We start from the raw sequence: 69,942 nt of genomic DNA on the forward strand, positions 1-69,942 counted from the left end.
ATGGGAACACTTCTCTTTCCCAGGCACAGGGAAGGTGCTAGCAGGGAATTCTCTGCCTGCCTTTCCCCAGTGCTCTGCAAGCTCTCCAGGACAACATAAAATCTGGGGCTCTGTGCTTTCTTTCCTTCTGAACAAGTGTTACTGTTTTCTGCACAAAAGCGATTCTGCGAAGCAATGTGAACACTTCTGCTTCCCAGGCACAGAGAAGGTGCTAGCAGGGAATTCTCTGCCTGCTTTTCCCCAGTGCTCTGCAAGCTCTCCAGGACAACATAAAATCTGGGGCTCTGTGCTTTCTTTCGTTCTGAACAAGTGTTACTGTTTTCTGCACAAAAGCGATTCTGCGAAGCAATGTGAAGACTTCTGCTTCCCAGGCACAGAGAAGGTGCTAGCAGGGAATTCTCTGCCTGCCTTTCCCCAGTGCTCTGCAAGCTCTCCAGCACAACATAAAATCTGGGGCTCTGTGCTTTCTTTCGTCTGAACAAGTGTTACTGTTTTCTGCACAAAAGCGATTCTGCGAAGCAATGTGAACACTTCTGTTTCCCAGGCACAGAGAAGGTGCTAGCAGGGAATTCTCTGCCTGCTTTTCCCCAGTGCTCTGCAAGCTCTCCAGGACAACATAAAATCTGGGGCTCTGTGCTTTCTTTTGTTCTGAACAAGTGTTACTGTTATCTGCACAAAAGCGATTCTGCGAAGCAATGTGAACACTTCTGTTTCCCAGGCACAGAGAAGGTGCTAGCAGGGAATTCTCTGCCTGCTTTTTCCCAGTGCTCTGCAAGCTCTCCAGCACAACATAAAATATGGGGCTCTGTGCTTTCTTTCCTTCTGAACAAGTGTTACTGTTTTCTGCACAAAAGCGATACTGCTAAGAAATGTGAACACTTCTGCTTCCCAGGCACCGAGAACGTGCTAGCAGGGAATTCTCTGCCTGCCTTTCCCCAGTGCTCTGCAAGCTCTCCAGGACAACATAAAATCTGGGGCTCTGTGCTTTCTTTCGTTCTGAACAAGTGTTACAGTTTTCTGCACAAAAGCGATTCTGCGAAGGAATGTGAACAGGCACAGAGAAGGTGCTAGCAGGGAATTCTCTGCCTGCCTTTCCCCAGTGCTCTGCAAGCTCTCCAGGACAACATAAAATCTGGGGCTCTGTGCTTTCTTTCATTCTGAACAAGTGTTACTGTTTTCTGCACAAAAGCGATTCTGCGAAGCAATGTGAACACTTCTGTTTCCCAGGCACAGAGAAGGTGCTAGCAGGGAATTCTCTGCCTGCTTTTCCCCAGTACTCTGCAAGCTCTCCAGCAAAACATAAAATATGGGGCTCTGTGCTTTCTTTCCTTCTGAACAAGTGTTACTGTTTTCTGCACAAAAGCGATTCTGCGAAGCAATGTGAACACTTCTGTTTCCCAGGCACAGAGACGTGCTAGCAGGGAATTCTCTGCCTGCTTTTCCCCAGTACTCTGCAAGCTCTCCAGGACAACATAGAATCTGGGGCTCTGTGCTTTCTTTCGTTCTGAACAAGTGTTACTGTTTTCTGCACAAAAGCGATTCTGCCAAGCAATGTGAACACTTCTGCTTCCCAGGCACAGAGAAGGTGCTAGCAGGAAATTCTCTGCCTGCCTTTCCCCAGTGCTCTGCAAGCTCTCCAGGACAACATAAAATCTGGGGCTCTGTGCTTTCTTTCGTCTGAACAAGTGTTACTGTTTTCTGCACAAAAGCGATTCTGCGAAGCAATGTGAACAGGCACAGAGAAGGTGCTAGCAGGGAATTCTCTGCCTGCCTTTCCCCAGTGCTCTGCAAGCTCTCCAGGACAACATAAAATCTGGGGCTCTGTGCTTTCTTTCGTTCTGAACAAGTGTTACTGTTTTCTGCACAAAAGCGATTCTGCGAAGCAATGTGAACACTTCTGTTTCCCAGGCACAGAGAAGGTGCTAGCAGGGAATTCTCTGCCTGCTTTTCCCCAGTGCTCTGCAAGCTCTCCAGGACAACATAAAATCTGGGGCTCTGTGCTTTCTTTCCTTCTGAACAAGTGTTATTGTTTTCTGCACAAAAGCGATTCTGCGAAGCAATGTGAACACTTCTGCTTCCCAGGCACAGAGAAGGTGCTAGCAGGGAATTCTCTGCCTGCTTTTCCCCAGTGCTCTGCAAGCTCTCCAGGACAACATAAAATCTGGGGCTCTGTGCTTTCTTTCGTTCTGAACAAGTGTTACTGTTTTCTGCACAAAAGCGATTCTGCGAAGCAATGTGAACACTTCTGCTTCCCAGGCACAGAGAAGGTGCTAGCAGGGAATTCTCTGCCTGCCTTTCCCCAGTGCTCTGCAAGCTCTCCAGCACAACATAAAATCTGGGGCTCTGTGCTTTCTTTCGTCTGAACAAGTGTTACTGTTTTCTGCACAAAAGCGATTCTGCGAAGCAATGTGAACACTTCTGTTTCCCAGGCACAGAGAAGGTGCTAGCAGGGAATTCTCTGCCTGCTTTTCCCCAGTGCTCTGCAAGCTCTCCAGGACAACATAAAATCTGGGGCTCTGTGCTTTCTTTCCTTCTGAACAAGTGTTACTGTTATCTGCACAAAAGCGATTCTGCGAAGCAATGTGAACACTTCTGTTTCCCAGGCACAGAGAAGGTGCTAGCAGGGAATTCTCTGCCTGCTTTTCCCCAGTACTCTGCAAGCTCTCCAGCACAACATAAAATATGGGGCTCTGTGCTTTCTTTCCTTCTGAACAAGTGTTACTGTTTTCTGCACAAAAGCGATACTGCTAAGAAATGTGAACACTTCTGCTTCCCAGGCACCGAGAACGTGCTAGCAGGGAATTCTCTGCCTGCCTTTCCCCAGTGCTCTGCAAGCTCTCCAGGACAACATAAAATCTGGGGCTCTGTGCTTTCTTTCGTTCTGAACAAGTGTTACAGTTTTCTGCACAAAAGCGATTCTGCGAAGGAATGTGAACAGGCACAGAGAAGGTGCTAGCAGGGAATTCTCTGCCTGCCTTTCCCCAGTGCTCTGCAAGCTCTCCAGGACAACATAAAATCTGGGGCTCTGTGCTTTCTTTCATTCTGAACAAGTGTTACTGTTTTCTGCACAAAAGCGATTCTGCGAAGCAATGTGAACACTTCTGTTTCCCAGGCACAGAGAAGGTGCTAGCAGGGAATTCTCTGCCTGCTTTTCCCCAGTACTCTGCAAGCTCTCCAGCACAACATAAAATATGGGGCTCTGTGCTTTCTTTCCTTCTGAACAAGTGTTACTGTTTTCTGCACAAAAGCGATTCTGCGAAGCAATGTGAACACTTCTGTTTCCCAGGCACAGAGAAGGTGCTAGCAGGGAATTCTCTGCCTGCTTTTCCCCAGTGCTCTGCAAGCTCTCCAGGACAACATAGAATCTGGGGCTCTGTGCTTTCTTTCGTTCTGAACAAGTGTTACTGTTTTCTGCACAAAAGCGATTCTGCCAAGCAATGTGAACACTTCTGCTTCCCAGGCACAGAGAAGGTGCTAGCAGGGAATTCTCTGCCTGCTTTTCCCCAGTGCTCTGCAAGCTCTCCAGGACAACATAAAATCTGGGGCTCTGTGCTTTCTTTTGTTCTGAACAAGTGTTACTGTTATCTGCACAAAAGCGATTCTGCGAAGCAATGTGAACACTTCTGTTTCCCAGGCACAGAGAAGGTGCTAGCAGGGAATTCTCTGCCTGCTTTTTCCCAGTGCTCTGCAAGCTCTCCAGCACAACATAAAATATGGGGCTCTGTGCTTTCTTTCCTTCTGAACAAGTGTTACTGTTTTCTGCACAAAAGCGATACTGCTAAGAAATGTGAACACTTCTGCTTCCCAGGCACCGAGAACGTGCTAGCAGGGAATTCTCTGCCTGCCTTTCCCCAGTGCTCTGCAAGCTCTCCAGGACAACATAAAATCTGGGGCTCTGTGCTTTCTTTCGTTCTGAACAAGTGTTACAGTTTTCTGCACAAAAGCGATTCTGCGAAGGAATGTGAACAGGCACAGAGAAGGTGCTAGCAGGGAATTCTCTGCCTGCCTTTCCCCAGTGCTCTGCAAGCTCTCCAGGACAACATAAAATCTGGGGCTCTGTGCTTTCTTTCATTCTGAACAAGTGTTACTGTTTTCTGCACAAAAGCGATTCTGCGAAGCAATGTGAACACTTCTGTTTCCCAGGCACAGAGAAGGTGCTAGCAGGGAATTCTCTGCCTGCTTTTCCCCAGTACTCTGCAAGCTCTCCAGCACAACATAAAATATGGGGCTCTGTGCTTTCTTTCCTTCTGAACAAGTGTTACTGTTTTCTGCACAAAAGCGATTCTGCGAAGCAATGTGAACACTTCTGTTTCCCAGGCACAGAGAAGGTGCTAGCAGGGAATTCTCTGCCTGCTTTTCCCCAGTGCTCTGCAAGCTCTCCAGGACAACATAGAATCTGGGGCTCTGTGCTTTCTTTCGTTCTGAACAAGTGTTACTGTTTTCTGCACAAAAGCGATTCTGCCAAGCAATGTGAACACTTCTGCTTCCCAGGCACAGAGAAGGTGCTAGCAGGGAATTCTCTGCCTGCTTTTCCCCAGTGCTCTGCAAGCTCTCCAGGACAACATAAAATCTGGGGCTCTGTGCTTTCTTTTGTTCTGAACAAGTGTTACTGTTATCTGCACAAAAGCGATTCTGCGAAGCAATGTGAACACTTCTGTTTCCCAGGCACAGAGAAGGTGCTAGCAGGGAATTCTCTGCCTGCTTTTTCCCAGTGCTCTGCAAGCTCTCCAGCACAACATAAAATATGGGGCTCTGTGCTTTCTTTCCTTCTGAACAAGTGTTACTGTTTTCTGCACAAAAGCGATACTGCTAAGAAATGTGAACACTTCTGCTTCCCAGGCACCGAGAACGTGCTAGCAGGGAATTCTCTGCCTGCCTTTCCCCAGTGCTCTGCAAGCTCTCCAGGACAACATAAAATCTGGGGCTCTGTGCTTTCTTTCGTTCTGAACAAGTGTTACAGTTTTCTGCACAAAAGCGATTCTGCGAAGGAATGTGAACAGGCACAGAGAAGGTGCTAGCAGGGAATTCTCTGCCTGCCTTTCCCCAGTGCTCTGCAAGCTCTCCAGGACAACATAAAATCTGGGGCTCTGTGCTTTCTTTCATTCTGAACAAGTGTTACTGTTTTCTGCACAAAAGCGATTCTGCGAAGCAATGTGAACACTTCTGTTTCCCAGGCACAGAGAAGGTGCTAGCAGGGAATTCTCTGCCTGCTTTTCCCCAGTACTCTGCAAGCTCTCCAGCACAACATAAAATATGGGGCTCTGTGCTTTCTTTCCTTCTGAACAAGTGTTACTGTTTTCTGCACAAAAGCGATTCTGCGAAGCAATGTGAACACTTCTGTTTCCCAGGCACAGAGACGTGCTAGCAGGGAATTCTCTGCCTGCTTTTCCCCAGTACTCTGCAAGCTCTCCAGGACAACATAGAATCTGGGGCTCTGTGCTTTCTTTCGTTCTGAACAAGTGTTACTGTTTTCTGCACAAAAGCGATTCTGCCAAGCAATGTGAACACTTCTGCTTCCCAGGCACAGAGAAGGTGCTAGCAGGAAATTCTCTGCCTGCCTTTCCCCAGTGCTCTGCAAGCTCTCCAGGACAACATAAAATCTGGGGCTCTGTGCTTTCTTTCGTCTGAACAAGTGTTACTGTTTTCTGCACAAAAGCGATTCTGCGAAGCAATGTGAACAGGCACAGAGAAGGTGCTAGCAGGGAATTCTCTGCCTGCCTTTCCCCAGTGCTCTGCAAGCTCTCCAGGACAACATAAAATCTGGGGCTCTGTGCTTTCTTTCGTTCTGAACAAGTGTTACTGTTTTCTGCACAAAAGCGATTCTGCGAAGCAATGTGAACACTTCTGTTTCCCAGGCACAGAGAAGGTGCTAGCAGGGAATTCTCTGCCTGCCTTTCCCCAGTGCTCTGCAAGCTCTCCAGCACAACATAAAATCTGGGGCTCTGTGCTTTCTTTCGTCTGAACAAGTGTTACTGTTTTCTGCACAAAAGCGATTCTGCGAAGCAATGTGAACACTTCTGTTTCCCAGGCACAGAGAAGGTGCTAGCAGGGAATTCTCTGCCTGCTTTTCCCCAGTGCTCTGCAAGCTCTCCAGGACAACATAAAATCTGGGGCTCTGTGCTTTCTTTTGTTCTGAACAAGTGTTACTGTTATCTGCACAAAAGCGATTCTGCGAAGCAATGTGAACACTTCTGTTTCCCAGGCACAGAGAAGGTGCTAGCAGGGAATTCTCTGCCTGCTTTTTCCCAGTGCTCTGCAAGCTCTCCAGCACAACATAAAATATGGGGCTCTGTGCTTTCTTTCCTTCTGAACAAGTGTTACTGTTTTCTGCACAAAAGCGATACTGCTAAGAAATGTGAACACTTCTGCTTCCCAGGCACCGAGAACGTGCTAGCAGGGAATTCTCTGCCTGCCTTTCCCCAGTGCTCTGCAAGCTCTCCAGGACAACATAAAATCTGGGGCTCTGTGCTTTCTTTCGTTCTGAACAAGTGTTACAGTTTTCTGCACAAAAGCGATTCTGCGAAGGAATGTGAACAGGCACAGAGAAGGTGCTAGCAGGGAATTCTCTGCCTGCCTTTCCCCAGTGCTCTGCAAGCTCTCCAGGACAACATAAAATCTGGGGCTCTGTGCTTTCTTTCATTCTGAACAAGTGTTACTGTTTTCTGCACAAAAGCGATTCTGCGAAGCAATGTGAACACTTCTGTTTCCCAGGCACAGAGAAGGTGCTAGCAGGGAATTCTCTGCCTGCTTTTCCCCAGTACTCTGCAAGCTCTCCAGCACAACATAAAATATGGGGCTCTGTGCTTTCTTTCCTTCTGAACAAGTGTTACTGTTTTCTGCACAAAAGCGATTCTGCGAAGCAATGTGAACACTTCTGTTTCCCAGGCACAGAGACGTGCTAGCAGGGAATTCTCTGCCTGCTTTTCCCCAGTACTCTGCAAGCTCTCCAGGACAACATAGAATCTGGGGCTCTGTGCTTTCTTTCGTTCTGAACAAGTGTTACTGTTTTCTGCACAAAAGCGATTCTGCCAAGCAATGTGAACACTTCTGCTTCCCAGGCACAGAGAAGGTGCTAGCAGGAAATTCTCTGCCTGCCTTTCCCCAGTGCTCTGCAAGCTCTCCAGGACAACATAAAATCTGGGGCTCTGTGCTTTCTTTCGTCTGAACAAGTGTTACTGTTTTCTGCACAAAAGCGATTCTGCGAAGCAATGTGAACAGGCACAGAGAAGGTGCTAGCAGGGAATTCTCTGCCTGCCTTTCCCCAGTGCTCTGCAAGCTCTCCAGGACAACATAAAATCTGGGGCTCTGTGCTTTCTTTCGTTCTGAACAAGTGTTACTGTTTTCTGCACAAAAGCGATTCTGCGAAGCAATGTGAACACTTCTGTTTCCCAGGCACAGAGAAGGTGCTAGCAGGGAATTCTCTGCCTGCTTTTCCCCAGTGCTCTGCAAGCTCTCCAGGACAACATAAAATCTGGGGCTCTGTGCTTTCTTTCCTTCTGAACAAGTGTTATTGTTTTCTGCACAAAAGCGATTCTGCGAAGCAATGTGAAGACTTCTGCTTCCCAGGCACAGAGAAGGTGCTAGCAGGGAATTCTCTGCCTGCTTTTCCCCAGTGCTCTGCAAGCTCTCCAGGACAACATAAAATCTGGGGCTCTGTGCTTTCTTTCGTTCTGAACAAGTGTTACTGTTTTCTGCACAAAAGCGATTCTGCGAAGCAATGTGAACACTTCTGCTTCCCAGGCACAGAGAAGGTGCTAGCAGGGAATTCTCTGCCTGCCTTTCCCCAGTGCTCTGCAAGCTCTCCAGCACAACATAAAATCTGGGGCTCTGTGCTTTCTTTCGTCTGAACAAGTGTTACTGTTTTCTGCACAAAAGCGATTCTGCGAAGCAATGTGAACACTTCTGTTTCCCAGGCACAGAGAAGGTGCTAGCAGGGAATTCTCTGCCTGCTTTTCCCCAGTGCTCTGCAAGCTCTCCAGGACAACATAAAATCTGGGGCTCTGTGCTTTCTTTCGTCTGAACAAGTGTTACTGTTTTCTGCACAAAAGCGATTCTGCGAAGCAATGTGAACACTTCTGTTTCCCAGGCACAGAGAAGGTGCTAGCAGGGAATTCTCTGCCTGCTTTTCCCCAGTACTCTGCAAGCTCTCCAGCACAACATAAAATATGGGGCTCTGTGCTTTCTTTCCTTCTGAACAAGTGTTACTGTTTTCTGCACAAAAGCGATACTGCTAAGAAATGTGAACACTTCTGCTTCCCAGGCACCGAGAACGTGCTAGCAGGGAATTCTCTGCCTGCCTTTCCCCAGTGCTCTGCAAGCTCTCCAGGACAACATAAAATCTGGGGCTCTGTGCTTTCTTTCGTTCTGAACAAGTGTTACAGTTTTCTGCACAAAAGCGATTCTGCGAAGGAATGTGAACAGGCACAGAGAAGGTGCTAGCAGGGAATTCTCTGCCTGCCTTTCCCCAGTGCTCTGCAAGCTCTCCAGGACAACATAAAATCTGGGGCTCTGTGCTTTCTTTCATTCTGAACAAGTGTTACTGTTTTCTGCACAAAAGCGATTCTGCGAAGCAATGTGAACACTTCTGTTTCCCAGGCACAGAGAAGGTGCTAGCAGGGAATTCTCTGCCTGCTTTTCCCCAGTACTCTGCAAGCTCTCCAGCACAACATAAAATATGGGGCTCTGTGCTTTCTTTCCTTCTGAACAAGTGTTACTGTTTTCTGCACAAAAGCGATTCTGCGAAGCAATGTGAACACTTCTGTTTCCCAGGCACAGAGAAGGTGCTAGCAGGGAATTCTCTGCCTGCTTTTCCCCAGTGCTCTGCAAGCTCTCCAGGACAACATAGAATCTGGGGCTCTGTGCTTTCTTTCGTTCTGAACAAGTGTTACTGTTTTCTGCACAAAAGCGATTCTGCCAAGCAATGTGAACACTTCTGCTTCCCAGGCACAGAGAAGGTGCTAGCAGGAAATTCTCTGCCTGCCTTTCCCCAGTGCTCTGCAAGCTCTCCAGGACAACATAAAATCTGGGGCTCTGTGCTTTCTTTCGTCTGAACAAGTGTTACTGTTTTCTGCACAAAAGCGATTCTGCGAAGCAATGTGAACAGGCACAGAGAAGGTGCTAGCAGGGAATTCTCTGCCTGCCTTTCCCCAGTGCTCTGCAAGCTCTCCAGGACAACATAAAATCTGGGGCTCTGTGCTTTCTTTCGTCTGAACAAGTGTTACTGTTTTCTGCACAAAAGCGATTCTGCGAAGCAATGTGAACACTTCTGTTTCCCAGGCACAGAGAAGGTGCTAGCAGGGAATTCTCTGCCTGCTTTTCCCCAGTGCTCTGCAAGCTCTCCAGGACAACATAAAATCTGGGGCTCTGTGCTTTCTTTCGTTCTGAACAAGTGTTATTGTTTTCTGCACAAAAGCGATTCTGCGAAGCAATGTGAAGACTTCTGCTTCCCAGGCACAGAGAAGGTGCTAGCAGGGAATTCTCTGCCTGCTTTTCCCCAGTGCTCTGCAAGCTCTCCAGGACAACATAAAATCTGGGGCTCTGTGCTTTCTTTCGTCTGAACAAGTGTTACTGTTTTCTGCACAAAAGCGATTCTGCGAAGCAATGTGAAGACTTCTGCTTCCCAGGCACAGAGAAGGTGCTAGCAGGGAATTCTCTGCCTGCCTTTCCCCAGTGCTCTGCAAGCTCTCCAGGACAACATAAAATCTGGGGCTCTGTGCTTTCTTTCGTCTGAACAAGTGTTACTGTTTTCTGCACAAAAGCGATTCTGCGAAGCAATGTGAACAGGCACAGAGAAGGTGCTAGCAGGGAATTCTCTGCCTGCCTTTCCCCAGTGCTCTGCAAGCTCTCCAGGACAACATAAAATCTGGGGCTCTGTGCTTTCTTTCGTCTGAACAAGTGTTACTGTTTTCTGCACAAAAGCGATTCTGCGAAGCAATGTGAACAGGCACAGAGAAGGTGCTAGCAGGGAATTCTCTGCCTGCCTTTCCCCAGTGCTCTGCAAGCTCTCCAGGACAACATAAAATCTGGGGCTCTGTGCTTTCTTTCGTCTGAACAAGTGTTACTGTTTTCTGCACAAAAGCGATTCTGCGAAGCAATGTGAACAGGCACAGAGAAGGTGCTAGCAGGGAATTCTCTGCCTGCCTTTCCCCAGTGCTCTGCAAGCTCTCCAGGACAACATAAAATCTGGGGCTCTGTGCTTTCTTTCGTTCTGAACAAGTGTTACTGTTTTCTGCACAAAAGCGATTCTGCGAAGCAATGTGAAGACTTCTGCTTCCCAGGCACAGAGAAGGTGCTAGCAGGGAATTCTCTGCCTGCTTTTCCCCAGTGCTCTGCAAGCTCTCCAGGACAACATAAAATCTGGGGCTCTGTGCTTTCTTTTGTTCTGAACAAGTGTTACTGTTTTCTGCACAAAAGCGATTCTGCCAAGCAATGTGAACACTTCTGCTTCCCAGGCACAGAGAAGGTGCTAGCAGGGAATTCTCTGCCTGCTTTTCCCCAGTACTCTGCAAGCTCTCCAGCACAACATAAAATATGGGGCTCTGTGCTTTCTTTCCTTCTGAACAAGTGTTACTGTTTTCTGCACAAAAGCGATTCTGCAAAGCAATGTGAACACTTCTGTTTCCCAGGCACAGACAAGGTGCTAGCAGGGAATTCTCTGCCTGCCTTTCCCCAGTGCTCTGCAAGCTCTCCAGGACAACATAAAATCTGGGGCTCTGTGCTTTCTTTCGTTCTGAACAAGTGTTACTGTTTTCTGCACAAAAGCGATTCTGCGAAGCAATGTGAACACTTCTGTTTCCCAGGCACAGAGAAGGTGCTAGCAGGGAATTCTCTGCCTGCTTTTCCCCAGTACTCTGCAAGCTCTCCAGCACAACATAAAATCTGGGGCTCTGTGCTTTCTTTCGTTCTGAACAGGTGTTATTGTTTTCTGCACAAAAGCGATTCTGCGAAGCAATGTGAACACTTCTGCTTCCCAGGCACAGAGAAGGTGCTAGCAGGGAATTCTCTGCCTGCCTTTCCCCAGTGCTCTGCAAGCTCTCCAGGACAACATAAAATCTGGGGCTCTGTGCTTTCTTTCGTTCTGAACAAGTGTTACTGTTTTCTGCACAAAAGCGATTCTGCGAAGCAATGTGAACACTTCTGTTTCCCAGGCACAGAGAAGGTGCTAGCAGGGAATTCTCTGCCTGCTTTTCCCCAGTGCTCTGCAAGCTCTCCAGGACAACATAAAATCTGGGGCTCTGTGCTTTCTTTCGTTCTGAACAAGTGTTACTGTTTTCTGCACAAAAGCGATTCTGCGAAGCAATGTGAAGACTTCTGCTTCCCAGGCACAGAGAAGGTGCTAGCAGGGAATTCTCTGCCTGCCTTTCCCCAGTGCTCTGCAAGCTCTCCAGCACAACATAAAATCTGGGGCTCTGTGCTTTCTTTCGTCTGAACAAGTGTTACTGTTTTCTGCACAAAAGCGATTCTGCGAAGCAATGTGAACACTTCTGTTTCCCAGGCACAGAGAAGGTGCTAGCAGGGAATTCTCTGCCTGCCTTTCCCCAGTGCTCTGCAAGCTCTCCAGGACAACATAAAATCTGGGGCTCTGTGCTTTCTTTCGTTCTGAACAAGTGTTACTGTTTTCTGCACAAAAGCGATTCTGCGAAGCAATGTGAACACTTCTGCTTCCCAGGCACAGAGAAGGTGCTAGCAGGGAATTCTCTGCCTGCCTTTCCCCAGTGCTCTGAAAGCTCTCCAGGACAACATAAAATCTGGGGCTCTGTGCTTTCTTTCGTCTGAACAAGTGTTACTGTTTTCTGCACAAAAGCGATTCTGCGAAGCAATGTGAACACTTCTGTTTCCCAGGCACAGAGAAGGTGCTAGCAGGGAATTCTCTGCCTGCTTTTCCCCAGTGCTCTGCAAGCTCTCCAGGACAACATAAAATCTGGGGCTCTGTGCTTTCTTTCCTTCTGAACAAGTGTTACTGTTATCTGCACAAAAGCGATTCTGCGAAGCAATGTGAACACTTCTGTTTCCCAGGCACAGAGAAGGTGCTAGCAGGGAATTCTCTGCCTGCTTTTCCCCAGTACTCTGCAAGCTCTCCAGCACAACATAAAATATGGGGCTCTGTGCTTTCTTTCGTTCTGAACAAGTGTTACTGTTTTCTGCACAAAAGCGATTCTGCGAAGCAATGTGAACACTTCTGTTTCCCAGGCACAGGGAAGGTGCTAGCAGGGAATTCTCTGCCTGCTTTTCCCCAGTACTCTGCAAGCTCTCCAGGACAACATAAAATCTGGGGCTCTGTGCTTTCTTTCGTTCTGAACAGGTGTTATTGTTTTCTGCACAAAAGCGATTCTGCGAAGCAATGTGAACACTTCTGCTTCCCAGGCACAGAGAAGGTGCTAGCAGGGAATTCTCTGCCTGCCTTTCCCCAGTGCTCTGCAAGCTCTCCAGGACAACATAAAATCTGGGGCTCTGTGCTTTCTTTCGTTCTGAACAAGTGTTACTGTTTTCTGCACAAAAGCGATTCTGCGAAGCAATGTGAACACTTCTGTTTCCCAGGCACAGAGAAGGTGCTAGCAGGGAATTCTCTGCCTGCTTTTCCCCAGTACTCTGCAAGCTCTCCAGCACAACATAAAATATGGGGCTCTGTGCTTTCTTTCCTTCTGAACAAGTGTTACTGTTTTCTGCACAAAAGCGATTCTGCGAAGCAATGTGAACACTTCTGTTTCCCAGGCACAGAGACGTGCTAGCAGGGAATTCTCTGCCTGCTTTTCCCCAGTGCTCTGCAAGCTCTCCAGGACAACATAGAATCTGGGGCTCTGTGCTTTCTTTCGTTCTGAACAAGTGTTACTGTTTTCTGCACAAAAGCGATTCTGCCAAGCAATGTGAACACTTCTGCTTCCCAGGCACAGAGAAGGTGCTAGCAGGAAATTCTCTGCCTGCCTTTCCCCAGTGCTCTGCAAGCTCTCCAGGACAACATAAAATCTGGGGCTCTGTGCTTTCTTTCGTCTGAACAAGTGTTACTGTTTTCTGCACAAAAGCGATTCTGCGAAGCAATGTGAACAGGCACAGAGAAGGTGCTAGCAGGGAATTCTCTGCCTGCCTTTCCCCAGTGCTCTGCAAGCTCTCCAGGACAACATAAAATCTGGGGCTCTGTGCTTTCTTTCGTTCTGAACAAGTGTTACTGTTTTCTGCACAAAAGCGATTCTGCGAAGCAATGTGAAGACTTCTGCTTCCCAGGCACAGAGAAGGTGCTAGCAGGGAATTCTCTGCCTGCTTTTCCCCAGTGCTCTGCAAGCTCTCCAGGACAACATAAAATCTGGGGCTCTGTGCTTTCTTTTGTTCTGAACAAGTGTTACTGTTTTCTGCACAAAAGCGATTCTGCCAAGCAATGTGAACACTTCTGCTTCCCAGGCACAGAGAAGGTGCTAGCAGGGAATTCTCTGCCTGCTTTTCCCCAGTACTCTGCAAGCTCTCCAGCACAACATAAAATATGGGGCTCTGTGCTTTCTTTCCTTCTGAACAAGTGTTACTGTTTTCTGCACAAAAGCGATTCTGCAAAGCAATGTGAACACTTCTGTTTCCCAGGCACAGACAAGGTGCTAGCAGGGAATTCTCTGCCTGCCTTTCCCCAGTGCTCTGCAAGCTCTCCAGGACAACATAAAATCTGGGGCTCTGTGCTTTCTTTCGTTCTGAACAAGTGTTACTGTTTTCTGCACAAAAGCGATTCTGCGAAGCAATGTGAACACTTCTGTTTCCCAGGCACAGAGAAGGTGCTAGCAGGGAATTCTCTGCCTGCTTTTCCCCAGTACTCTGCAAGCTCTCCAGCACAACATAAAATCTGGGGCTCTGTGCTTTCTTTCGTTCTGAACAGGTGTTATTGTTTTCTGCACAAAAGCGATTCTGCGAAGCAATGTGAACACTTCTGCTTCCCAGGCACAGAGAAGGTGCTAGCAGGGAATTCTCTGCCTGCCTTTCCCCAGTGCTCTGCAAGCTCTCCAGGACAACATAAAATCTGGGGCTCTGTGCTTTCTTTCGTTCTGAACAAGTGTTACTGTTTTCTGCACAAAAGCGATTCTGCGAAGCAATGTGAACACTTCTGTTTCCCAGGCACAGAGAAGGTGCTAGCAGGGAATTCTCTGCCTGCTTTTCCCCAGTGCTCTGCAAGCTCTCCAGGACAACATAAAATCTGGGGCTCTGTGCTTTCTTTCGTTCTGAACAAGTGTTACTGTTTTCTGCACAAAAGCGATTCTGCGAAGCAATGTGAAGACTTCTGCTTCCCAGGCACAGAGAAGGTGCTAGCAGGGAATTCTCTGCCTGCCTTTCCCCAGTGCTCTGCAAGCTCTCCAGCACAACATAAAATCTGGGGCTCTGTGCTTTCTTTCGTCTGAACAAGTGTTACTGTTTTCTGCACAAAAGCGATTCTGCGAAGCAATGTGAACACTTCTGTTTCCCAGGCACAGAGAAGGTGCTAGCAGGGAATTCTCTGCCTGCTTTTCCCCAGTGCTCTGCAAGCTCTCCAGGACAACATAAAATCTGGGGCTCTGTGCTTTCTTTTGTTCTGAACAAGTGTTACTGTTATCTGCACAAAAGCGATTCTGCGAAGCAATGTGAACACTTCTGTTTCCCAGGCACAGAGAAGGTGCTAGCAGGGAATTCTCTGCCTGCTTTTCCCCAGTACTCTGCAAGCTCTCCAGCACAACATAAAATATGGGGCTCTGTGCTTTCTTTCCTTCTGAACAAGTGTTACTGTTTTCTGCACAAAAGCGATACTGCTAAGAAATGTGAACACTTCGGCTTCCCAGGCACCGAGAACGTGCTAGCAGGGAATTCTCTGCCTGCCTTTCCCCAGTGCTCTGCAAGCTCTCCAGGACAACATAAAATCTGGGGCTCTGTGCTTTCTTTCGTTCTGAAAAAGTGTTACAGTTTTCTGCACAAAAGCGATTCTGCGAAGGAATGTGAACAGGCACAGAGAAGGTGCTAGCAGGGAATTCTCTGCCTGCCTTTCCCCAGTGCTCTGCAAGCTCTCCAGGACAACATAAAATCTGGGGCTCTGTGCTTTCTTTCGTCTGAACAAGTGTTACTGTTTTCTGCACAAAAGCGATTCTGCGATGCAATGTGAACAGGCACAGAGAAGGTGCTAGCAGGGAATTCTCTGCCTGCCTTTCCCCAGTGCTCTGCAAGCTCTCCAGGACAACATAAAATCTGGGGCTCTGTGCTTTCTTTCATTCTGAACAAGTGTTACTGTTTTCTGCACAAAAACGATTCTGCGAAGCAATGTGAACACTTCTGTTTCCCCAGGCACAGAGAAGGTGCTAGCAGGGAATTCTCTGCCTGCTTTTCCCCAGTACTCTGCAAGCTCTCCAGCACAACATAAAATATGGGGCTCTGTGCTTTCTTTCGTTCTGAACAAGTGTTACTGTTTTCTGCACAAAAGCGATTCTGCGAAGCAATGTGAACACTTCTGTTTCCCAGGCACAGAGAAGGTGCTAGCAGGGAATTCTCTGCCTGCTTTTCCCCAGTGCTCTGCAAGCTCTCCAGGACAACATAGAATCTGGGGCTCTGTGCTTTCTTTCGTTCTGAACAAGTGTTACTGTTTTCTGCTCAAAAGCGATTCTGCCAAGCAATGTGAACACTTCTGCTTCCCAGGCACAGAGAAGGTGCTAGCAGGGAATTCTCTGCCTGCCTTTCCCCAGTGCTCTGCAAGCTCTCCAGGACAACATAAAATCTGGGGCTCTGTGCTTTCTTTCGTCTGAACAAGTGTTACTGTTTTCTGCACAAAAGCGATTCTGCGAAGCAATGTGAACACTTCTGTTTCCCAGGCACAGAGAAGGTGCTAGCAGGGAATTCTCTGCCTGCTTTTCCCCAGTGCTCTGCAAGCTCTCCAGGACAACATAAAATCTGGGGCTCTGTGCTTTCTTTTGTTCTGAACAAGTGTTACTGTTATCTGCACAAAAGCGATTCTGCGAAGCAATGTGAACACTTCTGTTTCCCAGGCACAGAGAAGGTGCTAGCAGGGAATTCTCTGCCTGCCTTTCCCCAGTGCTCTGCAAGCTCTCCAGGACAACATAAAATCTGGGGCTCTGTGCTTTCTTTCGTTCTGAACAAGTGTTACTGTTTTCTGCACAAAAGCGATTCTGCGAAGAAATGTCAACACTTCTGTTTCCCAGGCACAGAGAAGGTGCTAGCAGGGAATTCTCTGCCTGCTTTTCCCCAGTACTCTGCAAGCTCTCCAGGACAACATAAAATCTGGGGCTCTGTGCTTTCTTTCGTTCTGAACAGGTGTTACTGTTTTCTGCACAAAAGCGATTCTGCGAAGCAATGTGAACACTTCTGCTTCCCAGGCACAGAGAAGGTGCTAGCAGGGAATTCTCTGCCTGCCTTTCCCCAGTGCTCTGCAAGCTCTCCAGGACAACATAAAATCTGGGGCTCTGTGCTTTCTTTCGTTCTGAACAAGTGTTACTGTTTTCTGCACAAAAGCGATTCTGCGAAGCAATGTGAACACTTCTGTTTCCCAGGCACAGAGAAGGTGCTAGCAGGGAATTCTCTGCCTGCTTTTCCCCAGTGCTCTGCAAGCTCTCCAGGACAACATAAAATCTGGGGCTCTGTGCTTTCTTTCGTTCTGAACAAGTGTTACTGTTTTCTGCACAAAAGCGATTCTGCGAAGCAATGTGAAGACTTCTGCTTCCCAGGCACAGAGAAGGTGCTAGCAGGGAATTCTCTGCCTGCCTTTCCCCAGTGCTCTGCAAGCTCTCCAGCACAACATAAAATCTGGGGCTCTGTGCTTTCTTTCGTCTGAACAAGTGTTACTGTTTTCTGCACAAAAGCGATTCTGCGAAGCAATGTGAACACTTCTGTTTCCCAGGCACAGAGAAGGTGCTAGCAGGGAATTCTCTGCCTGCTTTTCCCCAGTGCTCTGCAAGCTCTCCAGGACAACATAAAATCTGGGGCTCTGTGCTTTCTTTTGTTCTGAACAAGTGTTACTGTTATCTGCACAAAAGCGATTCTGCGAAGCAATGTGAACACTTCTGTTTCCCAGGCACAGAGAAGGTGCTAGCAGGGAATTCTCTGCCTGCTTTTCCCCAGTACTCTGCAAGCTCTCCAGCACAACATAAAATATGGGGCTCTGTGCTTTCTTTCCTTCTGAACAAGTGTTACTGTTTTCTGCACAAAAGCGATACTGCTAAGAAATGTGAACACTTCTGCTTCCCAGGCACCGAGAACGTGCTAGCAGGGAATTCTCTGCCTGCCTTTCCCCAGTGCTCTGCAAGCTCTCCAGGACAACATAAAATCTGGGGCTCTGTGCTTTCTTTCGTTCTGAACAAGTGTTACAGTTTTCTGCACAAAAGCGATTCTGCGAAGGAATGTGAACAGGCACAGAGAAGGTGCTAGCAGGGAATTCTCTGCCTGCCTTTCCCCAGTGCTCTGCAAGCTCTCCAGGACAACATAAAATCTGGGGCTCTGTGCTTTCTTTCGTTCTGAACAAGTGTTACAGTTTTCTGCACAAAAGCGATTCTGCGAAGGAATGTGAACAGGCACAGAGAAGGTGCTAGCAGGGAATTCTCTGCCTGCCTTTCCCCAGTGCTCTGCAAGCTCTCCAGGACAACATAAAATCTGGGGCTCTGTGCTTTCTTTCGTCTGAACAAGTGTTACTGTTTTCTGCACAAAAGCGATTCTGCGATGCAATGTGAACAGGCACAGAGAAGGTGCTAGCAGGGAATTCTCTGCCTGCCTTTCCCCAGTGCTCTGCAAGCTCTCCAGGACAACATAAAATCTGGGGCTCTGTGCTTTCTTTCATTCTGAACAAGTGTTACTGTTTTCTGCACAAAAACGATTCTGCGAAGCAATGTGAACACTTCTGTTTCCCCAGGCACAGAGAAGGTGCTAGCAGGGAATTCTCTGCCTGCTTTTCCCCAGTACTCTGCAAGCTCTCCAGCACAACATAAAATATGGGGCTCTGTGCTTTCTTTCGTTCTGAACAAGTGTTACTGTTTTCTGCACAAAAGCGATTCTGCGAAGCAATGTGAACACTTCTGTTTCCCAGGCACAGAGAAGGTGCTAGCAGGGAATTCTCTGCCTGCTTTTCCCCAGTGCTCTGCAAGCTCTCCAGGACAACATAGAATCTGGGGCTCTGTGCTTTCTTTCGTTCTGAACAAGTGTTACTGTTTTCTGCTCAAAAGCGATTCTGCCAAGCAATGTGAACACTTCTGCTTCCCAGGCACAGAGAAGGTGCTAGCAGGGAATTCTCTGCCTGCCTTTCCCCAGTGCTCTGCAAGCTCTCCAGGACAACATAAAATCTGGGGCTCTGTGCTTTCTTTCGTCTGAACAAGTGTTACTGTTTTCTGCACAAAAGCGATTCTGCGAAGCAATGTGAACACTTCTGTTTCCCAGGCACAGAGAAGGTGCTAGCAGGGAATTCTCTGCCTGCTTTTCCCCAGTGCTCTGCAAGCTCTCCAGGACAACATAAAATCTGGGGCTCTGTGCTTTCTTTTGTTCTGAACAAGTGTTACTGTTATCTGCACAAAAGCGATTCTGCGAAGCAATGTGAACACTTCTGTTTCCCAGGCACAGAGAAGGTGCTAGCAGGGAATTCTCTGCCTGCCTTTCCCCAGTGCTCTGCAAGCTCTCCAGGACAACATAAAATCTGGGGCTCTGTGCTTTCTTTCGTTCTGAACAAGTGTTACTGTTTTCTGCACAAAAGCGATTCTGCGAAGAAATGTCAACACTTCTGTTTCCCAGGCACAGAGAAGGTGCTAGCAGGGAATTCTCTGCCTGCTTTTCCCCAGTACTCTGCAAGCTCTCCAGGACAACATAAAATCTGGGGCTCTGTGCTTTCTTTCGTTCTGAACAGGTGTTACTGTTTTCTGCACAAAAGCGATTCTGCGAAGCAATGTGAACACTTCTGCTTCCCAGGCACAGAGAAGGTGCTAGCAGGGAATTCTCTGCCTGCCTTTCCCCAGTGCTCTGCAAGCTCTCCAGGACAACATAAAATCTGGGGCTCTGTGCTTTCTTTCGTTCTGAACAAGTGTTACTGTTTTCTGCACAAAAGCGATTCTGCGAAGCAATGTGAACACTTCTGTTTCCCAGGCACAGAGAAGGTGCTAGCAGGGAATTCTCTGCCTGCTTTTCCCCAGTGCTCTGCAAGCTCTCCAGGACAAAATAAAATCTGGGGCTCTGTGCTTTCTTTCGTTCTGAACAAGTGTTACTGTTTTCTGCACAAAAGCGATTCTGCGAAGCAATGTGAAGACTTCTGCTTCCCAGGCACAGAGAAGGTGCTAGCAGGGAATTCTCTGCCTGCCTTTCCCCAGTGCTCTGCAAGCTCTCCAGCACAACATAAAATCTGGGGCTCTGTGCTTTCTTTCGTCTGAACAAGTGTTACTGTTTTCTGCACAAAAGCGATTCTGCGAAGCAATGTGAACACTTCTGTTTCCCAGGCACAGAGAAGGTGCTAGCAGGGAATTCTCTGCCTGCTTTTCCCCAGTGCTCTGCAAGCTCTCCAGGACAACATAAAATCTGGGGCTCTGTGCTTTCTTTTGTTCTGAACAAGTGTTACTGTTATCTGCACAAAAGCGATTCTGCGAAGCAATGTGAACACTTCTGTTTCCCAGGCACAGAGAAGGTGCTAGCAGGGAATTCTCTGCCTGCTTTTCCCCAGTACTCTGCAAGCTCTCCAGGACAACATAAAATCTGGGGCTCTGTGCTTTCTTTCGTTCTGAACAGGTGTTATTGTTTTCTGCACAAAAGCGATTCTGCGAAGCAATGTGAACACTTCTGTTTCCCAGGCACAGAGAAGGTGCTAGCAGGGAATTCTCTGCCTGCCTTTCCCCAGTGCTCTGCAAGCTCTCCAGGACAACATAAAATCTGGGGCTCTGTGCTTTCTTTCGTTCTGAACAAGTGTTACAGTTTTCTGCACAAAAGCGATTCTGCGAAGGAATGTGAACAGGCACAGAGAAGGTGCTAGCAGGGAATTCTCTGCCTGCCTTTCCCCAGTGCTCTGCAAGCTCTCCAGGACAACATAAAATCTGGGGCTCTGTGCTTTCTTTCATTCTGAACAAGTGTTACTGTTTTCTGCACAAAAGCGATTCTGCGAAGCAATGTGAACACTTCTGTTTCCCAGGCACAGAGAAGGTGCTAGCAGGGAATTCTCTGCCTGCTTTTCCCCAGTACTCTGCAAGCTCTCCAGCACAACATAAAATATGGGGCTCTGTGCTTTCTTTCCTTCTGAACAAGTGTTACTGTTTTCTGCACAAAAGCGATTCTGCGAAGCAATGTGAACACTTCTGTTTCCCAGGCACAGAGAAGGTGCTAGCAGGGAATTCTCTGCCTGCTTTTCCCCAGTGCTCTGCAAGCTCTCCAGGACAACATAGAATCTGGGGCTCTGTGCTTTCTTTCGTTCTGAACAAGTGTTACTGTTTTCTGCACAAAAGCGATTCTGCCAAGCAATGTGAACACTTCTGCTTCCCAGGCACAGAGAAGGTGCTAGCAGGAAATTCTCTGCCTGCCTTTCCCCAGTGCTCTGCAAGCTCTCCAGGACAACATAAAATCTGGGGCTCTGTGCTTTCTTTCGTCTGAACAAGTGTTACTGTTTTCTGCACAAAAGCGATTCTGCGAAGCAATGTGAACAGGCACAGAGAAGGTGCTAGCAGGGAATTCTCTGCCTGCCTTTCCCCAGTGCTCTGCAAGCTCTCCAGGACAACATAAAATCTGGGGCTCTGTGCTTTCTTTCGTCTGAACAAGTGTTACTGTTTTCTGCACAAAAGCGATTCTGCGAAGCAATGTGAACACTTCTGTTTCCCAGGCACAGAGAAGGTGCTAGCAGGGAATTCTCTGCCTGCTTTTCCCCAGTGCTCTGCAAGCTCTCCAGGACAACATAAAATCTGGGGCTCTGTGCTTTCTTTCGTTCTGAACAAGTGTTATTGTTTTCTGCACAAAAGCGATTCTGCGAAGCAATGTGAAGGCTTCTGCTTCCCAGGCACAGAGAAGGTGCTAGCAGGGAATTCTCTGCCTGCTTTTCCCCAGTGCTCTGCAAGCTCTCCAGGACAACATAAAATCTGGGGCTCTGTGCTTTCTTTCGTTCTGAACAAGTGTTACTGTTTTCTGCACAAAAGCGATTCTGCGAAGCAATGTGAACACTTCTGTTTCCCAGGCACAGAGAAGGTGCTAGCAGGGAATTCTCTGCCTGCTTTTCCCCAGTACTCTGCAAGCTCTCCAGCACAACATAAAATCTGGGGCTCTGTGCTTTCTTTCGTTCTGAACAGGTGTTATTGTTTTCTGCACAAAAGCGATTCTGCGAAGCAATGTGAACACTTCTGCTTCCCAGGCACAGAGAAGGTGCTAGCAGGGAATTCTCTGCCTGCCTTTCCCCAGTGCTCTGCAAGCTCTCCAGGACAACATAAAATCTGGGGCTCTGTGCTTTCTTTCGTTCTGAACAAGTGTTACTGTTTTCTGCACAAAAGCGATTCTGCGAAGCAATGTGAACACTTCTGTTTCCCAGGCACAGAGAAGGTGCTAGCAGGGAATTCTCTGCCTGCTTTTCCCCAGTGCTCTGCAAGCTCTCCAGGACAACATAAAATCTGGGGCTCTGTGCTTTCTTTCGTTCTGAACAAGTGTTACTGTTTTCTGCACAAAAGCGATTCTGCGAAGCAATGTGAAGACTTCTGCTTCCCAGGCACAGAGAAGGTGCTAGCAGGGAATTCTCTGCCTGCCTTTCCCCAGTGCTCTGCAAGCTCTCCAGCACAACATAAAATCTGGGGCTCTGTGCTTTCTTTCGTCTGAACAAGTGTTACTGTTTTCTGCACAAAAGCGATTCTGCGAAGCAATGTGAACACTTCTGTTTCCCAGGCACAGAGAAGGTGCTAGCAGGGAATTCTCTGCCTGCTTTTCCCCAGTGCTCTGCAAGCTCTCCAGGACAACATAAAATCTGGGGCTCTGTGCTTTCTTTTGTTCTGAACAAGTGTTACTGTTATCTGCACAAAAGCGATTCTGCGAAGCAATGTGAACACTTCTGTTTCCCAGGCACAGAGAAGGTGCTAGCAGGGAATTCTCTGCCTGCTTTTCCCCAGTACTCTGCAAGCTCTCCAGCACAACATAAAATATGGGGCTCTGTGCTTTCTTTCCTTCTGAACAAGTGTTACTGTTTTCTGCACAAAAGCGATACTGCTAAGAAATGTGAACACTTCGGCTTCCCAGGCACCGAGAACGTGCTAGCAGGGAATTCTCTGCCTGCCTTTCCCCAGTGCTCTGCAAGCTCTCCAGGACAACATAAAATCTGGGGCTCTGTGCTTTCTTTCGTTCTGAACAAGTGTTACAGTTTTCTGCACAAAAGCGATTCTGCGAAGGAATGTGAACAGGCACAGAGAAGGTGCTAGCAGGGAATTCTCTGCCTGCCTTTCCCCAGTGCTCTGCAAGCTCTCCAGGACAACATAAAATCTGGGGCTCTGTGCTTTCTTTCGTTCTGAACAAGTGTTACTGTTTTCTGCACAAAAGCGATTCTGCGAAGCAATGTGAACACTTCTGTTTCCCAGGCACAGAGAAGGTGCTAGCAGGGAATTCTCTGCCTGCTTTTCCCCAGTGCTCTGCAAGCTCTCCAGGACAACATAGAATCTGGGGCTCTGTGCTTTCTTTCGTTCTGAACAAGTGTTACTGTTTTCTGCTCAAAAGCGATTCTGCCAAGCAATGTGAACACTTCTGCTTCCCAGGCACAGAGAAGGTGCTAGCAGGGAATTCTCTGCCTGCCTTTCCCCAGTGCTCTGCAAGCTCTCCAGGACAACATAAAATCTGGGGCTCTGTGCTTTCTTTCGTCTGAACAAGTGTTACTGTTTTCTGCACAAAAGCGATTCTGCGAAGCAATGTGAACACTTCTGTTTCCCAGGCACAGAGAAGGTGCTAGCAGGGAATTCTCTGCCTGCTTTTCCCCAGTGCTCTGCAAGCTCTCCAGGACAACATAAAATCTGGGGCTCTGTGCTTTCTTTTGTTCTGAACAAGTGTTACTGTTATCTGCACAAAAGCGATTCTGCGAAGCAATGTGAACACTTCTGTTTCCCAGGCACAGAGAAGGTGCTAGCAGGGAATTCTCTGCCTGCCTTTCCCCAGTGCTCTGCAAGCTCTCCAGGACAACATAAAATCTGGGGCTCTGTGCTTTCTTTCGTTCTGAACAAGTGTTACTGTTTTCTGCACAAAAGCGATTCTGCGAAGAAATGTCAACACTTCTGTTTCCCAGGCACAGAGAAGGTGCTAGCAGGGAATTCTCTGCCTGCTTTTCCCCAGTACTCTGCAAGCTCTCCAGGACAACATAAAATCTGGGGCTCTGTGCTTTCTTTCGTTCTGAACAGGTGTTACTGTTTTCTGCACAAAAGCGATTCTGCGAAGCAATGTGAACACTTCTGCTTCCCAGGCACAGAGAAGGTGCTAGCAGGGAATTCTCTGCCTGCCTTTCCCCAGTGCTCTGCAAGCTCTCCAGGACAACATAAAATCTGGGGCTCTGTGCTTTCTTTCGTTCTGAACAAGTGTTACTGTTTTCTGCACAAAAGCGATTCTGCGAAGCAATGTGAACACTTCTGTTTCCCAGGCACAGAGAAGGTGCTAGCAGGGAATTCTCTGCCTGCTTTTCCCCAGTGCTCTGCAAGCTCTCCAGGACAACATAAAATCTGGGGCTCTGTGCTTTCTTTCGTTCTGAACAAGTGTTACTGTTTTCTGCACAAAAGCGATTCTGCGAAGCAATGTGAAGACTTCTGCTTCCCAGGCACAGAGAAGGTGCTAGCAGGGAATTCTCTGCCTGCCTTTCCCCAGTGCTCTGCAAGCTCTCCAGCACAACATAAAATCTGGGGCTCTGTGCTTTCTTTCGTCTGAACAAGTGTTACTGTTTTCTGCACAAAAGCGATTCTGCGAAGCAATGTGAACACTTCTGTTTCCCAGGCACAGAGAAGGTGCTAGCAGGGAATTCTCTGCCTGCTTTTCCCCAGTGCTCTGCAAGCTCTCCAGGACAACATAAAATCTGGGGCTCTGTGCTTTCTTTTGTTCTGAACAAGTGTTACTGTTATCTGCACAAAAGCGATTCTGCGAAGCAATGTGAACACTTCTGTTTCCCAGGCACAGAGAAGGTGCTAGCAGGGAATTCTCTGCCTGCTTTTCCCCAGTACTCTGCAAGCTCTCCAGCACAACATAAAATCTGGGGCTCTGTGCTTTCTTTCCTTCTGAACAAGTGTTACTGTTTTCTGCACAAAAGCGATACTGCTAAGAAATGTGAACACTTCTGCTTCCCAGGCACCGAGAACGTGCTAGCAGGGAATTCTCTGCCTGCCTTTCCCCAGTGCTCTGCAAGCTCTCCAGGACAACATAAAATCTGGGGCTCTGTGCTTTCTTTCGTTCTGAACAAGTGTTACAGTTTTCTGCACAAAAGCGATTCTGCGAAGGAATGTGAACAGGCACAGAGAAGGTGCTAGCAGGGAATTCTCTGCCTGCCTTTCCCCAGTGCTCTGCAAGCTCTCCAGGACAACATAAAATCTGGGGCTCTGTGCTTTCTTTCGTTCTGAACAAGTGTTACAGTTTTCTGCACAAAAGCGATTCTGCGAAGGAATGTGAACAGGCACAGAGAAGGTGCTAGCAGGGAATTCTCTGCCTGCCTTTCCCCAGTGCTCTGCAAGCTCTCCAGGACAACATAGAATCTGGGGCTCTGTGCTTTCTTTCGTTCTGAACAAGTGTTACTGTTTTCTGCACAAAAGCGATTCTGCCAAGCAATGTGAACACTTCTGCTTCCCAGGCACAGAGAAGGTGCTAGCAGGAAATTCTCTGCCTGCCTTTCCCCAGTGCTCTGCAAGCTCTCCAGGACAACATAAAATCTGGGGCTCTGTGCTTTCTTTCGTCTGAACAAGTGTTACTGTTTTCTGCACAAAAGCGATTCTGCGAAGCAATGTGAACAGGCACAGAGAAGGTGCTAGCAGGGAATTCTCTGCCTGCCTTTCCCCAGTGCTCTGCAAGCTCTCCAGGACAACATAAAATCTGGGGCTCTGTGCTTTCTTTCGTCTGAACAAGTGTTACTGTTTTCTGCACAAAAGCGATTCTGCGAAGCAATGTGAACACTTCTGTTTCCCAGGCACAGAGAAGGTGCTAGCAGGGAATTCTCTGCCTGCTTTTCCCCAGTGCTCTGCAAGCTCTCCAGGACAACATAAAATCTGGGGCTCTGTGCTTTCTTTCGTTCTGAACAAGTGTTATTGTTTTCTGCACAAAAGCGATTCTGCGAAGCAATGTGAAGGCTTCTGCTTCCCAGGCACAGAGAAGGTGCTAGCAGGGAATTCTCTGCCTGCTTTTCCCCAGTGCTCTGCAAGCTCTCCAGGACAACATAAAATCTGGGGCTCTGTGCTTTCTTTCGTTCTGAACAAGTGTTACTGTTTTCTGCACAAAAGCGATTCTGCGAAGCAATGTGAACACTTCTGTTTCCCAGGCACAGAGAAGGTGCTAGCAGGGAATTCTCTGCCTGCTTTTCCCCAGTACTCTGCAAGCTCTCCAGCACAACATAAAATCTGGGGCTCTGTGCTTTCTTTCGTTCTGAACAGGTGTTATTGTTTTCTGCACAAAAGCGATTCTGCGAAGCAATGTGAACACTTCTGCTTCCCAGGCACAGAGAAGGTGCTAGCAGGGAATTCTCTGCCTGCCTTTCCCCAGTGCTCTGCAAGCTCTCCAGGACAACATAAAATCTGGGGCTCTGTGCTTTCTTTCGTTCTGAACAAGTGTTACTGTTTTCTGCACAAAAGCGATTCTGCGAAGCAATGTGAACACTTCTGTTTCCCAGGCACAGAGAAGGTGCTAGCAGGGAATTCTCTGCCTGCTTTTCCCCAGTGCTCTGCAAGCTCTCCAGGACAACATAAAATCTGGGGCTCTGTGCTTTCTTTCGTTCTGAACAAGTGTTACTGTTTTCTGCACAAAAGCGATTCTGCGAAGCAATGTGAAGACTTCTGCTTCCCAGGCACAGAGAAGGTGCTAGCAGGGAATTCTCTGCCTGCCTTTCCCCAGTGCTCTGCAAGCTCTCCAGCACAACATAAAATCTGGGGCTCTGTGCTTTCTTTCGTCTGAACAAGTGTTACTGTTTTCTGCACAAAAGCGATTCTGCGAAGCAATGTGAACACTTCTGTTTCCCAGGCACAGAGAAGGTGCTAGCAGGGAATTCTCTGCCTGCTTTTCCCCAGTGCTCTGCAAGCTCTCCAGGACAACATAAAATCTGGGGCTCTGTGCTTTCTTTTGTTCTGAACAAGTGTTACTGTTATCTGCACAAAAGCGATTCTGCGAAGCAATGTGAACACTTCTGTTTCCCAGGCACAGAGAAGGTGCTAGCAGGGAATTCTCTGCCTGCTTTTCCCCAGTACTCTGCAAGCTCTCCAGCACAACATAAAATATGGGGCTCTGTGCTTTCTTTCCTTCTGAACAAGTGTTACTGTTTTCTGCACAAAAGCGATACTGCTAAGAAATGTGAACACTTCGGCTTCCCAGGCACCGAGAACGTGCTAGCAGGGAATTCTCTGCCTGCCTTTCCCCAGTGCTCTGCAAGCTCTCCAGGACAACATAAAATCTGGGGCTCTGTGCTTTCTTTCGTTCTGAACAAGTGTTACAGTTTTCTGCACAAAAGCGATTCTGCGAAGGAATGTGAACAGGCACAGAGAAGGTGCTAGCAGGGAATTCTCTGCCTGCCTTTCCCCAGTGCTCTGCAAGCTCTCCAGGACAACATAAAATCTGGGGCTCTGTGCTTTCTTTCGTTCTGAACAAGTGTTACTGTTTTCTGCACAAAAGCGATTCTGCGAAGCAATGTGAACACTTCTGTTTCCCAGGCACAGAGAAGGTGCTAGCAGGGAATTCTCTGCCTGCTTTTCCCCAGTGCTCTGCAAGCTCTCCAGGACAACATAGAATCTGGGGCTCTGTGCTTTCTTTCGTTCTGAACAAGTGTTACTGTTTTCTGCTCAAAAGCGATTCTGCCAAGCAATGTGAACACTTCTGCTTCCCAGGCACAGAGAAGGTGCTAGCAGGGAATTCTCTGCCTGCCTTTCCCCAGTGCTCTGCAAGCTCTCCAGGACAACATAAAATCTGGGGCTCTGTGCTTTCTTTCGTCTGAACAAGTGTTACTGTTTTCTGCACAAAAGCGATTCTGCGAAGCAATGTGAACACTTCTGTTTCCCAGGCACAGAGAAGGTGCTAGCAGGGAATTCTCTGCCTGCTTTTCCCCAGTGCTCTGCAAGCTCTCCAGGACAACATAAAATCTGGGGCTCTGTGCTTTCTTTTGTTCTGAACAAGTGTTACTGTTATCTGCACAAAAGCGATTCTGCGAAGCAATGTGAACACTTCTGTTTCCCAGGCACAGAGAAGGTGCTAGCAGGGAATTCTCTGCCTGCCTTTCCCCAGTGCTCTGCAAGCTCTCCAGGACAACATAAAATCTGGGGCTCTGTGCTTTCTTTCGTTCTGAACAAGTGTTACTGTTTTCTGCACAAAAGCGATTCTGCGAAGAAATGTCAACACTTCTGTTTCCCAGGCACAGAGAAGGTGCTAGCAGGGAATTCTCTGCCTGCTTTTCCCCAGTACTCTGCAAGCTCTCCAGGACAACATAAAATCTGGGGCTCTGTGCTTTCTTTCGTTCTGAACAGGTGTTACTGTTTTCTGCACAAAAGCGATTCTGCGAAGCAATGTGAACACTTCTGCTTCCCAGGCACAGAGAAGGTGCTAGCAGGGAATTCTCTGCCTGCCTTTCCCCAGTGCTCTGCAAGCTCTCCAGGACAACATAAAATCTGGGGCTCTGTGCTTTCTTTCGTTCTGAACAAGTGTTACTGTTTTCTGCACAAAAGCGATTCTGCGAAGCAATGTGAACACTTCTGTTTCCCAGGCACAGAGAAGGTGCTAGCAGGGAATTCTCTGCCTGCTTTTCCCCAGTGCTCTGCAAGCTCTCCAGGACAACATAAAATCTGGGGCTCTGTGCTTTCTTTCGTTCTGAACAAGTGTTACTGTTTTCTGCACAAAAGCGATTCTGCGAAGCAATGTGAAGACTTCTGCTTCCCAGGCACAGAGAAGGTGCTAGCAGGGAATTCTCTGCCTGCCTTTCCCCAGTGCTCTGCAAGCTCTCCAGCACAACATAAAATCTGGGGCTCTGTGCTTTCTTTCGTCTGAACAAGTGTTACTGTTTTCTGCACAAAAGCGATTCTGCGAAGCAATGTGAACACTTCTGTTTCCCAGGCACAGAGAAGGTGCTAGCAGGGAATTCTCTGCCTGCTTTTCCCCAGTGCTCTGCAAGCTCTCCAGGACAACATAAAATCTGGGGCTCTGTGCTTTCTTTTGTTCTGAACAAGTGTTACTGTTATCTGCACAAAAGCGATTCTGCGAAGCAATGTGAACACTTCTGTTTCCCAGGCACAGAGAAGGTGCTAGCAGGGAATTCTCTGCCTGCTTTTCCCCAGTACTCTGCAAGCTCTCCAGCACAACATAAAATCTGGGGCTCTGTGCTTTCTTTCCTTCTGAACAAGTGTTACTGTTTTCTGCACAAAAGCGATACTGCTAAGAAATGTGAACACTTCTGCTTCCCAGGCACCGAGAACGTGCTAGCAGGGAATTCTCTGCCTGCCTTTCCCCAGTGCTCTGCAAGCTCTCCAGGACAACATAAAATCTGGGGCTCTGTGCTTTCTTTCGTTCTGAACAAGTGTTACAGTTTTCTGCACAAAAGCGATTCTGCGAAGGAATGTGAACAGGCACAGAGAAGGTGCTAGCAGGGAATTCTCTGCCTGCCTTTCCCCAGTGCTCTGCAAGCTCTCCAGGACAACATAAAATCTGGGGCTCTGTGCTTTCTTTCGTTCTGAACAAGTGTTACAGTTTTCTGCACAAAAGCGATTCTGCGAAGGAATGTGAACAGGCACAGAGAAGGTGGTAGCAGGGAATTCTCTGCCTGCCTTTCCCCAGTGCTCTGCAAGCTCTCCAGGACAACATAAAATCTGGGGCTCTGTGCTTTCTTTCGTCTGAACAAGTGTTACTGTTTTCTGCACAAAAGCGATTCTGCGATGCAATGTGAACAGGCACAGAGAAGGTGCTAGCAGGGAATTCTCTGCCTGCCTTTCCCCAGTGCTCTGCAAGCTCTCCAGGACAACATAAAATCTGGGGCTCTGTGCTTTCTTTCATTCTGAACAAGTGTTACTGTTTTCTGCACAAAAACGATTCTGCGAAGCAATGTGAACACTTCTGTTTCCCCAGGCACAGAGAAGGTGCTAGCAGGGAATTCTCTGCCTGCTTTTCCCCAGTACTCTGCAAGCTCTCCAGCACAACATAAAATATGGGGCTCTGTGCTTTCTTTCGTTCTGAACAAGTGTTACTGTTTTCTGCACAAAAGCGATTCTGCGAAGCAATGTGAACACTTCTGTTTCCCAGGCACAGAGAAGGTGCTAGCAGGGAATTCTCTGCCTGCTTTTCCCCAGTGCTCTGCAAGCTCTCCAGGACAACATAGAATCTGGGGCTCTGTGCTTTCTTTCGTTCTGAACAAGTGTTACTGTTTTCTGCTCAAAAGCGATTCTGCCAAGCAATGTGAACACTTCTGCTTCCCAGGCACAGAGAAGGTGCTAGCAGGGAATTCTCTGCCTGCCTTTCCCCAGTGCTCTGCAAGCTCTCCAGGACAACATAAAATCTGGGGCTCTGTGCTTTCTTTCGTCTGAACAAGTGTTACTGTTTTCTGCACAAAAGCGATTCTGCGAAGCAATGTGAACACTTCTGTTTCCCAGGCACAGAGAAGGTGCTAGCAGGGAATTCTCTGCCTGCTTTTCCCCAGTGCTCTGCAAGCTCTCCAGGACAACATAAAATCTGGGGCTCTGTGCTTTCTTTTGTTCTGAACAAGTGTTACTGTTATCTGCACAAAAGCGATTCTGCGAAGCAATGTGAACACTTCTGTTTCCCAGGCACAGAGAAGGTGCTAGCAGGGAATTCTCTGCCTGCCTTTCCCCAGTGCTCTGCAAGCTCTCCAGGACAACATAAAATCTGGGGCTCTGTGCTTTCTTTCGTTCTGAACAAGTGTTACTGTTTTCTGCACAAAAGCGATTCTGCGAAGCAATGTGAAGACTTCTGTTTCCCAGGCACAGAGAAGGTGCTAGCAGGGAATTCTCTGCCTGCTTTTCCCCAGTACTCTGCAAGCTCTCCAGGACAACATAAAATCTGGGGCTCTGTGCTTTCTTTCGTTCTGAACAGGTGTTACTGTTTTCTGCACAAAAGCGATTCTGCGAAGCAATGTGAACACTTCTGCTTCCCAGGCACAGAGAAGGTGCTAGCAGGGAATTCTCTGCCTGCCTTTCCCCAGTGCTCTGCAAGCTCTCCAGGACAACATAAAATCTGGGGCTCTGTGCTTTCTTTCGTTCTGAACAAGTGTTACTGTTTTCTGCACAAAAGCGATTCTGCGAAGCAATGTGAACACTTCTGCTTCCCAGGCACAGAGAAGGTGCTAGCAGGGAATTCTCTGCCTGCTTTTCCCCAGTGCTCTGCAAGCTCTCCAGGACAACATAAAATCTGGGGCTCTGTGCTTTCTTTCGTTCTGAACAAGTGTTACTGTTTTCTGCACAAAAGCGATTCTGCGAAGCAATGTGAAGACTTCTGCTTCCCAGGCACAGAGAAGGTGCTAGCAGGGAATTCTCTGCCTGCCTTTCCCCAGTGCTCTGCAAGCTCTCCAGCACAACATAAAATCTGGGGCTCTGTGCTTTCTTTCGTCTGAACAAGTGTTACTGTTTTCTGCACAAAAGCGATTCTGCGAAGCAATGTGAACACTTCTGTTTCCCAGGCACAGAGAAGGTGCTAGCAGGGAATTCTCTGCCTGCTTTTCCCCAGTGCTCTGCAAGCTCTCCAGGACAACATAAAATCTGGGGCTCTGTGCTTTCTTTTGTTCTGAACAAGTGTTACTGTTATCTGCACAAAAGCGATTCTGCGAAGCAATGTGAACACTTCTGTTTCCCAGGCACAGAGAAGGTGCTAGCAGGGAATTCTCTGCCTGCTTTTCCCCAGTACTCTGCAAGCTCTCCAGCACAACATAAAATATGGGGCTCTGTGCTTTCTTTCCTTCTGAACAAGTGTTACTGTTTTCTGCACAAAAGCGATACTGCTAAGAAATGTGAACACTTCTGCTTCCCAGGCACCGAGAACGTGCTAGCAGGGAATTCTCTGCCTGCCTTTCCCCAGTGCTCTGCAAGCTCTCCAGGACAACATAAAATCTGGGGCTCTGTGCTTTCTTTCGTTCTGAACAAGTGTTACAGTTTTCTGCACAAAAGCGATTCTGCGAAGGAATGTGAACAGGCACAGAGAAGGTGCTAGCAGGGAATTCTCTGCCTGCCTTTCCCCAGTGCTCTGCAAGCTCTCCAGGACAACATAAAATCTGGGGCTCTGTGCTTTCTTTCATTCTGAACAAGTGTTACTGTTTTCTGCACAAAAGCGATTCTGCGAAGCAATGTGAACACTTCTGTTTCCCAGGCACAGAGAAGGTGCTAGCAGGGAATTCTCTGCCTGCTTTTCCCCAGTACTCTGCAAGCTCTCCAGCACAACATAAAATATGGGGCTCTGTGCTTTCTTTCGTTCTGAACAAGTGTTACTGTTTTCTGCACAAAAGCGATTCTGCGAAGCAATGTGAACACTTCTGTTTCCCAGGCACAGAGAAGGTGCTAGCAGGGAATTCTCTGCCTGCTTTTCCCCAGTGCTCTGCAAGCTCTCCAGGACAACATAGAATCTGGGGCTCTGTGCTTTCTTTCGTTCTGAACAAGTGTTACTGTTTTCTGCACAAAAGCGATTCTGCCAAGCAATGTGAACACTTCTGCTTCCCAGGCACAGAGAAGGTGCTAGCAGGAAATTCTCTGCCTGCCTTTCCCCAGTGCTCTGCAAGCTCTCCAGGACAACATAAAATCTGGGGCTCTGTGCTTTCTTTCGTCTGAACAAGTGTTACTGTTTTCTGCACAAAAGCGATTCTGCGAAGCAATGTGAACAGGCACAGAGAAGGTGCTAGCAGGGAATTCTCTGCCTGCCTTTCCCCAGTGCTCTGCAAGCTCTCCAGGACAACATAAAATCTGGGGCTCTGTGCTTTCTTTCGTCTGAACAAGTGTTACTGTTTTCTGCACAAAAGCGATTCTGCGAAGCAATGTGAACACTTCTGTTTCCCAGGCACAGAGAAGGTGCTAGCAGGGAATTCTCTGCCTGCTTTTCCCCAGTGCTCTGCAAGCTCTCCAGGACAACATAAAATCTGGGGCTCTGTGCTTTCTTTCGTTCTGAACAAGTGTTATTGTTTTCTGCACAAAAGCGATTCTGCGAAGCAATGTGAAGGCTTCTGCTTCCCAGGCACAGAGAAGGTGCTAGCAGGGAATTCTCTGCCTGCTTTTCCCCAGTGCTCTGCAAGCTCTCCAGGACAACATAAAATCTGGGGCTCTGTGCTTTCTTTCGTCTGAACAAGTGTTACTGTTTTCTGCACAAAAGCGATTCTGCGAAGCAATGTGAACACTTCTGTTTCCCAGGCACAGAGAAGGTGCTAGCAGGGAATTCTCTGCCTGCTTTTCCCCAGTGCTCTGCAAGCTCTCCAGGACAACATAAAATCTGGGGCTCTGTGCTTTCTTTTGTTCTGAACAAGTGTTATTGTTATCTGCACAAAAGCGATTCTGCGAAGCAATGTGAACACTTCTGTTTCCCAGGCACAGAGAAGGTGCTAGCAGGGAATTCTCTGCCTGCTTTTCCCCAGTACTCTGCAAGCTCTCCAGCACAACATAAAATATGGGGCTCTGTGCTTTCTTTCCTTCTGAACAAGTGTTACTGTTTTCTGCACAAAAGCGATTCTGCGAAGCAATGTGAAGACTTCTGCTTCCCAGGCACAGAGAAGGTGCTAGCAGGGAATTCTCTGCCTGCTTTTCCCCAGTGCTCTGCAAGCTCTCCAGGACAACATAAAATCTGGGGCTCTGTGCTTTCTTTTGTTCTGAAAAAGTGTTACTGTTATCTGCACAAAAGCGATTCTGCGAAGCAATGTGAAGACTTCTGCTTCCCAGGCACAGAGAAGGTGCTAGCAGGGAATTCTCTGCCTGCTTTTCCCCAGTGCTCTGCAAGCTCTCCAGGACAACATAAAATCTGGGGCTCTGTGCTTTCTTTCCTTCTGAACAAGTGTTACTGTTTTCTGCACAAAAGCGATTCTGCGAAGCAATGGGAACACTTCTCTTTCCCAGGCACAGGGAAGGTGCTAGCAGGGAATTCTCTGCCTGCCTTTCCCCAGTGCTCTGCAAGCTCTCCAGGACAACATAAAATCTGGGGCTCTGTGCTTTCTTTCGTTCTGAACAAGTGTTACTGTTTTCTGCACAAAAGCGATTCTGCCAAGCAATGTGAACACTTCTGCTTCCCAGGCACAGAGAAGGTGCTAGCAGGGAATTCTCTGCCTGCTTTTCCCCAGTACTCTGCAAGCTCTCCAGCACAACATAAAATATGGGGCTCTGTGCTTTCTTTCCTTCTGAACAAGTGTTACTGTTTTCTGCACAAAAGTGATTCTGCGAAGCAATGTGAACACTTCTGTTTCCCAGGCACAGAGAAGGTGCTAGCAGGGAATTCTCTGCCTGCTTTTCCCCAGTGCTCTGCAAGCTCTCCAGGACAACATAAAATCTGGGGCTCTGTGCTTTCTTTTGTTCTGAACAAGTGTTACTGTTATCTGCACAAAAGCGATTCTGCGAAGCAATGTGAACACTTCTGTTTCCCAGGCACAGAGAAGGTGCTAGCAGGGAATTCTCTGCCTGCTTTTCCCCAGTACTCTGCAAGCTCTCCAGCACAACATAAAATCTGGGGCTCTGTGCTTTCTTTCCTTCTGAACAAGTGTTACTGTTTTCTGCACAAAAGCGATTCTGCGAAGCAATGTGAACACTTCTGTTTCCCAGGCACAGGGAAGGTGCTAGCAGGGAATTCTCTGCCTGCCTTTCCCCAGTGCTCTGCAAGCTCTCCAGGACAACATAAAATCTGGGGCTCTGTGCTTTCTTTCGTTCTGAACAAGTGTTACTGTTTTCTGCACAAAAGCGATTCTGCGAAGAAATGTGAACACTTCTGTTTCCCAGGCACAGAGAAGGTGCTAGCAGGGAATTCTCTGCCTGCTTTTCCCCAGTACTCTGCAAGCTCTCCAGGACAACATAAAATCTGGGGCTCTGTGCTTTCTTTTGTTCTGAACAGGTGTTATTGTTTTCTGCACAAAAGCGATTCTGCGAAGCAATGTGAACACTTCTGCTTCCCAAGCACAGAGAAGGTGCTAGCAGGGAATTCTCTGCCTGCTTTTCCCCAGTACTCTGCAAGCTCTCCAGCACAACATAAAATATGGGGCTCTGTGCTTTCTTTCGTTCTGAACAAGTGTTACTGTTTTCTGCACAAAAGCGATTCTGCGAAGCAATGTGAACACTTCTGTTTCCCAGGCACAGAGAAGGTGCTAGCAGGGAATTCTCTGCCTGCTTTTCCCCAGTGCTCTGCAAGCTCTCCAGGACAACATAAAATCTGGGGCTCTGTGCTTTCTTTCGTTCTGAACAAGTGTTACTGTTTTCTGCACAAAAGCGATTCTGCGAAGCAATGTGAAGACTTCTGCTTCCCAGGCACAGAGAAGGTGCTAGCAGGGAATTCTCTGCCTGCCTTTCCCCAGTGCTCTGCAAGCTCTCCAGCACAACATAAAATCTGGGGCTCTGTGCTTTCTTTCGTCTGAACAAGTGTTACTGTTTTCTGCACAAAAGCGATTCTGCGAAGCAATGGGAACACTTCTCTTTCCCAGGCACAGAGAAGGTGCTAGCAGGGAATTCTCTGCCTGCTTTTCCCCAGTGCTCTGCAAGCTCTCCAGGACAACATAAAATCTGGGGCTCTGTGCTTTCTTTCCTTCTGAACAAGTGTTACTGTTATCTGCACAAAAGCGATTCTGCGAAGCAATGTGAACACTTCTGTTTCCCAGGCACAGAGAAGGTGCTAGCAGGGAATTCTCTGCCTGCTTTTCCCCAGTACTCTGCAAGCTCTCCAGGACAACATAAAATCTGGGGCTCTGTGCTTTCTTTCGTTCTGAACAAGTGTTACTGTTTTCTGCACAAAAGCGATACTGCTAAGAAATGTGAACACTTCTGCTTCCCAGGCACCGAGAACGTGCTAGCAGGGAATTCTCTGCCTGCCTTTCCCCAGTGCTCTGCAAGCTCTCCAGGACAACATAAAATCTGGGGCTCTGTGCTTTCTTTCGTTCTGAACAAGTGTTACTGTTTTCTGCACAAAAGCGATTCTGCGAAGCAATGTGAACACTTCTGTTTCCCAGGCACAGAGAAGGTGCTAGCAGGGAATTCTCTGCCTGCTTTTCCCCAGTGCTCTGCAAGCTCTCCAGGACAACATAAAATCTGGGGCTCTGTGCTTTCTTTTGTTCTGAAAAAGTGTTACTGTTATCTGCACAAAAGCGATTCTGCGAAGCAATGTGAACACTTCTGTTTCCCAGGCACAGAGAAGGTGCTAGCAGGGAATTCTCTGCCTGCCTTTCCCCAGTGCTCTGCAAGCTCTCCAGGACAACATAAAATCTGGGGCTCTGTGCTTTCTTTCGTTCTGAACAAGTGTTACTGTTTTCTGCACAAAAGCGATTCTGCGAAGAAATGTCAACACTTCTGTTTCCCAGGCACAGAGAAGGTGCTAGCAGGGAATTCTCTGCCTGCTTTTCCCCAGTACTCTGCAAGCTCTCCAGGACAACATAAAATCTGGGGCTCTGTGCTTTCTTTCGTTCTGAACAGGTGTTACTGTTTTCTGCACAAAAGCGATTCTGCGAAGCAATGTGAACACTTCTGCTTCCCAGGCACAGAGAAGGTGCTAGCAGGGAATTCTCTGCCTGCCTTTCCCCAGTGCTCTGCAAGCTCTCCAGGACAACATAAAATCTGGGGCTCTGTGCTTTCTTTCGTTCTGAACAAGTGTTACTGTTTTCTGCACAAAAGCGATTCTGCGAAGCAATGTGAACACTTCTGTTTCCCAGGCACAGAGAAGGTGCTAGCAGGGAATTCTCTGCCTGCTTTTCCCCAGTGCTCTGCAAGCTCTCCAGGACAACATAAAATCTGGGGCTCTGTGCTTTCTTTCGTTCTGAACAAGTGTTACTGTTTTCTGCACAAAAGCGATTCTGCGAAGCAATGTGAAGACTTCTGCTTCCCAGGCACAGAGAAGGTGCTAGCAGGGAATTCTCTGCCTGCCTTTCCCCAGTGCTCTGCAAGCTCTCCAGCACAACATAAAATCTGGGGCTCTGTGCTTTCTTTCGTCTGAACAAGTGTTACTGTTTTCTGCACAAAAGCGATTCTGCGAAGCAATGTGAACACTTCTGTTTCCCAGGCACAGAGAAGGTGCTAGCAGGGAATTCTCTGCCTGCTTTTCCCCAGTGCTCTGCAAGCTCTCCAGGACAACATAAAATCTGGGGCTCTGTGCTTTCTTTTGTTCTGAACAAGTGTTACTGTTATCTGCACAAAAGCGATTCTGCGAAGCAATGTGAACACTTCTGTTTCCCAGGCACAGAGAAGGTGCTAGCAGGGAATTCTCTGCCTGCTTTTCCCCAGTACTCTGCAAGCTCTCCAGCACAACATAAAATATGGGGCTCTGTGCTTTCTTTCCTTCTGAACAAGTGTTACTGTTTTCTGCACAAAAGCGATACTGCTAAGAAATGTGAACACTTCTGCTTCCCAGGCACCGAGAACGTGCTAGCAGGGAATTCTCTGCCTGCCTTTCCCCAGTGCTCTGCAAGCTCTCCAGGACAACATAAAATCTGGGGCTCTGTGCTTTCTTTCGTTCTGAACAAGTGTTACAGTTTTCTGCACAAAAGCGATTCTGCGAAGGAATGTGAACAGGCACAGAGAAGGTGCTAGCAGGGAATTCTCTGCCTGCCTTTCCCCAGTGCTCTGCAAGCTCTCCAGGACAACATAAAATCTGGGGCTCTGTGCTTTCTTTCATTCTGAACAAGTGTTACTGTTTTCTGCACAAAAGCGATTCTGCGAAGCAATGTGAACACTTCTGTTTCCCAGGCACAGAGAAGGTGCTAGCAGGGAATTCTCTGCCTGCTTTTCCCCAGTACTCTGCAAGCTCTCCAGCACAACATAAAATATGGGGCTCTGTGCTTTCTTTCGTTCTGAACAAGTGTTACTGTTTTCTGCACAAAAGCGATTCTGCGAAGCAATGTGAACACTTCTGTTTCCCAGGCACAGAGAAGGTGCTAGCAGGGAATTCTCTGCCTGCTTTTCCCCAGTGCTCTGCAAGCTCTCCAGGACAACATAGAATCTGGGGCTCTGTGCTTTCTTTCGTTCTGAACAAGTGTTACTGTTTTCTGCACAAAAGCGATTCTGCCAAGCAATGTGAACACTTCTGCTTCCCAGGCACAGAGAAGGTGCTAGCAGGAAATTCTCTGCCTGCCTTTCCCCAGTGCTCTGCAAGCTCTCCAGGACAACATAAAATCTGGGGCTCTGTGCTTTCTTTCGTCTGAACAAGTGTTACTGTTTTCTGCACAAAAGCGATTCTGCGAAGCAATGTGAACAGGCACAGAGAAGGTGCTAGCAGGGAATTCTCTGCCTGCCTTTCCCCAGTGCTCTGCAAGCTCTCCAGGACAACATAAAATCTGGGGCTCTGTGCTTTCTTTCGTCTGAACAAGTGTTACTGTTTTCTGCACAAAAGCGATTCTGCGAAGCAATGTGAACACTTCTGTTTCCCAGGCACAGAGAAGGTGCTAGCAGGGAATTCTCTGCCTGCTTTTCCCCAGTGCTCTGCAAGCTCTCCAGGACAACATAAAATCTGGGGCTCTGTGCTTTCTTTCGTTCTGAACAAGTGTTATTGTTTTCTGCACAAAAGCGATTCTGCGAAGCAATGTGAAGGCTTCTGCTTCCCAGGCACAGAGAAGGTGCTAGCAGGGAATTCTCTGCCTGCTTTTCCCCAGTGCTCTGCAAGCTCTCCAGGACAACATAAAATCTGGGGCTCTGTGCTTTCTTTCGTCTGAACAAGTGTTACTGTTTTCTGCACAAAAGCGATTCTGCGAAGCAATGTGAACACTTCTGTTTCCCAGGCACAGAGAAGGTGCTAGCAGGGAATTCTCTGCCTGCTTTTCCCCAGTGCTCTGCAAGCTCTCCAGGACAACATAAAATCTGGGGCTCTGTGCTTTCTTTTGTTCTGAACAAGTGTTATTGTTATCTGCACAAAAGCGATTCTGCGAAGCAATGTGAACACTTCTGTTTCCCAGGCACAGAGAAGGTGCTAGCAGGGAATTCTCTGCCTGCTTTTCCCCAGTACTCTGCAAGCTCTCCAGCACAACATAAAATATGGGGCTCTGTGCTTTCTTTCCTTCTGAACAAGTGTTACTGTTTTCTGCACAAAAGCGATTCTGCGAAGCAATGTGAAGACTTCTGCTTCCCAGGCACAGAGAAGGTGCTAGCAGGGAATTCTCTGCCTGCTTTTCCCCAGTGCTCTGCAAGCTCTCCAGGACAACATAAAATCTGGGGCTCTGTGCTTTCTTTTGTTCTGAAAAAGTGTTACTGTTATCTGCACAAAAGCGATTCTGCGAAGCAATGTGAAGACTTCTGCTTCCCAGGCACAGAGAAGGTGCTAGCAGGGAATTCTCTGCCTGCTTTTCCCCAGTGCTCTGCAAGCTCTCCAGGACAACATAAAATCTGGGGCTCTGTGCTTTCTTTCCTTCTGAACAAGTGTTACTGTTTTCTGCACAAAAGCGATTCTGCGAAGCAATGGGAACACTTCTCTTTCCCAGGCACAGGGAAGGTGCTAGCAGGGAATTCTCTGCCTGCCTTTCCCCAGTGCTCTGCAAGCTCTCCAGGACAACATAAAATCTGGGGCTCTGTGCTTTCTTTCGTTCTGAACAAGTGTTACTGTTTTCTGCACAAAAGCGATTCTGCCAAGCAATGTGAACACTTCTGCTTCCCAGGCACAGAGAAGGTGCTAGCAGGGAATTCTCTGCCTGCTTTTCCCCAGTACTCTGCAAGCTCTCCAGCACAACATAAAATATGGGGCTCTGTGCTTTCTTTCCTTCTGAACAAGTGTTACTGTTTTCTGCACAAAAGTGATTCTGCGAAGCAATGTGAACACTTCTGTTTCCCAGGCACAGAGAAGGTGCTAGCAGGGAATTCTCTGCCTGCTTTTCCCCAGTGCTCTGCAAGCTCTCCAGGACAACATAAAATCTGGGGCTCTGTGCTTTCTTTTGTTCTGAACAAGTGTTACTGTTATCTGCACAAAAGCGATTCTGCGAAGCAATGTGAACACTTCTGTTTCCCAGGCACAGAGAAGGTGCTAGCAGGGAATTCTCTGCCTGCTTTTCCCCAGTACTCTGCAAGCTCTCCAGCACAACATAAAATCTGGGGCTCTGTGCTTTCTTTCCTTCTGAACAAGTGTTACTGTTTTCTGCACAAAAGCGATTCTGCGAAGCAATGTGAACACTTCTGTTTCCCAGGCACAGGGAAGGTGCTAGCAGGGAATTCTCTGCCTGCCTTTCCCCAGTGCTCTGCAAGCTCTCCAGGACAACATAAAATCTGGGTCTCTGTGCTTTCTTTCGTTCTGAACAAGTGTTACTGTTTTCTGCACAAAAGCGATTCTGCGAAGAAATGTGAACACTTCTGTTTCCCAGGCACAGAGAAGGTGCTAGCAGGGAATTCTCTGCCTGCTTTTCCCCAGTACTCTGCAAGCTCTCCAGGACAACATAAAATCTGGGGCTCTGTGCTTTCTTTTGTTCTGAACAGGTGTTATTGTTTTCTGCACAAAAGCGATTCTGCGAAGCAATGTGAACACTTCTGCTTCCCAAGCACAGAGAAGGTGCTAGCAGGGAATTCTCTGCCTGCTTTTCCCCAGTACTCTGCAAGCTCTCCAGCACAACATAAAATATGGGGCTCTGTGCTTTCTTTCGTTCTGAACAAGTGTTACTGTTTTCTGCACAAAAGCGATTCTGCGAAGCAATGTGAACACTTCTGTTTCCCAGGCACAGAGAAGGTGCTAGCAGGGAATTCTCTGCCTGCTTTTCCCCAGTGCTCTGCAAGCTCTCCAGGACAACATAAAATCTGGGGCTCTGTGCTTTCTTTCGTTCTGAACAAGTGTTACTGTTTTCTGCACAAAAGCGATTCTGCGAAGCAATGTGAACACTTCTGTTTCCCAGGCACAGAGAAGGTGCTAGCAGGGAATTCTCTGCCTGCTTTTCCCCAGTACTCTGCAAGCTCTCCAGCACAACATAAAATATGGGGCTCTGTGCTTTCTTTCCTTCTGAACAAGTGTTACTGTTTTCTGCACAAAAGCGATACTGCTAAGAAATGTGAACACTTCTGCTTCCCAGGCACCGAGAACGTGCTAGCAGGGAATTCTCTGCCTGCCTTTCCCCAGTGCTCTGCAAGCTCTCCAGGACAACATAAAATCTGGGGCTCTGTGCTTTCTTTCGTTCTGAACAAGTGTTACAGTTTTCTGCACAAAAGCGATTCTGCGAAGGAATGTGAACAGGCACAGAGAAGGTGCTAGCAGGGAATTCTCTGCCTGCCTTTCCCCAGTGCTCTGCAAGCTCTCCAGGACAACATAAAATCTGGGGCTCTGTGCTTTCTTTCATTCTGAACAAGTGTTACTGTTTTCTGCACAAAAGCGATTCTGCGAAGCAATGTGAACACTTCTGTTTCCCAGGCACAGAGAAGGTGCTAGCAGGGAATTCTCTGCCTGCTTTTCCCCAGTACTCTGCAAGCTCTCCAGCACAACATAAAATATGGGGCTCTGTGCTTTCTTTCCTTCTGAACAAGTGTTACTGTTTTCTGCACAAAAGCGATTCTGCGAAGCAATGTGAACACTTCTGTTTCCCAGGCACAGAGAAGGTGCTAGCAGGGAATTCTCTGCCTGCTTTTCCCCAGTGCTCTGCAAGCTCTCCAGGACAACATAGAATCTGGGGTTCTGTGCTTTCTTTCGTTCTGAACAAGTGTTACTGTTTTCTGCACAAAAGCGATTCTGCCAAGCAATGTGAACACTTCTGCTTCCCAGGCACAGAGAAGGTGCTAGCAGGAAATTCTCTGCCTGCCTTTCCCCAGTGCTCTGCAAGCTCTCCAGGACAACATAAAATCTGGGGCTCTGTGCTTTCTTTCGTCTGAACAAGTGTTACTGTTTTCTGCACAAAAGCGATTCTGCGAAGCAATGTGAACAGGCACAGAGAAGGTGCTAGCAGGGAATTCTCTGCCTGCCTTTCCCCAGTGCTCTGCAAGCTCTCCAGGACAACATAAAATCTGGGGCTCTGTGCTTTCTTTCGTCTGAACAAGTGTTACTGTTTTCTGCACAAAAGCGATTCTGCGAAGCAATGTGAACACTTCTGTTTCCCAGGCACAGAGAAGGTGCTAGCAGGGAATTCTCTGCCTGCTTTTCCCCAGTGCTCTGCAAGCTCTCCAGGACAACATAAAATCTGGGGCTCTGTGCTTTCTTTCCTTCTGAACAAGTGTTATTGTTTTCTGCACAAAAGCGATTCTGCGAAGCAATGTGAAGACTTCTGCTTCCCAGGCACAGAGAAGGTGCTAGCAGGGAATTCTCTGCCTGCTTTTCCCCAGTGCTCTGCAAGCTCTCCAGGACAACATAAAATCTGGGGCTCTGTGCTTTCTTTCGTTCTGAACAAGTGTTACTGTTTTCTGCACAAAAGCGATACTGCTAAGAAATGTGAACACTTCTGCTTCCCAGGCACCGAGAACGTGCTAGCAGGGAATTCTCTGCCTGCCTTTCCCCAGTGCTCTGCAAGCTCTCCAGGACAACATAAAATCTGGGGCTCTGTGCTTTCTTTCGTTCTGAACAAGTGTTACAGTTTTCTGCACAAAAGCGATTCTGCGAAGGAATGTGAACAGGCACAGAGAAGGTGCTAGCAGGGAATTCTCTGCCTGCCTTTCCCCAGTGCTCTGCAAGCTCTCCAGGACAACATAAAATCTGGGGCTCTGTGCTTTCTTTCATTCTGAACAAGTGTTACTGTTTTCTGCACAAAAGCGATTCTGCGAAGCAATGTGAACACTTCTGCTTCCCAGGCACAGAGAAGGTGCTAGCAGGGAATTCTCTGCCTGCTTTTCCCCAGTACTCTGCAAGCTCTCCAGCACAACATAAAATATGGGGCTCTGTGCTTTCTTTCCTTCTGAACAAGTGTTACTGTTTTCTGCACAAAAGCGATTCTGCGAAGCAATGTGAACACTTCTGTTTCCCAGGCACAGAGAAGGTGCTAGCAGGGAATTCTCTGCCTGCTTTTCCCCAGTGCTCTGCAAGCTCTCCAGGACAACATAGAATCTGGGGCTCTGTGCTTTCTTTCGTTCTGAACAAGTGTTACTGTTTTCTGCACAAAAGCGATTCTGCCAAGCAATGTGAACACTTCTGCTTCCCAGGCACAGAGAAGGTGCTAGCAGGAAATTCTCTGCCTGCCTTTCCCCAGTGCTCTGCAAGCTCTCCAGGACAACATAAAATCTGGGGCTCTGTGCTTTCTTTCGTCTGAACAAGTGTTACTGTTTTCTGCACAAAAGCGATTCTGCGAAGCAATGTGAACAGGCACAGAGAAGGTGCTAGCAGGGAATTCTCTGCCTGCCTTTCCCCAGTGCTCTGCAAGCTCTCCAGGACAACATAAAATCTGGGGCTCTGTGCTTTCTTTCGTCTGAACAAGTGTTACTGTTTTCTGCACAAAAGCGATTCTGCGAAGCAATGTGAACACTTCTGTTTCCCAGGCACAGAGAAGGTGCTAGCAGGGAATTCTCTGCCTGCTTTTCCCCAGTGCTCTGCAAGCTCTCCAGGACAACATAAAATCTGGGGCTCTGTGCTTTCTTTCGTTCTGAACAAGTGTTATTGTTTTCTGCACAAAAGCGATTCTGCGAAGCAATGTGAAGACTTCTGCTTCCCAGGCACAGAGAAGGTGCTAGCAGGGAATTCTCTGCCTGCTTTTCCCCAGTGCTCTGCAAGCTCTCCAGGACAACATAAAATCTGGGGCTCTGTGCTTTCTTTCGTCTGAACAAGTGTTACTGTTTTCTGCACAAAAGCGATTCTGCGAAGCAATGTGAACACTTCTGTTTCCCAGGCACAGAGAAGGTGCTAGCAGGGAATTCTCTGCCTGCTTTTCCCCAGTGCTCTGCAAGCTCTCCAGGACAACATAAAATCTGGGGCTCTGTGCTTTCTTTTGTTCTGAACAAGTGTTACTGTTATCTGCACAAAAGCGATTCTGCGAAGCAATGTGAACACTTCTGTTTCCCAGGCACAGAGAAGGTGCTAGCAGGGAATTCTCTGCCTGCTTTTCCCCAGTACTCTGCAAGCTCTCCAGCACAACATAAAATATGGGGCTCTGTGCTTTCTTTCCTTCTGAACAAGTGTTACTGTTTTCTGCACAAAAGCGATTCTGCGAAGCAATGTGAAGACTTCTGCTTCCCAGGCACAGAGAAGGTGCTAGCAGGGAATTCTCTGCCTGCTTTTCCCCAGTGCTCTGCAAGCTCTCCAGGACAACATAAAATCTGGGGCTCTGTGCTTTCTTTTGTTCTGAAAAAGTGTTACTGTTATCTGCACAAAAGCGATTCTGCGAAGCAATGTGAAGACTTCTGCTTCCCAGGCACAGAGAAGGTGCTAGCAGGGAATTCTCTGCCTGCTTTTCCCCAGTGCTCTGCAAGCTCTCCAGGACAACATAAAATCTGGGGCTCTGTGCTTTCTTTCCTTCTGAACAAGTGTTACTGTTTTCTGCACAAAAGCGATTCTGCGAAGCAATGGGAACACTTCTCTTTCCCAGGCACAGGGAAGGTGCTAGCAGGGAATTCTCTGCCTGCCTTTCCCCAGTGCTCTGCAAGCTCTCCAGGACAACATAAAATCTGGGGCTCTGTGCTTTCTTTCCTTCTGAACAAGTGTTACTGTTTTCTGCACAAAAGCGATTCTGCGAAGCAATGTGAACACTTCTGCTTCCCAGGCACAGAGAAGGTGCTAGCAGGGAATTCTCTGCCTGCTTTTCCCCAGTGCTCTGCAAGCTCTCCAGGACAACATAAAATCTGGGGCTCTGTGCTTTCTTTCGTTCTGAACAAGTGTTACTGTTTTCTGCACAAAAGCGATTCTGCGAAGCAATGTGAAGACTTCTGCTTCCCAGGCACAGAGAAGGTGCTAGCAGGGAATTCTCTGCCTGCCTTTCCCCAGTGCTCTGCAAGCTCTCCAGCACAACATAAAATCTGGGGCTCTGTGCTTTCTTTCGTTCTGAACAAGTGTTACTGTTTTCTGCACAAAAGCGATTCTGCGAAGCAATGTGAACACTTCTGTTTCCCAGGCACAGAGAAGGTGCTAGCAGGGAATTCTCTGCCTGCTTTTCCCCAGTGCTCTGCAAGCTCTCCAGGACAACATAAAATCTGGGGCTCTGTGCTTTCTTTTGTTCTGAACAAGTGTTACTGTTATCTGCACAAAAGCGATTCTGCGAAGCAATGTGAACACTTCTGTTTCCCAGGCACAGAGAAGGTGCTAGCAGGGAATTCTCTGCCTGCTTTTTCCCAGTGCTCTGCAAGCTCTCCAGCACAACATAAAATATGGGGCTCTGTGCTTTCTTTCCTTCTGAACAAGTGTTACTGTTTTCTGCACAAAAGCGATACTGCTAAGAAATGTGAACACTTCTGCTTCCCAGGCACCGAGAACGTGCTAGCAGGGAATTCTCTGCCTGCCTTTCCCCAGTGCTCTGCAAGCTCTCCAGGACAACATAAAATCTGGGGCTCTGTGCTTTCTTTCGTTCTGAACAAGTGTTACAGTTTTCTGCACAAAAGCGATTCTGCGAAGGAATGTGAACAGGCACAGAGAAGGTGCTAGCAGGGAATTCTCTGCCTGCTTTTCCCCAGTACTCTGCAAGCTCTCCAGCACAACATAAAATATGGGGCTCTGTGCTTTCTTTCCTTCTGAACAAGTGTTACTGTTTTCTGCACAAAAGCGATTCTGCGAAGCAATGTGAAGACTTCTGCTTCCCAGGCACAGAGAAGGTGCTAGCAGGGAATTCTCTGCCTGCTTTTCCCCAGTGCTCTGCAAGCTCTCCAGGACAACATAAAATCTGGGGCTCTGTGCTTTCTTTTGTTCTGAAAAAGTGTTACTGTTATCTGCACAAAAGCGATTCTGCGAAGCAATGTGAAGACTTCTGCTTCCCAGGCACAGAGAAGGTGCTAGCAGGGAATTCTCTGCCTGCTTTTCCCCAGTGCTCTGCAAGCTCTCCAGGACAACATAAAATCTGGGGCTCTGTGCTTTCTTTCCTTCTGAACAAGTGTTACTGTTTTCTGCACAAAAGCGATTCTGCGAAGCAATGGGAACACTTCTCTTTCCCAGGCACAGGGAAGGTGCTAGCAGGGAATTCTCTGCCTGCCTTTCCCCAGTGCTCTGCAAGCTCTCCAGGACAACATAAAATCTGGGGCTCTGTGCTTTCTTTCGTTCTGAACAAGTGTTACTGTTTTCTGCACAAAAGCGATTCTGCCAAGCAATGTGAACACTTCTGCTTCCCAGGCACAGAGAAGGTGCTAGCAGGGAATTCTCTGCCTGCTTTTCCCCAGTACTCTGCAAGCTCTCCAGCACAACATAAAATATGGGGCTCTGTGCTTTCTTTCCTTCTGAACAAGTGTTACTGTTTTCTGCACAAAAGTGATTCTGCGAAGCAATGTGAACACTTCTGTTTCCCAGGCACAGAGAAGGTGCTAGCAGGGAATTCTCTGCCTGCTTTTCCCCAGTGCTCTGCAAGCTCTCCAGGACAACATAAAATCTGGGGCTCTGTGCTTTCTTTTGTTCTGAACAAGTGTTACTGTTATCTGCACAAAAGCGATTCTGCGAAGCAATGTGAACACTTCTGTTTCCCAGGCACAGAGAAGGTGCTAGCAGGGAATTCTCTGCCTGCTTTTCCCCAGTACTCTGCAAGCTCTCCAGCACAACATAAAATCTGGGGCTCTGTGCTTTCTTTCCTTCTGAACAAGTGTTACTGTTTTCTGCACAAAAGCGATTCTGCGAAGCAATGTGAACACTTCTGTTTCCCAGGCACAGGGAAGGTGCTAGCAGGGAATTCTCTGCCTGCCTTTCCCCAGTGCTCTGCAAGCTCTCCAGGACAACATAAAATCTGGGTCTCTGTGCTTTCTTTCGTTCTGAACAAGTGTTACTGTTTTCTGCACAAAAGCGATTCTGCGAAGAAATGTGAACACTTCTGTTTCCCAGGCACAGAGAAGGTGCTAGCAGGGAATTCTCTGCCTGCTTTTCCCCAGTACTCTGCAAGCTCTCCAGGACAACATAAAATCTGGGGCTCTGTGCTTTCTTTTGTTCTGAACAGGTGTTATTGTTTTCTGCACAAAAGCGATTCTGCGAAGCAATGTGAACACTTCTGCTTCCCAAGCACAGAGAAGGTGCTAGCAGGGAATTCTCTGCCTGCTTTTCCCCAGTACTCTGCAAGCTCTCCAGCACAACATAAAATATGGGGCTCTGTGCTTTCTTTCGTTCTGAACAAGTGTTACTGTTTTCTGCACAAAAGCGATTCTGCGAAGCAATGTGAACACTTCTGTTTCCCAGGCACAGAGAAGGTGCTAGCAGGGAATTCTCTGCCTGCTTTTCCCCAGTGCTCTGCAAGCTCTCCAGGACAACATAAAATCTGGGGCTCTGTGCTTTCTTTCGTTCTGAACAAGTGTTACTGTTTTCTGCACAAAAGCGATTCTGCGAAGCAATGTGAACACTTCTGTTTCCCAGGCACAGAGAAGGTGCTAGCAGGGAATTCTCTGCCTGCTTTTCCCCAGTACTCTGCAAGCTCTCCAGCACAACATAAAATATGGGGCTCTGTGCTTTCTTTCCTTCTGAACAAGTGTTACTGTTTTCTGCACAAAAGCGATACTGCTAAGAAATGTGAACACTTCTGCTTCCCAGGCACCGAGAACGTGCTAGCAGGGAATTCTCTGCCTGCCTTTCCCCAGTGCTCTGCAAGCTCTCCAGGACAACATAAAATCTGGGGCTCTGTGCTTTCTTTCGTTCTGAACAAGTGTTACAGTTTTCTGCACAAAAGCGATTCTGCGAAGGAATGTGAACAGGCACAGAGAAGGTGCTAGCAGGGAATTCTCTGCCTGCCTTTCCCCAGTGCTCTGCAAGCTCTCCAGGACAACATAAAATCTGGGGCTCTGTGCTTTCTTTCATTCTGAACAAGTGTTACTGTTTTCTGCACAAAAGCGATTCTGCGAAGCAATGTGAACACTTCTGTTTCCCAGGCACAGAGAAGGTGCTAGCAGGGAATTCTCTGCCTGCTTTTCCCCAGTACTCTGCAAGCTCTCCAGCACAACATAAAATATGGGGCTCTGTGCTTTCTTTCCTTCTGAACAAGTGTTACTGTTTTCTGCACAAAAGCGATTCTGCGAAGCAATGTGAACACTTCTGTTTCCCAGGCACAGAGAAGGTGCTAGCAGGGAATTCTCTGCCTGCTTTTCCCCAGTGCTCTGCAAGCTCTCCAGGACAACATAGAATCTGGGGTTCTGTGCTTTCTTTCGTTCTGAACAAGTGTTACTGTTTTCTGCACAAAAGCGATTCTGCGAAGCAATGTGAACACTTCTGCTTCCCAGGCACAGAGAAGGTGCTAGCAGGAAATTCTCTGCCTGCCTTTCCCCAGTGCTCTGCAAGCTCTCCAGGACAACATAAAATCTGGGGCTCTGTGCTTTCTTTCGTCTGAACAAGTGTTACTGTTTTCTGCACAAAAGCGATTCTGCGAAGCAATGTGAACAGGCACAGAGAAGGTGCTAGCAGGGAATTCTCTGCCTGCCTTTCCCCAGTGCTCTGCAAGCTCTCCAGGACAACATAAAATCTGGGGCTCTGTGCTTTCTTTCGTCTGAACAAGTGTTACTGTTTTCTGCACAAAAGCGATTCTGCGAAGCAATGTGAACACTTCTGTTTCCCAGGCACAGAGAAGGTGCTAGCAGGGAATTCTCTGCCTGCTTTTCCCCAGTGCTCTGCAAGCTCTCCAGGACAACATAAAATCTGGGGCTCTGTGCTTTCTTTCCTTCTGAACAAGTGTTATTGTTTTCTGCACAAAAGCGATTCTGCGAAGCAATGTGAAGACTTCTGCTTCCCAGGCACAGAGAAGGTGCTAGCAGGGAATTCTCTGCCTGCTTTTCCCCAGTGCTCTGCAAGCTCTCCAGGACAACATAAAATCTGGGGCTCTGTGCTTTCTTTCGTTCTGAACAAGTGTTACTGTTTTCTGCACAAAAGCGATACTGCTAAGAAATGTGAACACTTCTGCTTCCCAGGCACCGAGAACGTGCTAGCAGGGAATTCTCTGCCTGCCTTTCCCCAGTGCTCTGCAAGCTCTCCAGGACAACATAAAATCTGGGGCTCTGTGCTTTCTTTCGTTCTGAACAAGTGTTACAGTTTTCTGCACAAAAGCGATTCTGCGAAGGAATGTGAACAGGCACAGAGAAGGTGCTAGCAGGGAATTCTCTGCCTGCCTTTCCCCAGTGCTCTGCAAGCTCTCCAGGACAACATAAAATCTGGGGCTCTGTGCTTTCTTTCATTCTGAACAAGTGTTACTGTTTTCTGCACAAAAGCGATTCTGCGAAGCAATGTGAACACTTCTGCTTCCCAGGCACAGAGAAGGTGCTAGCAGGGAATTCTCTGCCTGCTTTTCCCCAGTACTCTGCAAGCTCTCCAGCACAACATAAAATATGGGGCTCTGTGCTTTCTTTCCTTCTGAACAAGTGTTACTGTTTTCTGCACAAAAGCGATTCTGCGAAGCAATGTGAACACTTCTGTTTCCCAGGCACAGAGAAGGTGCTAGCAGGGAATTCTCTGCCTGCTTTTCCCCAGTGCTCTGCAAGCTCTCCAGGACAACATAGAATCTGGGGCTCTGTGCTTTCTTTCGTTCTGAACAAGTGTTACTGTTTTCTGCACAAAAGCGATTCTGCCAAGCAATGTGAACACTTCTGCTTCCCAGGCACAGAGAAGGTGCTAGCAGGAAATTCTCTGCCTGCCTTTCCCCAGTGCTCTGCAAGCTCTCCAGGACAACATAAAATCTGGGGCTCTGTGCTTTCTTTCGTCTGAACAAGTGTTACTGTTTTCTGCACAAAAGCGATTCTGCGAAGCAATGTGAACAGGCACAGAGAAGGTGCTAGCAGGGAATTCTCTGCCTGCCTTTCCCCAGTGCTCTGCAAGCTCTCCAGGACAACATAAAATCTGGGGCTCTGTGCTTTCTTTCGTCTGAACAAGTGTTACTGTTTTCTGCACAAAAGCGATTCTGCGAAGCAATGTGAACACTTCTGTTTCCCAGGCACAGAGAAGGTGCTAGCAGGGAATTCTCTGCCTGCTTTTCCCCAGTGCTCTGCAAGCTCTCCAGGACAACATAAAATCTGGGGCTCTGTGCTTTCTTTCGTTCTGAACAAGTGTTATTGTTTTCTGCACAAAAGCGATTCTGCGAAGCAATGTGAAGACTTCTGCTTCCCAGGCACAGAGAAGGTGCTAGCAGGGAATTCTCTGCCTGCTTTTCCCCAGTGCTCTGCAAGCTCTCCAGGACAACATAAAATCTGGGGCTCTGTGCTTTCTTTCGTCTGAACAAGTGTTACTGTTTTCTGCACAAAAGCGATTCTGCGAAGCAATGTGAACACTTCTGTTTCCCAGGCACAGAGAAGGTGCTAGCAGGGAATTCTCTGCCTGCTTTTCCCCAGTGCTCTGCAAGCTCTCCAGGACAACATAAAATCTGGGGCTCTGTGCTTTCTTTTGTTCTGAACAAGTGTTACTGTTATCTGCACAAAAGCGATTCTGCGAAGCAATGTGAACACTTCTGTTTCCCAGGCACAGAGAAGGTGCTAGCAGGGAATTCTCTGCCTGCTTTTCCCCAGTACTCTGCAAGCTCTCCAGCACAACATAAAATATGGGGCTCTGTGCTTTCTTTCCTTCTGAACAAGTGTTACTGTTTTCTGCACAAAAGCGATTCTGCGAAGCAATGTGAAGACTTCTGCTTCCCAGGCACAGAGAAGGTGCTAGCAGGGAATTCTCTGCCTGCTTTTCCCCAGTGCTCTGCAAGCTCTCCAGGACAACATAAAATCTGGGGCTCTGTGCTTTCTTTTGTTCTGAAAAAGTGTTACTGTTATCTGCACAAAAGCGATTCTGCGAAGCAATGTGAAGACTTCTGCTTCCCAGGCACAGAGAAGGTGCTAGCAGGGAATTCTCTGCCTGCTTTTCCCCAGTGCTCTGCAAGCTCTCCAGGACAACATAAAATCTGGGGCTCTGTGCTTTCTTTCCTTCTGAACAAGTGTTACTGTTTTCTGCACAAAAGCGATTCTGCGAAGCAATGGGAACACTTCTCTTTCCCAGGCACAGGGAAGGTGCTAGCAGGGAATTCTCTGCCTGCCTTTCCCCAGTGCTCTGCAAGCTCTCCAGGACAACATAAAATCTGGGGCTCTGTGCTTTCTTTCCTTCTGAACAAGTGTTACTGTTTTCTGCACAAAAGCGATTCTGCGAAGCAATGTGAACACTTCTGCTTCCCAGGCACAGAGAAGGTGCTAGCAGGGAATTCTCTGCCTGCTTTTCCCCAGTGCTCTGCAAGCTCTCCAGGACAACATAAAATCTGGGGCTCTGTGCTTTCTTTCGTTCTGAACAAGTGTTACTGTTTTCTGCACAAAAGCGATTCTGCGAAGCAATGTGAAGACTTCTGCTTCCCAGGCACAGAGAAGGTGCTAGCAGGGAATTCTCTGCCTGCCTTTCCCCAGTGCTCTGCAAGCTCTCCAGCACAACATAAAATCTGGGGCTCTGTGCTTTCTTTCGTTCTGAACAAGTGTTACTGTTTTCTGCACAAAAGCGATTCTGCGAAGCAATGTGAACACTTCTGTTTCCCAGGCACAGAGAAGGTGCTAGCAGGGAATTCTCTGCCTGCTTTTCCCCAGTGCTCTGCAAGCTCTCCAGGACAACATAAAATCTGGGGCTCTGTGCTTTCTTTTGTTCTGAACAAGTGTTACTGTTATCTGCACAAAAGCGATTCTGCGAAGCAATGTGAACACTTCTGTTTCCCAGGCACAGAGAAGGTGCTAGCAGGGAATTCTCTGCCTGCTTTTTCCCAGTGCTCTGCAAGCTCTCCAGCACAACATAAAATATGGGGCTCTGTGCTTTCTTTCCTTCTGAACAAGTGTTACTGTTTTCTGCACAAAAGCGATACTGCTAAGAAATGTGAACACTTCTGCTTCCCAGGCACCGAGAACGTGCTAGCAGGGAATTCTCTGCCTGCCTTTCCCCAGTGCTCTGCAAGCTCTCCAGGACAACATAAAATCTGGGGCTCTGTGCTTTCTTTCGTTCTGAACAAGTGTTACAGTTTTCTGCACAAAAGCGATTCTGCGAAGGAATGTGAACAGGCACAGAGAAGGTGCTAGCAGGGAATTCTCTGCCTGCCTTTCCCCAGTGCTCTGCAAGCTCTCCAGGACAACATAAAATCTGGGGCTCTGTGCTTTCTTTCATTCTGAACAAGTGTTACTGTTTTCTGCACAAAAGCGATTCTGCGAAGCAATGTGAACACTTCTGTTTCCCAGGCACAGAGAAGGTGCTAGCAGGGAATTCTCTGCCTGCTTTTCCCCAGTACTCTGCAAGCTCTCCAGCAAAACATAAAATATGGGGCTCTGTGCTTTCTTTCCTTCTGAACAAGTGTTACTGTTTTCTGCACAAAAGCGATTCTGCGAAGCAATGTGAACACTTCTGTTTCCCAGGCACAGAGACGTGCTAGCAGGGAATTCTCTGCCTGCTTTTCCCCAGTACTCTGCAAGCTCTCCAGGACAACATAGAATCTGGGGCTCTGTGCTTTCTTTCGTTCTGAACAAGTGTTACTGTTTTCTGCACAAAAGCGATTCTGCCAAGCAATGTGAACACTTCTGCTTCCCAGGCACAGAGAAGGTGCTAGCAGGAAATTCTCTGCCTGCCTTTCCCCAGTGCTCTGCAAGCTCTCCAGGACAACATAAAATCTGGGGCTCTGTGCTTTCTTTCGTCTGAACAAGTGTTACTGTTTTCTGCACAAAAGCGATTCTGCGAAGCAATGTGAACAGGCACAGAGAAGGTGCTAGCAGGGAATTCTCTGCCTGCCTTTCCCCAGTGCTCTGCAAGCTCTCCAGGACAACATAAAATCTGGGGCTCTGTGCTTTCTTTCGTTCTGAACAAGTGTTACTGTTTTCTGCACAAAAGCGATTCTGCGAAGCAATGTGAACACTTCTGTTTCCCAGGCACAGAGAAGGTGCTAGCAGGGAATTCTCTGCCTGCTTTTCCCCAGTGCTCTGCAAGCTCTCCAGGACAACATAAAATCTGGGGCTCTGTGCTTTCTTTCCTTCTGAACAAGTGTTATTGTTTTCTGCACAAAAGCGATTCTGCGAAGCAATGTGAAGACTTCTGCTTCCCAGGCACAGAGAAGGTGCTAGCAGGGAATTCTCTGCCTGCTTTTCCCCAGTGCTCTGCAAGCTCTCCAGGACAACATAAAATCTGGGGCTCTGTGCTTTCTTTCGTTCTGAACAAGTGTTACTGTTTTCTGCACAAAAGCGATTCTGCGAAGCAATGTGAACACTTCTGCTTCCCAGGCACAGAGAAGGTGCTAGCAGGGAATTCTCTGCCTGCCTTTCCCCAGTGCTCTGCAAGCTCTCCAGCACAACATAAAATCTGGGGCTCTGTGCTTTCTTTCGTCTGAACAAGTGTTACTGTTTTCTGCACAAAAGCGATTCTGCGAAGCAATGTGAACACTTCTGTTTCCCAGGCACAGAGAAGGTGCTAGCAGGGAATTCTCTGCCTGCTTTTCCCCAGTGCTCTGCAAGCTCTCCAGGACAACATAAAATCTGGGGCTCTGTGCTTTCTTTCCTTCTGAACAAGTGTTACTGTTATCTGCACAAAAGCGATTCTGCGAAGCAATGTGAACACTTCTGTTTCCCAGGCACAGAGAAGGTGCTAGCAGGGAATTCTCTGCCTGCTTTTCCCCAGTACTCTGCAAGCTCTCCAGCACAACATAAAATATGGGGCTCTGTGCTTTCTTTCCTTCTGAACAAGTGTTACTGTTTTCTGCACAAAAGCGATACTGCTAAGAAATGTGAACACTTCTGCTTCCCAGGCACCGAGAACGTGCTAGCAGGGAATTCTCTGCCTGCCTTTCCCCAGTGCTCTGCAAGCTCTCCAGGACAACATAAAATCTGGGGCTCTGTGCTTTCTTTCGTTCTGAACAAGTGTTACAGTTTTCTGCACAAAAGCGATTCTGCGAAGGAATGTGAACAGGCACAGAGAAGGTGCTAGCAGGGAATTCTCTGCCTGCCTTTCCCCAGTGCTCTGCAAGCTCTCCAGGACAACATAAAATCTGGGGCTCTGTGCTTTCTTTCATTCTGAACAAGTGTTACTGTTTTCTGCACAAAAGCGATTCTGCGAAGCAATGTGAACACTTCTGTTTCCCAGGCACAGAGAAGGTGCTAGCAGGGAATTCTCTGCCTGCTTTTCCCCAGTACTCTGCAAGCTCTCCAGCACAACATAAAATATGGGGCTCTGTGCTTTCTTTCCTTCTGAACAAGTGTTACTGTTTTCTGCACAAAAGCGATTCTGCGAAGCAATGTGAACACTTCTGTTTCCCAGGCACAGAGAAGGTGCTAGCAGGGAATTCTCTGCCTGCTTTTCCCCAGTGCTCTGCAAGCTCTCCAGGACAACATAGAATCTGGGGCTCTGTGCTTTCTTTCGTTCTGAACAAGTGTTACTGTTTTCTGCACAAAAGCGATTCTGCCAAGCAATGTGAACACTTCTGCTTCCCAGGCACAGAGAAGGTGCTAGCAGGGAATTCTCTGCCTGCTTTTCCCCAGTGCTCTGCAAGCTCTCCAGGACAACATAAAATCTGGGGCTCTGTGCTTTCTTTTGTTCTGAACAAGTGTTACTGTTATCTGCACAAAAGCGATTCTGCGAAGCAATGTGAACACTTCTGTTTCCCAGGCACAGAGAAGGTGCTAGCAGGGAATTCTCTGCCTGCTTTTTCCCAGTGCTCTGCAAGCTCTCCAGCACAACATAAAATATGGGGCTCTGTGCTTTCTTTCCTTCTGAACAAGTGTTACTGTTTTCTGCACAAAAGCGATACTGCTAAGAAATGTGAACACTTCTGCTTCCCAGGCACCGAGAACGTGCTAGCAGGGAATTCTCTGCCTGCCTTTCCCCAGTGCTCTGCAAGCTCTCCAGGACAACATAAAATCTGGGGCTCTGTGCTTTCTTTCGTTCTGAACAAGTGTTACAGTTTTCTGCACAAAAGCGATTCTGCGAAGGAATGTGAACAGGCACAGAGAAGGTGCTAGCAGGGAATTCTCTGCCTGCCTTTCCCCAGTGCTCTGCAAGCTCTCCAGGACAACATAAAATCTGGGGCTCTGTGCTTTCTTTCATTCTGAACAAGTGTTACTGTTTTCTGCACAAAAGCGATTCTGCGAAGCAATGTGAACACTTCTGTTTCCCAGGCACAGAGAAGGCGCTAGCAGGGAATTCTCTGCCTGCTTTTCCCCAGTACTCTGCAAGCTCTCCAGCACAACATAAAATATGGGGCTCTGTGCTTTCTTTCCTTCTGAACAAGTGTTACTGTTTTCTGCACAAAAGCGATTCTGCGAAGCAATGTGAACACTTCTGTTTCCCAGGCACAGAGAAGGTGCTAGCAGGGAATTCTCTGCCTGCTTTTCCCCAGTGCTCTGCAAGCTCTCCAGGACAACATAGAATCTGGGGCTCTGTGCTTTCTTTCGTTCTGAACAAGTGTTACTGTTTTCTGCACAAAAGCGATTCTGCCAAGCAATGTGAACACTTCTGCTTCCCAGGCACAGAGAAGGTGCTAGCAGGGAATTCTCTGCCTGCTTTTCCCCAGTGCTCTGCAAGCTCTCCAGGACAACATAAAATCTGGGGCTCTGTGCTTTCTTTTGTTCTGAACAAGTGTTACTGTTATCTGCACAAAAGCGATTCTGCGAAGCAATGTGAACACTTCTGTTTCCCAGGCACAGAGAAGGTGCTAGCAGGGAATTCTCTGCCTGCTTTTTCCCAGTGCTCTGCAAGCTCTCCAGCACAACATAAAATATGGGGCTCTGTGCTTTCTTTCCTTCTGAACAAGTGTTACTGTTTTCTGCACAAAAGCGATACTGCTAAGAAATGTGAACACTTCTGCTTCCCAGGCACCGAGAACGTGCTAGCAGGGAATTCTCTGCCTGCCTTTCCCCAGTGCTCTGCAAGCTCTCCAGGACAACATAAAATCTGGGGCTCTGTGCTTTCTTTCGTTCTGAACAAGTGTTACAGTTTTCTGCACAAAAGCGATTCTGCGAAGGAATGTGAACAGGCACAGAGAAGGTGCTAGCAGGGAATTCTCTGCCTGCCTTTCCCCAGTGCTCTGCAAGCTCTCCAGGACAACATAAAATCTGGGGCTCTGTGCTTTCTTTCATTCTGAACAAGTGTTACTGTTTTCTGCACAAAAGCGATTCTGCGAAGCAATGTGAACACTTCTGTTTCCCAGGCACAGAGAAGGTGCTAGCAGGGAATTCTCTGCCTGCTTTTCCCCAGTACTCTGCAAGCTCTCCAGCACAACATAAAATATGGGGCTCTGTGCTTTCTTTCCTTCTGAACAAGTGTTACTGTTTTCTGCACAAAAGCGATTCTGCGAAGCAATGTGAACACTTCTGTTTCCCAGGCACAGAGACGTGCTAGCAGGGAATTCTCTGCCTGCTTTTCCCCAGTACTCTGCAAGCTCTCCAGGACAACATAGAATCTGGGGCTCTGTGCTTTCTTTCGTTCTGAACAAGTGTTACTGTTTTCTGCACAAAAGCGATTCTGCCAAGCAATGTGAACACTTCTGCTTCCCAGGCACAGAGAAGGTGCTAGCAGGAAATTCTCTGCCTGCCTTTCCCCAGTGCTCTGCAAGCTCTCCAGGACAACATAAAATCTGGGGCTCTGTGCTTTCTTTCGTCTGAACAAGTGTTACTGTTTTCTGCACAAAAGCGATTCTGCGAAGCAATGTGAACAGGCACAGAGAAGGTGCTAGCAGGGAATTCTCTGCCTGCCTTTCCCCAGTGCTCTGCAAGCTCTCCAGGACAACATAAAATCTGGGGCTCTGTGCTTTCTTTCGTTCTGAACAAGTGTTACTGTTTTCTGCACAAAAGCGATTCTGCGAAGCAATGTGAACACTTCTGTTTCCCAGGCACAGAGAAGGTGCTAGCAGGGAATTCTCTGCCTGCCTTTCCCCAGTGCTCTGCAAGCTCTCCAGCACAACATAAAATCTGGGGCTCTGTGCTTTCTTTCGTCTGAACAAGTGTTACTGTTTTCTGCACAAAAGCGATTCTGCGAAGCAATGTGAACACTTCTGTTTCCCAGGCACAGAGAAGGTGCTAGCAGGGAATTCTCTGCCTGCTTTTCCCCAGTGCTCTGCAAGCTCTCCAGGACAACATAAAATCTGGGGCTCTGTGCTTTCTTTTGTTCTGAACAAGTGTTACTGTTATCTGCACAAAAGCGATTCTGCGAAGCAATGTGAACACTTCTGTTTCCCAGGCACAGAGAAGGTGCTAGCAGGGAATTCTCTGCCTGCTTTTTCCCAGTGCTCTGCAAGCTCTCCAGCACAACATAAAATATGGGGCTCTGTGCTTTCTTTCCTTCTGAACAAGTGTTACTGTTTTCTGCACAAAAGCGATACTGCTAAGAAATGTGAACACTTCTGCTTCCCAGGCACCGAGAACGTGCTAGCAGGGAATTCTCTGCCTGCCTTTCCCCAGTGCTCTGCAAGCTCTCCAGGACAACATAAAATCTGGGGCTCTGTGCTTTCTTTCGTTCTGAACAAGTGTTACAGTTTTCTGCACAAAAGCGATTCTGCGAAGGAATGTGAACAGGCACAGAGAAGGTGCTAGCAGGGAATTCTCTGCCTGCCTTTCCCCAGTGCTCTGCAAGCTCTCCAGGACAACATAAAATCTGGGGCTCTGTGCTTTCTTTCATTCTGAACAAGTGTTACTGTTTTCTGCACAAAAGCGATTCTGCGAAGCAATGTGAACACTTCTGTTTCCCAGGCACAGAGAAGGTGCTAGCAGGGAATTCTCTGCCTGCTTTTCCCCAGTACTCTGCAAGCTCTCCAGCACAACATAAAATATGGGGCTCTGTGCTTTCTTTCCTTCTGAACAAGTGTTACTGTTTTCTGCACAAAAGCGATTCTGCGAAGCAATGTGAACACTTCTGTTTCCCAGGCACAGAGACGTGCTAGCAGGGAATTCTCTGCCTGCTTTTCCCCAGTACTCTGCAAGCTCTCCAGGACAACATAGAATCTGGGGCTCTGTGCTTTCTTTCGTTCTGAACAAGTGTTACTGTTTTCTGCACAAAAGCGATTCTGCCAAGCAATGTGAACACTTCTGCTTCCCAGGCACAGAGAAGGTGCTAGCAGGAAATTCTCTGCCTGCCTTTCCCCAGTGCTCTGCAAGCTCTCCAGGACAACATAAAATCTGGGGCTCTGTGCTTTCTTTCGTCTGAACAAGTGTTACTGTTTTCTGCACAAAAGCGATTCTGCGAAGGAATGTGAACAGGCACAGAGAAGGTGCTAGCAGGGAATTCTCTGCCTGCCTTTCCCCAGTGCTCTGCAAGCTCTCCAGGACAACATAAAATCTGGGGCTCTGTGCTTTCTTTCGTTCTGAACAAGTGTTACTGTTTTCTGCACAAAAGCGATTCTGCGAAGCAATGTGAACACTTCTGTTTCCCAGGCACAGAGAAGGTGCTAGCAGGGAATTCTCTGCCTGCTTTTCCCCAGTGCTCTGCAAGCTCTCCAGGACAACATAAAATCTGGGGCTCTGTGCTTTCTTTCCTTCTGAACAAGTGTTATTGTTTTCTGCACAAAAGCGATTCTGCGAAGCAATGTGAAGACTTCTGCTTCCCAGGCACAGAGAAGGTGCTAGCAGGGAATTCTCTGCCTGCTTTTCCCCAGTGCTCTGCAAGCTCTCCAGGACAACATAAAATCTGGGGCTCTGTGCTTTCTTTCGTTCTGAACAAGTGTTACTGTTTTCTGCACAAAAGCGATTCTGCGAAGCAATGTGAACACTTCTGCTTCCCAGGCACAGAGAAGGTGCTAGCAGGGAATTCTCTGCCTGCCTTTCCCCAGTGCTCTGCAAGCTCTCCAGCACAACATAAAATCTGGGGCTCTGTGCTTTCTTTCCTTCTGAACAAGTGTTACTGTTTTCTGCACAAAAGCGATTCTGCGAAGCAATGTGAACACTTCTGTTTCCCAGGCACAGAGAAGGTGCTAGCAGGGAATTCTCTGCCTGCTTTTCCCCAGTGCTCTGCAAGCTCTCCAGGACAACATAAAATCTGGGGCTCTGTGCTTTCTTTCGTCTGAACAAGTGTTACTGTTTTCTGCACAAAAGCGATTCTGCGAAGCAATGTGAACACTTCTGTTTCCCAGGCACAGAGAAGGTGCTAGCAGGGAATTCTCTGCCTGCTTTTCCCCAGTACTCTGCAAGCTCTCCAGCACAACATAAAATATGGGGCTCTGTGCTTTCTTTCCTTCTGAACAAGTGTTACTGTTTTCTGCACAAAAGCGATACTGCTAAGAAATGTGAACACTTCTGCTTCCCAGGCACCGAGAACGTGCTAGCAGGGAATTCTCTGCCTGCCTTTCCCCAGTGCTCTGCAAGCTCTCCAGGACAACATAAAATCTGGGGCTCTGTGCTTTCTTTCGTTCTGAACAAGTGTTACAGTTTTCTGCACAAAAGCGATTCTGCGAAGGAATGTGAACAGGCACAGAGAAGGTGCTAGCAGGGAATTCTCTGCCTGCCTTTCCCCAGTGCTCTGCAAGCTCTCCAGGACAACATAAAATCTGGGGCTCTGTGCTTTCTTTCATTCTGAACAAGTGTTACTGTTTTCTGCACAAAAGCGATTCTGCGAAGCAATGTGAACACTTCTGTTTCCCAGGCACAGAGAAGGTGCTAGCAGGGAATTCTCTGCCTGCTTTTCCCCAGTACTCTGCAAGCTCTCCAGCACAACATAAAATATGGGGCTCTGTGCTTTCTTTCCTTCTGAACAAGTGTTACTGTTTTCTGCACAAAAGCGATTCTGCGAAGCAATGTGAACACTTCTGTTTCCCAGGCACAGAGAAGGTGCTAGCAGGGAATTCTCTGCCTGCTTTTCCCCAGTGCTCTGCAAGCTCTCCAGGACAACATAGAATCTGGGGCTCTGTGCTTTCTTTCGTTCTGAACAAGTGTTACTGTTTTCTGCACAAAAGCGATTCTGCCAAGCAATGTGAACACTTCTGCTTCCCAGGCACAGAGAAGGTGCTAGCAGGAAATTCTCTGCCTGCCTTTCCCCAGTGCTCTGCAAGCTCTCCAGGACAACATAAAATCTGGGGCTCTGTGCTTTCTTTCGTTCTGAACAAGTGTTACTGTTTTCTGCACAAAAGCGATTCTGCGAAGCAATGTGAACAGGCACAGAGAAGGTGCTAGCAGGGAATTCTCTGCCTGCCTTTCCCCAGTGCTCTGCAAGCTCTCCAGGACAACATAAAATCTGGGGCTCTGTGCTTTCTTTCGTCTGAACAAGTGTTACTGTTTTCTGCACAAAAGCGATTCTGCGAAGCAATGTGAACACTTCTGTTTCCCAGGCACAGAGAAGGTGCTAGCAGGGAATTCTCTGCCTGCTTTTCCCCAGTGCTCTGCAAGCTCTCCAGGACAACATAAAATCTGGGGCTCTGTGCTTTCTTTCGTTCTGAACAAGTGTTATTGTTTTCTGCACAAAAGCGATTCTGCGAAGCAATGTGAAGACTTCTGCTTCCCAGGCACAGAGAAGGTGCTAGCAGGGAATTCTCTGCCTGCTTTTCCCCAGTGCTCTGCAAGCTCTCCAGGACAACATAAAATCTGGGGCTCTGTGCTTTCTTTCGTCTGAACAAGTGTTACTGTTTTCTGCACAAAAGCGATTCTGCGAAGCAATGTGAAGACTTCTGCTTCCCAGGCACAGAGAAGGTGCTAGCAGGGAATTCTCTGCCTGCTTTTCCCCAGTGCTCTGCAAGCTCTCCAGGACAACATAAAATCTGGGGCTCTGTGCTTTCTTTCGTTCTGAACAAGTGTTACTGTTTTCTGCACAAAAGCGATTCTGCGAAGCAATGTGAACACTTCTGCTTCCCAGGCACAGAGAAGGTGCTAGCAGGGAATTCTCTGCCTGCCTTTCCCCAGTGCTCTGCAAGCTCTCCAGCACAACATAAAATCTGGGGCTCTGTGCTTTCTTTCGTCTGAACAAGTGTTACTGTTTTCTGCACAAAAGCGATTCTGCGAAGCAATGTGAACACTTCTGTTTCCCAGGCACAGAGAAGGTGCTAGCAGGGAATTCTCTGCCTGCTTTTCCCCAGTGCTCTGCAAGCTCTCCAGGACAACATAAAATCTGGGGCTCTGTGCTTTCTTTCCTTCTGAACAAGTGTTACTGTTATCTGCACAAAAGCGATTCTGCGAAGCAATGTGAACACTTCTGTTTCCCAGGCACAGAGAAGGTGCTAGCAGGGAATTCTCTGCCTGCTTTTCCCCAGTACTCTGCAAGCTCTCCAGCACAACATAAAATATGGGGCTCTGTGCTTTCTTTCCTTCTGAACAAGTGTTACTGTTTTCTGCACAAAAGCGATACTGCTAAGAAATGTGAACACTTCTGCTTCCCAGGCACCGAGAACGTGCTAGCAGGGAATTCTCTGCCTGCCTTTCCCCAGTGCTCTGCAAGCTCTCCAGGACAACATAAAATCTGGGGCTCTGTGCTTTCTTTCGTTCTGAACAAGTGTTACAGTTTTCTGCACAAAAGCGATTCTGCGAAGGAATGTGAACAGGCACAGAGAAGGTGCTAGCAGGGAATTCTCTGCCTGCCTTTCCCCAGTGCTCTGCAAGCTCTCCAGGACAACATAAAATCTGGGGCTCTGTGCTTTCTTTCATTCTGAACAAGTGTTACTGTTTTCTGCACAAAAGCGATTCTGCGAAGCAATGTGAACACTTCTGTTTCCCAGGCACAGAGAAGGTGCTAGCAGGGAATTCTCTGCCTGCTTTTCCCCAGTACTCTGCAAGCTCTCCAGCACAACATAAAATCTGGGGCTCTGTGCTTTCTTTCCTTCTGAACAAGTGTTACTGTTTTCTGCACAAAAGCGATTCTGCGAAGCAATGTGAACACTTCTGTTTCCCAGGCACAGAGAAGGTGCTAGCAGGGAATTCTCTGCCTGCTTTTCCCCAGTGCTCTGCAAGCTCTCCAGGACAACATAGAATCTGGGGCTCTGTGCTTTCTTTCGTTCTGAACAAGTGTTACTGTTTTCTGCACAAAAGCGATTCTGCCAAGCAATGTGAACACTTCTGCTTCCCAGGCACAGAGAAGGTGCTAGCAGGAAATTCTCTGCCTGCCTTTCCCCAGTGCTCTGCAAGCTCTCCAGGACAACATAAAATCTGGGGCTCTGTGCTTTCTTTCGTCTGAACAAGTGTTACAGTTTTCTGCACAAAAGCGATTCTGCGAAGGAATGTGAACAGGCACAGAGAAGGTGCTAGCAGGGAATTCTCTGCCTGCCTTTCCCCAGTGCTCTGCAAGCTCTCCAGGACAACATAAAATCTGGGGCTCTGTGCTTTCTTTCATTCTGAACAAGTGTTACTGTTTTCTGCACAAAAGCGATTCTGCGAAGCAATGTGAACACTTCTGTTTCCCAGGCACAGAGAAGGTGCTAGCAGGGAATTCTCTGCCTGCTTTTCCCCAGTACTCTGCAAGCTCTCCAGCACAACATAAAATATGGGGCTCTGTGCTTTCTTTCCTTCTGAACAAGTGTTACTGTTTTCTGCACAAAAGCGATTCTGCGAAGCAATGGGAACACTTCTGTTTCCCAGGCACAGAGAAGGTGCTAGCAGGGAATTCTCTGCCTGCTTTTCCCCAGTGCTCTGCAAGCTCTCCAGGACAACATAAAATCTGGGGCTCTGTGCTTTCTTTCGTCTGAACAAGTGTTACTGTTTTCTGCACAAAAGCGATTCTGCGAAGCAATGTGAACACTTCTGTTTCCCAGGCACAGAGAAGGTGCTAGCAGGGAATTCTCTGCCTGCTTTTCCCCAGTGCTCTGCAAGCTCTCCAGGACAACATAAAATCTGGGGCTCTGTGCTTTCTTTTGTTCTGAACAAGTGTTACTGTTATCTGCACAAAAGCGATTCTGCGAAGCAATGTGAACACTTCTGCTTCCCAGGCACAGAGAAGGTGCTAGCAGGGAATTCTCTGCCTGCTTTTCCCCAGTGCTCTGCAAGCTCTCCAGGACAACATAAAATCTGGGGCTCTGTGCTTTCTTTTGTTCTGAAAAAGTGTTACTGTTATCTGCACAAAAGCGATTCTGCGAAGCAATGTGAAGACTTCTGCTTCCCAGGCACAGAGAAGGTGCTAGCAGGGAATTCTCTGCCTGCTTTTCCCCAGTGCTCTGCAAGCTCTCCAGGACAACATAAAATCTGGGGCTCTGTGCTTTCTTTCCTTCTGAACAAGTGTTACTGTTTTCTGCACAAAAGCGATTCTGCGAAGCAATGGGAACACTTCTCTTTCCCAGGCACAGGGAAGGTGCTAGCAGGGAATTCTCTGCCTGCCTTTCCCCAGTGCTCTGCAAGCTCTCCAGGACAACATAAAATCTGGGGCTCTGTGCTTTCTTTCCTTCTGAACAAGTGTTACTGTTTTCTGCACAAAAGCGATTCTGCGAAGCAATGTGAAGACTTCTGCTTCCCAGGCACAGAGAAGGTGCTAGCAGGGAATTCTCTGCCTGCCTTTCCCCAGTGCTCTGCAAGCTCTCCAGCACAACATAAAATCTGGGGCTCTGTGCTTTCTTTCGTCTGAACAAGTGTTACTGTTTTCTGCACAAAAGCGATTCTGCGAAGCAATGTGAACACTTCTGTTTCCCAGGCACAGAGAAGGTGCTAGCAGGGAATTCTCTGCCTGCTTTTCCCCAGTGCTCTGCAAGCTCTCCAGGACAACATAAAATCTGGGGCTCTGTGCTTTCTTTTGTTCTGAACAAGTGTTACTGTTATCTGCACAAAAGCGATTCTGCGAAGCAATGTGAACACTTCTGTTTCCCAGGCACAGAGAAGGTGCTAGCAGGGAATTCTCTGCCTGCTTTTTCCCAGTGCTCTGCAAGCTCTCCAGCACAACATAAAATATGGGGCTCTGTGCTTTCTTTCCTTCTGAACAAGTGTTACTGTTTTCTGCACAAAAGCGATACTGCTAAGAAATGTGAACACTTCTGCTTCCCAGGCACCGAGAACGTGCTAGCAGGGAATTCTCTGCCTGCCTTTCCCCAGTGCTCTGCAAGCTCTCCAGGACAACATAAAATCTGGGGCTCTGTGCTTTCTTTCGTTCTGAACAAGTGTTACAGTTTTCTGCACAAAAGCGATTCTGCGAAGGAATGTGAACAGGCACAGAGAAGGTGCTAGCAGGGAATTCTCTGCCTGCCTTTCCCCAGTGCTCTGCAAGCTCTCCAGGACAACATAAAATCTGGGGCTCTGTGCTTTCTTTCATTCTGAACAAGTGTTACTGTTTTCTGCACAAAAGCGATTCTGCGAAGCAATGTGAACACTTCTGTTTCCCAGGCACAGAGAAGGTGCTAGCAGGGAATTCTCTGCCTGCTTTTCCCAAGTACTCTGCAAGCTCTCCAGCACAACATAAAATATGGGGCTCTGTGCTTTCTTTCCTTCTGAACAAGTGTTACTGTTTTCTGCACAAAAGCGATTCTGCGAAGCAATGTGAACACTTCTGTTTCCCAGGCACAGAGACGTGCTAGCAGGGAATTCTCTGCCTGCTTTTCCCCAGTGCTCTGCAAGCTCTCCAGGACAACATAGAATCTGGGGCTCTGTGCTTTCTTTCCTTCTGAACAAGTGTTACTGTTTTCTGCACAAAAGCGATTCTGCCAAGCAATGTGAACACTTCTGCTTCCCAGGCACAGAGAAGGTGCTAGCAGGGAATTCTCTGCCTGCCTTTCCCCAGTGCTCTGCAAGCTCTCCAGGACAACATAAAATCTGGGGCTCTGTGCTTTCTTTCGTCTGAACAAGTGTTACTGTTTTCTGCACAAAAGCGATTCTGCGAAGCAATGTGAACAGGCACAGAGAAGGTGCTAGCAGGGAATTCTCTGCCTGCCTTTCCCCAGTGCTCTGCAAGCTCTCCAGGACAACATAAAATCTGGGGCTCTGTGCTTTCTTTCGTTCTGAACAAGTGTTACAGTTTTCTGCACAAAAGCGATTCTGCGAAGCAATGTGAACACTTCTGTTTCCCAGGCACAGAGAAGGTGCTAGCAGGGAATTCTCTGCCTGCTTTTCCCCAGTACTCTGCAAGCTCTCCAGCACAACATAAAATATGGGGCTCTGTGCTTTCTTTCCTTCTGAACAAGTGTTACTGTTTTCTGCACAAAAGCGATTCTGCGAAGCAATGTGAACACTTCTGTTTCCCAGGCACAGAGAAGGTGCTAGCAGGGAATTCTCTGCCTGCTTTTCCCCAGTGCTCTGCAAGCTCTCCAGGACAACATAGAATCTGGGGCTCTGTGCTTTCTTTCGTTCTGAACAAGTGTTACTGTTTTCTGCACAAAAGCGATTCTGCCAAGCAATGTGAACACTTCTGCTTCCCAGGCACAGAGAAGGTGCTAGCAGGAAATTCTCTGCCTGCCTTTCCCCAGTGCTCTGCAAGCTCTCCAGGACAACATAAAATCTGGGGCTCTGTGCTTTCTTTCGTCTGAACAAGTGTTACTGTTTTCTGCACAAAAGCGATTCTGCGAAGCAATGTGAACAGGCACAGAGAAGGTGCTAGCAGGGAATTCTCTGCCTGCCTTTCCCCAGTGCTCTGCAAGCTCTCCAGGACAACATAAAATCTGGGGCTCTGTGCTTTCTTTCGTCTGAACAAGTGTTACTGTTTTCTGCACAAAAGCGATTCTGCGAAGCAATGTGAACACTTCTGTTTCCCAGGCACAGAGAAGGTGCTAGCAGGGAATTCTCTGCCTGCTTTTCCCCAGTGCTCTGCAAGCTCTCCAGGACAACATAAAATCTGGGGCTCTGTGCTTTCTTTCGTTCTGAACAAGTGTTATTGTTTTCTGCACAAAAGCGATTCTGCGAAGCAATGTGAAGACTTCTGCTTCCCAGGCACAGAGAAGGTGCTAGCAGGGAATTCTCTGCCTGCTTTTCCCCAGTGCTCTGCAAGCTCTCCAGGACAACATAAAATCTGGGGCTCTGTGCTTTCTTTCGTCTGAACAAGTGTTACTGTTTTCTGCACAAAAGCGATTCTGCGAAGCAATGTGAACACTTCTGTTTCCCAGGCACAGAGAAGGTGCTAGCAGGGAATTCTCTGCCTGCTTTTCCCCAGTGCTCTGCAAGCTCTCCAGGACAACATAAAATCTGGGGCTCTGTGCTTTCTTTTGTTCTGAACAAGTGTTACTGTTATCTGCACAAAAGCGATTCTGCGAAGCAATGTGAACACTTCTGCTTCCCAGGCACAGAGAAGGTGCTAGCAGGGAATTCTCTGCCTGCTTTTCCCCAGTGCTCTGCAAGCTCTCCAGGACAACATAAAATCTGGGGCTCTGTGCTTTCTTTTGTTCTGAAAAAGTGTTACTGTTATCTGCACAAAAGCGATTCTGCGAAGCAATGTGAAGACTTCTGCTTCCCAGGCACAGAGAAGGTGCTAGCAGGGAATTCTCTGCCTGCTTTTCCCCAGTGCTCTGCAAGCTCTCCAGGACAACATAAAATCTGGGGCTCTGTGCTTTCTTTCCTTCTGAACAAGTGTTACTGTTTTCTGCACAAAAGCGATTCTGCGAAGCAATGGGAACACTTCTCTTTCCCAGGCACAGGGAAGGTGCTAGCAGGGAATTCTCTGCCTGCCTTTCCCCAGTGCTCTGCAAGCTCTCCAGGACAACATAAAATCTGGGGCTCTGTGCTTTCTTTCCTTCTGAACAAGTGTTACTGTTTTCTGCACAAAAGCGATTCTGCGAAGCAATGTGAAGACTTCTGCTTCCCAGGCACAGAGAAGGTGCTAGCAGGGAATTCTCTGCCTGCCTTTCCCCAGTGCTCTGCAAGCTCTCCAGCACAACATAAAATCTGGGGCTCTGTGCTTTCTTTCGTCTGAACAAGTGTTACTGTTTTCTGCACAAAAGCGATTCTGCGAAGCAATGTGAACACTTCTGTTTCCCAGGCACAGAGAAGGTGCTAGCAGGGAATTCTCTGCCTGCTTTTCCCCAGTGCTCTGCAAGCTCTCCAGGACAACATAAAATCTGGGGCTCTGTGCTTTCTTTTGTTCTGAACAAGTGTTACTGTTATCTGCACAAAAGCGATTCTGCGAAGCAATGTGAACACTTCTGTTTCCCAGGCACAGAGAAGGTGCTAGCAGGGAATTCTCTGCCTGCTTTTTCCCAGTGCTCTGCAAGCTCTCCAGCACAACATAAAATATGGGGCTCTGTGCTTTCTTTCCTTCTGAACAAGTGTTACTGTTTTCTGCACAAAAGGGATACTGCTAAGAAATGTGAACACTTCTGCTTCCCAGGCACCGAGAACGTGCTAGCAGGGAATTCTCTGCCTGCCTTTCCCCAGTGCTCTGCAAGCTCTCCAGGACAACATAAAATCTGGGGCTCTGTGCTTTCTTTCGTTCTGAACAAGTGTTACAGTTTTCTGCACAAAAGCGATTCTGCGAAGGAATGTGAACAGGCACAGAGAAGGTGCTAGCAGGGAATTCTCTGCCTGCCTTTCCCCAGTGCTCTGCAAGCTCTCCAGGACAACATAAAATCTGGGGCTCTGTGCTTTCTTTCATTCTGAACAAGTGTTACTGTTTTCTGCACAAAAGCGATTCTGCGAAGCAATGTGAACACTTCTGTTTCCCAGGCACAGAGAAGGTGCTAGCAGGGAATTCTCTGCCTGCTTTTCCCAAGTACTCTGCAAGCTCTCCAGCACAACATAAAATATGGGGCTCTGTGCTTTCTTTCCTTCTGAACAAGTGTTACTGTTTTCTGCACAAAAGCGATTCTGCGAAGCAATGTGAACACTTCTGTTTCCCAGGCACAGAGACGTGCTAGCAGGGAATTCTCTGCCTGCTTTTCCCCAGTGCTCTGCAAGCTCTCCAGGACAACATAGAATCTGGGGCTCTGTGCTTTCTTTCCTTCTGAACAAGTGTTACTGTTTTCTGCACAAAAGCGATTCTGCCAAGCAATGTGAACACTTCTGCTTCCCAGGCACAGAGAAGGTGCTAGCAGGAAATTCTCTGCCTGCCTTTCCCCAGTGCTCTGCAAGCTCTCCAGGACAACATAAAATCTGGGGCTCTGTGCTTTCTTTCGTCTGAACAAGTGTTACTGTTTTCTGCACAAAAGCGATTCTGCGAAGCAATGTGAACAGGCACAGAGAAGGTGCTAGCAGGGAATTCTCTGCCTGCCTTTCCCCAGTGCTCTGCAAGCTCTCCAGGACAACATAAAATCTGGGGCTCTGTGCTTTCTTTCGTTCTGAACAAGTGTTACAGTTTTCTGCACAAAAGCGATTCTGCGAAGGAATGTGAACAGGCACAGAGAAGGTGCTAGCAGGGAATTCTCTGCCTGCCTTTCCCCAGTGCTCTGCAAGCTCTCCAGGACAACATAAAATCTGGGGCTCTGTGCTTTCTTTCGTCTGAACAAGTGTTACTGTTTTCTGCACAAAAGCGATTCTGCGATGCAATGTGAACAGGCACAGAGAAGGTGCTAGCAGGGAATTCTCTGCCTGCCTTTCCCCAGTGCTCTGCAAGCTCTCCAGGACAACATAAAATCTGGGGCTCTGTGCTTTCTTTCATTCTGAACAAGTGTTACTGTTTTCTGCACAAAAACGATTCTGCGAAGCAATGTGAACACTTCTGTTTCCCAGGCACAGAGAAGGTGCTAGCAGGGAATTCTCTGCCTGCTTTTCCCCAGTACTCTGCAAGCTCTCCAGCACAACATAAAATATGGGGCTCTGTGCTTTCTTTCCTTCTGAACAAGTGTTACTGTTTTCTGCACAAAAGCGATTCTGCGAAGCAATGTGAACACTTCTGTTTCCCAGGCACAGACAAGGTGCTAGCAGGGAATTCTCTGCCTGCTTTTCCCCAGTGCTCTGCAAGCTCTCCAGGACAACATAGAATCTGGGGCTCTGTGCTTTCTTTCGTTCTGAACAAGTGTTACTGTTTTCTGCTCAAAAGCGATTCTGCCAAGCAATGTGAACACTTCTGCTTCCCAGGCACAGAGAAGGTGCTAGCAGGGAATTCTCTGCCTGCTTTTCCCCAGTGCTCTGCAAGCTCTCCAGGACAACATAAAATCTGGGGCTCTGTGCTTTCTTTCGTTCTGAACAAGTGTTACTGTTTTCTGCACAAAAGCGATTCTGCGAAGCAATGTGAACACTTCTGCTTCCCAGGCACAGAGAAGGTGCTAGCAGGGAATTCTCTGCCTGCCTTTCCCCAGTGCTCTGCAAGCTCTCCAGGACAACATAAAATCTGGGGCTCTGTGCTTTCTTTCGTCTGAACAAGTGTTACTGTTTTCTGCACAAAAGCGATTCTGCGAAGCAATGTGAACACTTCTGTTTCCCAGGCACAGAGAAGGTGCTAGCAGGGAATTCTCTGCCTGCTTTTCCCCAGTGCTCTGCAAGCTCTCCAGGACAACATAAAATCTGGGGCTCTGTGCTTTCTTTTGTTCTGAACAAGTGTTACTGTTATCTGCACAAAAGCGATTCTGCGAAGCAATGTGAACACTTCTGTTTCCCAGGCACAGAGAAGGTGCTAGCAGGGAATTCTCTGCCTGCTTTTCCCCAGTACTCTGCAAGCTCTCCAGGACAACATAAAATCTGGGGCTCTGTGCTTTCTTTCGTTCTGAACAGGTGTTATTGTTTTCTGCACAAAAGCGATTCTGCGAAGCAATGTGAACACTTCTGCTTCCCAGGCACAGAGAAGGTGCTAGCAGGGAATTCTCTGCCTGCCTTTCCCCAGTGCTCTGCAAGCTCTCCAGGACAACATAAAATCTGGGGCTCTGTGCTTTCTTTCGTTCTGAACAAGTGTTACTGTTTTCTGCACAAAAGCGATTCTGCGAAGCAATGTGAACACTTCTGTTTCCCAGGCACAGAGACGTGCTAGCAGGGAATTCTCTGCCTGCTTTTCCCCAGTGCTCTGCAAGCTCTCCAGGACAACATAGAATCTGGGGCTCTGTGCTTTCTTTCGTTCTGAACAAGTGTTACTGTTTTCTGCACAAAAGCGATTCTGCCAAGCAATGTGAACACTTCTGCTTCCCAGGCACAGAGAAGGTGCTAGCAGGAAATTCTCTGCCTGCCTTTCCCCAGTGCTCTGCAAGCTCTCCAGGACAACATAAAATCTGGGGCTCTGTGCTTTCTTTCGTCTGAACAAGTGTTACTGTTTTCTGCACAAAAGCGATTCTGCGAAGCAATGTGAACAGGCACAGAGAAGGTGCTAGCAGGGAATTCTCTGCCTGCCTTTCCCCAGTGCTCTGCAAGCTCTCCAGGACAACATAAAATCTGGGGCTCTGTGCTTTCTTTCGTTCTGAACAAGTGTTACTGTTTTCTGCACAAAAGCGATTCTGCGAAGCAATGTGAACACTTCTGTTTCCCAGGCACAGACAAGGTGCTAGCAGGGAATTCTCTGCCTGCCTTTCCCCAGTGCTCTGCAAGCTCTCCAGGACAACATAAAATCTGGGGCTCTGTGCTTTCTTTCGTTCTGAACAAGTGTTACTGTTTTCTGCACAAAAGCGATTCTGCGAAGCAATGTGAACACTTCTGTTTCCCAGGCACAGAGAAGGTGCTAGCAGGGAATTCTCTGCCTGCTTTTCCCCAGTACTCTGCAAGCTCTCCAGGACAACATAAAATCTGGGGCTCTGTGCTTTCTTTCGTTCTGAACAGGTGTTATTGTTTTCTGCACAAAAGCGATTCTGCGAAGCAATGTGAACACTTCTGCTTCCCAGGCACAGAGAAGGTGCTAGCAGGGAATTCTCTGCCTGCCTTTCCCCAGTGCTCTGCAAGCTCTCCAGGACAACATAAAATCTGGGGCTCTGTGCTTTCTTTCGTTCTGAACAAGTGTTACTGTTTTCTGCACAAAAGCGATTCTGCGAAGCAATGTGAACACTTC

Source organism: Strix uralensis, unplaced genomic scaffold, assembly GCF_047716275.1.
Source record: "Strix uralensis isolate ZFMK-TIS-50842 unplaced genomic scaffold, bStrUra1 scaffold_41, whole genome shotgun sequence".
NCBI classification, from domain to species: Eukaryota; Metazoa; Chordata; class Aves; order Strigiformes; family Strigidae; genus Strix; species Strix uralensis.